Raw genomic sequence first — 72,089 nt, 5'->3', positions numbered from 1 at the left:
ATATTATTTGCAGAGTGCTTTACAAGTCCCAGCTTAGGGGACTCTTCTTTGTCTGGAACACTCTCTCCCCACCTTGTACCCATACTCTGCTGAGCTAATTCCAACGTAGCCTTCACATCCCTGCTTAAGCATCACTGCCTCAGGGAGGACATCCCTTAGCCTCCAGACAAGTGAACCTCACTTTGCTCCCTATATTTCTTTTGTAATACTTACTGCCTTATAATCACTTCTTAAATGTCTGCTTCCATTGCAAACTGTAAAGCCCCATGACACGCATGCTTCCAAATGACTTTACATGTCAGTAACTTGCTTGCACACTCCTAGGGTTAGATACCCTTACAATGAAAAGAACTGAAAAAGAATCTTTTTTTTTTTTTTAATTTGAAAGAGAGAGACACAGCGAGAGAGGGAACAGAAGCAGAGGGAGTGGGAGAAGCAGACTTCCCGCTGAGCAGGGAGCCTGATGCAGGGCTTGATCCCAAGACCCTGGGATCATGACCTGAGCCGAAGGCAGGCGCTTAACGACTGAGCCACCCAGACGCCCGCTGAAAAAGAATCTTAAAACTATTTGCAGTAATCATGTTGTTGTTGGTACTGTTGGTATTGTTAATTATAAGACTGTTATGTGTATTTTGCGGAAATAAAGCAAATTAATAATTAAAGGTTACTGTAATTCTATGATTTTTGGAGTTGTCGCAAATTGAGACTATCAGTGTGGGAAAAGGGAGTAAAAAAGTCTCATTTAAATTGGAATTATCAATATGGAATCATAATTAATTTTATTTAAAAAAATTTCAAACTCTGTCCAAGAAACAATGGCCAACACAGAAATAATGAGTCAACCCCAGTGCTTAGATTGTGGTGCCCTAATACTATCCCCCACTAAAAGGAACCAGGGCTCTTTAGAGAAAAGGCTGATTCCAAGTTAGGGAAAGGAAAAGTACATGTCAAGCTCATCACAGCTTTTATCAGGTAGTAAGGAAGTAATCAGAAGCTACCAGGGTTCTATCAAAAGGGTTCAGCAGCCAACTTGAAGAGGCTTCTGGTCAAAGATGGAACAATTTAAGCATCTCTATGGGTAATAACTGCAATTGAATAAGTTCATCAGATATGTTTTAAAATCATAAGTTCATAACAGAGAGAATGAGAAAAAGAGAATGGGGGAAATGGGAGGGGAGGGGAGATGGGGGGAGGAGGAGGGAAGGGGAGGAGAGGGGACTGGTGGGAAGAATGAAGAAATGGGAGAGGCAGGGAGAGAGAAAGAAAGAGGAAATATGTGAAAGAGAGGATGAGAGAGAGAGAGGAAGAGAGAAGAGGAATTAGGGGAGAAAGAAAGAAAAAGAGGGAGAAAACAAGCAAGCAATTGGTCACCATGGAAAGATGCTAGTCAACCAACTCATTGTTCCGAAAACTGAAAATAAAGGGAAAAAAATCAAGCATTTATCTTCCTTTTCTATGTGAATTATACAGTTGGGTAAACGAAGAGAAAATGAAGGAAAGGTCCTTTTTATAATGTATTCCAGCTAATAAATATAAATGAAAAGATAGAATGAGAATATCACCATTTTGCAACTACTAATGAATGAATTGATTTGGGCATTTATTAAGCTGTTAACATCACAAAAGAGAGGCATTGATATTATGGGTCTCCTAATGGAAGAACATTCCTTGCCAAAAAATTCAAACCTGAAAATAAAAAGCAAATCCCTGTTTAGGCCTCACCTCCAATGAGGAGCCTTTCTTTATAACATGGAGATGTAATTGAACATATCTCTTCTGTTCTACTTTTATATCTTATCCGTGCATTCACTTGTTTCACAGATACTCATTCACTTGATTATTGCATGCTTTCTTTGTTTCTACTCTTGTCCTCCTCCAGTCTAATATCTACTTAGCAGCTAAATGATATTTTAAAATGTAAGTCAGAGAATGTGACTCCTCTACTCAAAACCTGCCAATGGTTTACCATTAACCCTTGAATCAAATTAAAGGTCTTCGCCATCACCAACAAGGTCCTACAAAATCTGGCCCAAATTCATCACTTGCTATCCTCTCCCTAACTCATTTTGCTCAGCCATATGGACCTTCTTGCTATTCTGTCAATGCACTGAGCACAATCCCACCTCAGGACCTTTGCATATACTACTACTGCCCCACATATCCACATGGCTTACTCCCTTACCACCTCCTTGTCTCTTCTCAAATACTCCTGGCCAAAGAGTCTTTCACTGAGTACCCTATATAAGCAGCAACTCTGATACTCTATTTCCTTTAACTCACTTTATTTTTTGTAGCATTTATTATCACAACTATATCTTATATTCATTGTTTTATTATCTTTCCCACATTAGATTGTAAACTCTAGAAGCAGGGACTTTGTTTACTTCATTCTTTTCTATTTCCCCAGTACCTAGAACAGTGCCTGTTACATAGTACATATCCAATAAATACTTGAATGAGTGAATGAGTTCATGCATGAGTTGCTGTGTCACAGTGCATTAAACATCAGTCTCCCATAACAGCTTATTGAGGAAAAGCAGTATGCGTTTTTCAGCTTTTCATTGCAGCATTGCTTGATGCCTGGCACTTAGTAGGTCCTCAATAAATGATTTTTATACTATTAAACTTACTTTTGCCTAATAATTTTTATATCTATAGCTATAAGGATACTTCTGAAATAGAATATTTCCATTGTGTGTGTGTTATAGATGTCACTGGATTCCTAAATTGTGTTTCTGTGAGAAAATGGTCTCAAAATAAGTCTTACAAGAAATAAAATCATCCATCATGAAAAAATAGAGTTCTAAGACCAATAAGGGCACAGAAATTATTAAGCATACTAGTCATTGGCCAAACATTAAGTAGGATACTGTGTGAAGCTGGAACGTATCACAAGCCCTTCTCCTATGGGTCTTGATATGCAGTGTCTCTGAAAATGTGTCTAGAAGAGGTGGGTGGGGGCAAAAATGGATCTTCCTCAGTCACGCTCTGTTGGAGCCACTAGGTGGTGCTCTCAAAGACAGTGTGATTTTCATGTGTGGATTCAGAGGGGAAATATCTTACTAACTTATAAAGTAAATAATTTTTATTTTTTATGACCATAGCACTGCATACTTATATCGTAGAACATTTGGTAAATACAAATAAGCAAAAGGAAGAAACACTCATCCAGAATGTTTCCAGAAAAAAACACTGTAACAGTGTGTATATTCTATAATTGATGATGATGATAATAATAATAATAGCTTACATTAAGTGCTTACCATGTGTCAGACATTGTCCCAATGCTTTATACTTATCAGCCTCCCAGTCTTTCTAGGAAATTTCTCTCTATAAATAGTCATATATGAAATATATATATTGATAAGTATATCAGATTGGCTGTTAGTTGATAACCTGCCACATAGTAAATGCTCAATAAATATTAGTTGTATGAATTATTGAGAATTTAATGATATAATTCATGAAAAACACCTGGCCCATCTAGTCATTCAATAAATAGTAGCTATATATTGCTGTATGTATTAACATTAATTAGTTTACAAAACAACCCCGTAAATGTTCTTTGTTCAAATTGCCCCTAAGAGAGCGAAGTTTAGTTAGTTGAGTGACCCAGTAACAATAAGAAGGCCAAATTTAGCTTTTCTTTTGGCATTTTGACCTCTTTGTCCTTCTGTACCTGGTGTAAAGGCTTGCTTTAGGCTTAGGGGTCTGTGTCTCAGGCTGGTAAAAGAAGTAAGTAAAGCCAGCCTGGAATCCGGGAGCGTCCTAGGTGACTCCACTATCCAGGGTCACACTGTTTGTGGGGCTCACAGAAACAAAACCTGGTGCTGGGGCTGGCTCAGGACAGCTGTCCCAACAGGATTTCTTGGAATTACTAAATAGCTAGCTGAGATGGTTTTCCTTCTGCTTGACCTCCATCCCCCTATCTCCCCCTGACCACTTCAGTCTGAGGTTACTGTAAATTGATTTAGTAAACACTTCTGAGTTACTATGAGCAAGGTACTGTGCTAGACATGTGGTTGGGGGGGGGGGTAAGGGATAGTGAGATAATCATGCCTCTGCCTTCCAGAAGCTTTCAGACTAATAGGGAGGATAAGAGAACTACATATCTCCAAGATAAATAACTCCTTCTAAGTCTCTGACTTCCAATTAGAAAAAGTAAACAGTTCCTCAATGTGTGATCTGGAGTGTTTGATAAAAGTGCATCTCAGACCTACTGGATTCGAATCTCTGGATTGGGGAGGGATAGTGGTTGGGATCTGTATTTATAACAAGCACCACAGGTGCTTCTTACACACATACTGAAGTTTGAAAAGCAATGGTGGTAGCAGCCCAAGATAAATGCAGACAATAATGGAGACTGAAAGGAAAAAAGAGTGTATGTTTAACTTGCCTACCACATGCCAGACACTGTACTAATCACCTATGTCTTTTGATTTCTCTTAAAAATACTGTAAGAAACTACTGTCATCATTGCCATTCCCCTTTTTTAGAGATGAGGAAACCAAAGCACAGAGAGGTTAAATAACTTGCTCCAAGTCACACACAGAGAGTGGCAGAACCAAGATCTGAATCCATGTGGCTTGATTCAAGAGCCCATGCTTTTAACCATTAAGGTCAAATGCCTCTCATAGATGGTGACTGTCACAAAGGCCTCAAAGAAGCTTGCACAGGTGCAGAATGCCTACGTGAAGAACCTGGGCAAAATGATATATTTGAAATGTAACAATGATCAAGAACTATTGGTTCTCATTAGTCCCTTTCTTTTTTTAAAAGATCTTATTTATTTATTTCAGAGAAAGAGAGAGAGTACAAGTTGGCGGGACAGGCAGACGAAGAGGGAGAAGCTGACTTCCCACTGAACAGGGAGCCCGACACAGGGCTCGATCCCAGAACCCTAAGATCACAACCTGAGCTGAAGGTAGACACTTAACCGACTGAGCTACCCAGATGCCCCTCATTAGTCCCTTTAAACCTAGATTGCATGGTATTGTTTTTATTCTTCTAGAGTCACATGGGTAGTTTTTATTTTTTTTAAAGAATTTATTTATTTATATGACAGAGAGAGAGAGCACACAAACAGGGGGAACAGCAGAGGGAGAGGGAGAAGCAGGCTCCCCACTGAGCAGGGAGCCCAATGAGGGGCTCAATCCCAGGACCCTGGGACCATGACCTGAGCCAAAGGCAGACGCTTAACTGACTGAGCCACCCAGGCTCCCCAGCACATGGGTAGTTTTTAAAAAGAGCATAACACTCTTAAAAAAAAATGGGATGCCTGGGTGGCTCAGTCAGTTAAGTGTCCGGCTCTTGGTTTCAGCTCAGGTCATGACTCAGGTCATGAGATCGAGCCCCATGTCGGGCTCCATGCTGGGCATGGAGCCTGCTTAAGATTCTCTTTCTCCCTCTCCCTCTGACCTTCTCCCCCACTCTCTCCCTCTCCCTCTCTCTAAAAAAAAAAAAAAAAAAAAAAAAAAAGAGCCTAACAGCAATCCACTGAGCACCTTTTCTGTATAATGCTGTTTATATGCATTATCTCATCAATCTTTGTGGCAACTCTGAGATAACATTTGACTCAATTTAGAGATACAGAAACTTTTTTTTTTTTTTTAAGATTTTATTTATTTATTTGACAGAGAGAGACACAGCGAGAGAGGGAACACAAGCAGGGGGAGTGGGAGAGGGAGAAGCAGGCTTCCCGCAGAGCAGGGAGCCCAATGCGGGGCTCGGTCCCAGGACCCTGGGATCATGACCTGAGCGGAAGGCAGACACTTAACGACTGAGCCACCCAGGCGTCCCTAGAGATACAGAAACTATCCTTAAAGAGTGTAAGTGGTTTTTTTCCCAAGGACATACAGCCATTAAATGGTGGAATCAGGACTGTTTTTATCCAACATCTGTTGCATCAACAAAGGTGAGTTCAGCTACAAGTAACAAACCTCAATACACAGTGACTTGAAGAAGACAGAAGAGGTTCTCACATACTGCATATCCTACATATTGGCAAGTTCTGAGGCAAGACAGGTTTCAGGGTTGGTTAATTTAGAGGCTCAATGATGTCATCAAGGCCTATCCAACTTTGGTATCTCCCCACATTTGGGCAATTTGTGGGTTGAATTGTGTCCCCCTCCCCACAAAAAGATATGCTGAAGTCCTAACCCCTAGTACCTCAGAATGTGGCATTTGTTAAAAAAAAAAGGGGGGGGGGGCTTTTACAGAGGTAATAAAGTTAAAATGAGGTTTTTAGAATGGGCTCTAATCCAATCCAATGTTACTGCCATTCTTACAAAAAAAGAATATTGGACAAAGGGACAGACATTCCCAGAGGTAGGACAGTGTGAAGACACAGAGGGAGAAGACCCCCAGATGCTTGGAGTGATACATCTACAAGAGCAGGAACATCAAGGATGGGGGGCAAATACCAGACACTAGAAGAGGCAAGGAAGTATTATCTCCTAAAGCCATCAGAGTGCATGGCCCTGCTGACACCGTGGTTTGGACTTTTAACCTCCCAAACTGAGACAATAAATTTTTGTTGGTTTAAGACACCCAGTTTGTGGCACTTTATTACAGCAGCCCTAGGAAACTAATCCAGCATTAATTTTGCCATCACTGGTATTAGTTCATCTTAGGCAGAGTGGCTGCTACACTTTAAGGAGTTACATCAGACAACAAAATCTCCAGAGGAAGAAAGAGAGACCACTTCTTTGGCTGGTGAGAAAACTCTTTTCTGAAGGAGCCCCAGCCGACTTCCTCTCCCACTTCACTCGTCAGAGTCCCATGCCCTTTCTCAAACTCAACAATGGCAAGGGAACACAGTTGCTCATGACCAGTCAATCTGCATCTTAGAAGCAGAGTGGGTCAGATTCTCCTGAGGTGCATGGCTGTGTGTAGGAGAAATAGATTCCTGAAGAAAATCAGGTTCTGTTAGGAAGGAAGATGGATGAGGAGAAGGAATGCTGGGTAGGCCACCAACAGTATCCATCATATTCTAGATTTTGTCCATTATACTATGGCCACCTTTTCTTTGCTCCAGCTTCTCTCCATAGGATGGGAATGATTGCTTTTGTTTTATTTGGAAGTGAGAGAAGTGAATTTGAGTTTATAAGTTAATTAGATTTACATAAATATTGTTCCTTATAGAACCTGAAGCTCAATGCTTGACTCAATGCCCAGAACACAGTAGACTCTCGAATGGCAAGTATTGCAGTGCCACAGGAGAAATATTTCATCCAGTCCTTTGATCTTTCAGCGTCCAATTTTTGTGAAACTGTCCTGTGGGGTGGAAGGACAAAGGAAGGGGCTGATGATTTCGTTGAACCTAGGATTTCAAGAGTAACGAGAAGGATACACTCACCTCCATCCTCATGAGCTCCTTACTTCTGCTTCATTATAAGAAAGTCAGATATACAATTGCCTGTGTCTTCCACCCAGATCAACCAACAGTTTCCCTGAGGTTTCTACTACTGGACATCTCTGTTTTTTAAAGCAGATCCATTCTTTAGTGCATATATAAGGAATGCAAAATCCATTAAAGAGTTCTGAATATGTTGGGGGAAAAATATGACAGGATAAGTATGATGTAATTTAAGTATTTTGGCACAGCAAATGGAAAGAAATTACATTTCCTATTATCTTCCAACAGTTATTGAAAATGAAATGAAATATATTCTATACTCCCCCAAAAAGTCAAGGGTTTTTTTTTTTTTTCCTTAAATGCAATTTTTTCGCAGTTTGTTCATTTGGTATGCATTCCCCTCCTTTCACGACATGGAGGCATTCTGTTATGAAACATTCGATGAAAAAAAATGGACAAAAAAAGTATACTACTTCTTTAAAATATATTGCAAGAATACTCATTTTCAGCTTTTTATTGCAGCACTAGCTGGTATTCTTGCATGCAGTTTTGTAATTTATTCTGAACATTCTACTTAAACCTTTTTTCAATAGCATGATTTTATTAGAGTCAGCTCACTGGACTTTCCCAAAAAGGTATTTAAGATCAAATAAAACCAGTGCTTGGAAAAATATCATTACAATATGAAAGCAGTTACAAAAACATTAGTACTGCAAAGTTTTATTTCAAATGGCTGAGCCTGCTGTACCCCGGGTTATGGTACTTCTACTTCTGCAGACACACTTACTGGGGAGATAGGGAAAATTGTCATCTTAGCAGTTTTTGCACATGGTGGGGGGGGGGTGGAGAGCAGGAAGGGGGAAGATAAGGCTATAAAAATTTAAAGTGAGGCAGCAAAATTTTTAGGTGCTAGCATCAATGGTAGAAGTAGATCACCCTCCATCCCAAACTCCCCCTCCCCACCCCACACTTTTGAACCACCCTCCATTCCACAACTGCCCTCGAGGATACAACAGAAATCTTTAAATTAGACTTTTACCCAGAGACAAAGTGTTGTCTTCTCTAAAATATAGAGGGTACCTTTTGGAAATATGAGTGGATTGATTATTGAATTAAATGTGTCAGAGTATTATATTCCTTTTTGGGTTTTGTTTCATATCTAATAAACTCTTGTCAACATAGTGCCTTATTGGTCAAATGATGTCTTTTAGCACCTCCATCAGGCCGGGCACAAAGTTCGCATCTGAACGTTTAGTCTGGAAGCAGCTTCCCAGGGAAATCATACAGGGAAGCTTGGTAAGTCCCCAGATTCCAGTGGTGAGCTGCTCTTGTCCTCTCCTAAGTGTACTCCCTGCAGCCATCCCCCTACTCACCTTGAACCAGGCCAAGAAGCAACCCAGCACCTTACTCTCATCTGATTTCATAACTGAGCACCAAAGACAAATATTTTTCTTATTCAATTGTGACTATGTCTCTCCCTTTCCTGGTAACTGACAGCTGGTGTAGCTGAAACTCGGCCTATAGTAGGGGAGAGTCAGCCATGTCCATGGCTGCAATTTGATGGGCTTCCCCCCAACAAGGAAGTTGCTTTCAGTTAAAATCTAATGTTCATTAGAAGAAAAAAAAGTATAGTTTTTGTTGTATTATCCAAATCGCTCCCAGATAAGGTGCTTTTATTTTAGAGAAAGTAATCTATTGATTGTGCAGCACAAAACGTATTTTTAGTAAAGATGAAATAAATCAGCCTTTTCAGACCGTGGTATTTTCATGTAGGTGATTAGTAAGCCACATGCAATTCTATTACACAATATTTCTCTCATCCCTTTTCCTCCAAGCATTGAACCCATGGCAAAGCACCTGCATCCCTTAAGTTTGCAGATTAGGTGGTTTCTGTGTGGACTTTCAAATGCGATTTTTAAATTGCAAGTTACTATTCGTATTACTTTTCTAAGGAGAAATATGCTTAAAAAGTAAAGTCTTTATTGCTTCTTAAAAGGCCTAGCACTCTGTGATAAATTCTCATATTTTGACTGTTAATATGTTTGAATGAAAATTATTTATACATTTGGGTGAGGTTGAGTGGTTTTCATTTGATTGCTGCCTCTGGAAATGAAAGCAGAGTAGCAGGAAATTTACATGTCATGCTGTGATGTATATCCAGATTATGAGATGATTGTGGAGCAGACGAACCCCAAGTAAAATCATTCCCATCAAACTGTGACAACTGCAATTCCTGACAAGGCCTCTTAGTTTTGGGGGCTATTATCATTGTACAAGAATATAATCTATTGACAGCAGGGCTGTTTAATACATTTAAAGGCAGACAGTGGAAGAAATCTTAACTGTTTTCATTCGCCACTGCACAAGGGTGCAGATCAAAAGTGAATTATATTTAAAAATATGCATGTATGATGATAAGATGCATGACATCCATCAACCTGTTTAGTCATGGTTAGGCTGAGGTGGGGAAGAGCCAATATTACTGCCATATGCGTCTGAAATAGAGACGTGAGACTGGAAATTACATCATTGCCCAGTCAGAGTGAGCATACGGGGGAGATGCTCTTTTTTTTTTTTTTTTAAATTTTTTTATTGTTATGTTAATCCCCATACATTACATCATTAGTTTTAGATATAGTGTTCCATGATTCATTGTTTGTGCATAACACCCAGTGCTCCATGCAGAACGTGCCCTCCTCAATACCCATCACCAGGCTAACCCATCCTCCCAACCCCCTCCCCTCTAGAACCCTCAGTTTGTTTTTCAGAGTCCATCGTCTCTCATGGTTCTTCTGGAGATGCTCTTTTTTAATCCCCACTCTCTACCTGCCTAAGCATCAAGGGCCATCCATGTTTGTAGCAGTGACTTCGGCACAAACTAGGTATGTGGAGGGCTCCTGTATCTTTGCCCTTCTGGTTAGTAAGTGTGCGTGTGTGTACTCTGCACGGGCATTGTGCAAGCACTGTGGGTGAGCTGGAGATGAGTAAATCATTACCCTGAGAGAAGCTCCTAGTTAGACACTGACATGTGTGCTTATATAACAAGAGTGAAAACTAGGACATAGGGGATGGGAAAACACCTCCAGGGACTGAGGATGGAATTGTTCAGCCTCGAGGTTCCAAATTCCATGACTGGGGTGTTGGTGGAGAGGGACTGCTTAATATCCTATCCCGCAGGTCTGCAGGTGGCAGCAGGGCTGCTTCAGGGTTCAAGGTACAAACTCACCCAAGTGGTGTAGTGATGTTAATGTCCAATGTCAACAGGACTTAGCTTGGTCCCTTTTTATGAGAAACTTCTGGCAGGACTGTGAGGAGCTGTATGGTTTTCTATGTGATAGTGTTGAAAATAAACTGCGAGGAGGGTTTTAAATTCCCAAGTTCATTAAGACTCTAAAAACCACACATAGGATTCAGTCATTTATTAAAACAGAAGATGTTCAAGGGTAGTTTTTAAAAAATGGAATGAAGAGTCTTGATGGATTAATGGCATTTTTCCTGAGGAATTAGTTCATCAGCTAATATTCAGTACATAAGATTAAAATTGATTTGAATAGAGACAGCAGAAGGGAGAACAAAGGGTGTGGAAAATGGTTAAAATGTTTAAATCTCAGCTCAACAGCCAGAAACTCCTTCTGGGTCTTTCTGTCCCTCTCCACTGCTTTGGAAAAGAAAATGCTTAAAGAAGCCACACCTATCTGTCTTTCCCCTTAAAACCTGAACTATTAAAGTAAATGCAAAATTATTTTTAGTGCTCATTCCAAAGGTTAATCATGACAAGGAGCTCTTGTCCTTTGAAAGGTTTTATAAAACTGTCCTGAGAGAAGCAAGGATAGGTCCCCTAAAGGGCATAAAACACTGATGAGGTCTAGGTCCCATTCAGAGTTGCCAGGCCAGGACTAAAGGATTATTGGAATGAACGTCCTTCAGTGGCTGGCCCAGGCCCCCTTGGTTATCTCTTAGTGATCACTGGCAGCTTGGGAAGGGACTATCTACTCAGAAGAGAAGAGTGAGCAAACCGAAATCACCCATGTCCAAGGGCAGCATTCCCACTGACCCACACCAGGCCCAGGCAAGGTAGCATCTCTGAGTGCTAACATGGGGCCTCTCTTGTGAATGGTAAGTATTAGTTTACATCAGCAAATATTTATTGATTGCCTACTGTGTGTCAGGACTGCACTGAGTCTTTACATTTTCCCTTAGCTCAAAGGACTTTCGGTATAAATCTTGGTAGGTAGATAAGGGGACAGAATAGTTTGAGAAGGACCTTTCGTTTTAGTCATTGCAGTGTGTAAACCACCTAGCATAGTGATTGGCACAGAGTAAGCATGTAATACTGTGTTTGAATAAACTTTTTAGTTGAAAAGGGTTGTGTATTTATGGAACTGCAAAGATAGCACAGAGTTCCCGAATACCTCTCAACCCAGTTTCCTTACCACTAATGTCTTTTATCAGTATGGTATATTTGCTACACTAAATGAACCAACATTGATACATTATTATTAACTGAAGTCCATACTTTAAATTTCCTTAGTTTCTAAGTAAGTCTTTTTTTCTGTCCTAGGATCTTATCCAAGATACCACATTACATTTAGAGTTCATATTTCCTTAATTTTCTCTTGACTGTGACAGTTCCTCAGACTTTCTTGGTTTTGATGAGCTTGATAGTTTCGAGGGGTATTGGTCAGGTGTTTTGTAGAATGTCCTTCAACTGGGATTTTTCTGATGTTTTTCTCATGATTGGACAGAGGTTATGGGTTTTGAGGAGGAAGACCACAAAGGTAAAGTGCCGTTTTCATCACATCATATCAAGGATACATACTATCAACATGATTTCTTACTTTGATGTTGATCTTGACTGTCTGGCTGAGGTAGCGTTTGCCAGGTTTCTCCACTCTCCCCACCCCTTTTTCCATGCTGTTCTCTTTGGAAGGAAGTCACTATGTACAGCTCACACTTCAGGACACAGACAGTTAACCCAAGCTGGGCCAACCACATTCCCTCTTCTGGGAATTGGAATTGAGATTTAGAGGTGCTAGTCTCCTGGGGTTGCTTGAACTGCATGCAAGGGGTGGGTGGCCATCTCCTGCTTTGTTCGTGGAGAAGCTGGTCTGAAGAGAGAGAATAATGAATACCATAGAAAGAATGAAGACAATGGAGAACAGCCAGAAAGACAGGGAGGAGGAAGAGAATCTGCCTTGTTTGTGGTTTTCAGTACTTAGTTCCAGTCCTTTGGGAGACCCAACTGCACTTCTTGCTTTTGGGTTCAGGGAGATATCCATATATGCTTACGATACCCTCCACATCCTGTTTTTTAAAAAAGATAATTTGCATAGCTTTTGGTAACTCGTAATTGATGTCACCTAACATGTTTTCAGATAATTTTAAAATCACTGTTGTACAGCAAAATGGACATGCTTTTTCCCCATCTGTGAGCTGAGTATACAGAGGCCACAAGGAACCGGGAGGGCCTAGCCTCCTGATGAAGAGCGTGGCCTTCGGAATCCATGTTCCTCCCTTCCCAGCTTTGGGAACTTGTGTGAGTTATTTAGGCCTTGGCTTTGCCACTTATAAAATAGATATAATACATACTTCACAGGGCTGCTGTGACAATTAAAGGAAAGAATGTTTATAAAGTCCTTAGCAGATGGCTGGGTAAATATTTTGTGAAGCACGCCCCACCCCCCCCCACAGACACACACTAGTCACCCTCTCAGTGAAGTGGTCCTTGCTCACTTGGGCATAATGTCATACGCTCAAAAACCTTGTATATGTCTCCATTATGTAGTGTGGATCTCACTGTACTGTAATTTTTTATCTGTTTATCTCTCAAACTAGAACACAGTGTCTTTCTTTATTCCCATTGTATTTAGCACAGGCCTTCATACATAGAAGGTGCACAATACATACTGAACACATGAATTTATTATTCCTTTCAAATATTTATTAGGCACTTCCTGTCATGTTCAGAGGATAGGACTCCAATTATAGGTGAAAATGTACATAATAGTGAATAACATCTGACAGTTTGCAGCATGTTTACAGTACTTGGTGTAACTTGAGCTTACAGGGAACGTGTGAGGTAGAAAGGCAGGGTTTTTAATCTCCCCTATCTGCCAAACACGGAACCTGACTACCAGAGATTAAATGGCCTGCTTATGGTCCCCAGTCCCTGCAGAGGCAGAGAGGGTCAAACACAGAGGGCTTGGGAGTCCAAGTTTAGCACTCTTGGCACCTTGGAGGCAGTGGTGTGAAGGACTACCATCTGCATGGGATTCCTTTAGGTTAGGATGTGTAAGTGGCAAATGGGAGTCACTGCTAAGAGGAGGGAGGAGGGTAAGAGGGATGCTTCCTTGCTGTGAGGGGCCCATCAAAATTATGGCTTGAAGCTTATTTTTACAGTGTAATAGCGTACCCCGTCTCAGCTGAGCAGAATCCTGTGAAACACAAGTTTAGCTCAGCAGAATTCATCACCAGCTGAGACTTAAAAATGTGTCTGAGCTCTGTACTTATTGAACACACAAAGAGTATGAATATCAAGTTATTCGGCTGTGAAATAATATCAACAAAGTTAGTTATGTTTAATTTAACTGTTGAATGGAGGTTTAGCAATTTGGGACCGAAGCCTCGATGAGGAATGGAGAATGGGCAAATCAAACACTAAATTCCCTTCTCCTAATAGCCCAGGCTCTGCCGAGAGGAAAAAGCTGATCTGTGCTTTCCCACCTCTGCCTATCATCATTAAACGCAGAGCAGTACCTGTCTTGGGCCTTTGTTTTTTTCCTAACCTCCTCCAGGGAAGAACAAATTACAAACAAAGCAGGTTCCCAAAGTCCCAGGAGGAGCCGTTTGAAAGCCAGAAGGAGTAAAGATCTATTCCCATTCCTTTTCTTAAATACTTCTCTTGGAGAGCAGTTTAAATAATCTTATCTGTATATACTGATACGATATAAATTGTGGGTTAGGAAGAAGAAAGTAGAATGCGCAAGGTTGTACCCTATCATTGAGAAGGAGTCTCTGTCTTCTGTTGTTTGTGGTACTTAATGAGAAAATGTTCATTTTCATCTCCTTCATCTGTCCGTCTGTCCCGCCCCTCACCACCCTCCCTCCTTCTTTCCTTCCTTCCTTCCCAGTTTCTAATGAAGGAATTTCCATGACTCCCACTGAATGGGAGTCAATAAAGACACTATTGGCATTTGGGGCTGGATAGGTCACTGTGCAGCTTTCTTGTGCATGGGAGGATGTTCATCAGCCTTGGTCCCTGCCCACCAAAGACAACAGCACTGCCATAAACTTTGTGGCAAACAAAAATATCTTTACAAACTTCTTGATTAAGAATCACCGTTTATTTATCTGGTTGATTTTCATAAATCAGGAAGCAAAAGGAAGAAAGAGTGTTGATGAAAGTTTCCATAATTTTTGTTTAAAGAGCTGGGAATCAAATGGAATGCAATTAACCTGATGAGATGTGGGAAAGGCACCCAATTTCCCTTGCTTGCTTCAACCCTATTTGACTGGAAAAATTAAACGCTCATTTTTCCAGATGTTTTTCTACTAGCATTGGTCATAGACAGTCTGGTCAAGGATTCCTAAGTGGAAGTCTGCTGAGGGCACTGGGAAGGCTTTGGCTTTTTCTGATAAATGGGAAGGATAGATGTGGCACTTCCTTTCCCTCTTCTTCCTGCCTTGCACAGAAATGTGTTGGCAGGAGCTACAGCAATTATACTACAACCATGAGGAAAAAGCTATTTAAAGCATTTTCAGCAACTACCCATCTCCAGACTTTTTGTTATCTGAGAAAGCTAATCTCTTATTTGTTTAGGCCTCCCAAGCCTTACTCTCAATAGCAGCAGAATAGCTGATACAGCACCATTTAAAATGATACTTGTAAGGTAATATAAGAATATAGAAATATTTTATTATTTAATATTGGTGAAAAGTGGGATGTGTGTGTGTGTTGGGGGGTGTATTTCCACTATATAATCCTTCCTCACACTCTACAAAAACTTATTCACAGAAAAAAGTACAGGAATTATTGCAAATTGTTAAGAGTGTTTTTCTTTGAATGATGTGCCTAAGAATTCTTTTCTTTTTTTTTTTTAAAGCTTTTATTCATCTATTTGAGAGAGAGAATGAGCGAGAGAGAGAGCACACGAGCAGGGGCAGAGGGAGAGGGAGAAGCAGACTCCCCACTGAGCAGGGAGCCCGACGTGGGGCTTGATCCCAGAACCCTGGGATCATGACCTGAGCTGAAGGCAGACACTCAACCTACCCAGGTGCCCCTAAGAATTGTTTTCTTTACACTTTTCTATTCTGTATTTTCCAGATTTTCTTCAATAAGTCTGCATTATATTTTTAAAGAAAAGAACACTGTGTGTATGCGTGTATCACACACATACTTAAAGCCAATGCAGCCTCTGAGTGTGCTAGGAGGAGGATAGTATCTATAATCACAAGCAGCAATCCTCCCACTATACTCAGCTTCCCAGAACGTGAACACAGGGCTGTTGAGGGTTCTAAAGTATAGCATGATGAAGAGTACATGAGGAACTGAGATCAATAATCTTGTGACAATTAAATCACGGAGAAGAGAAGCATAAGTACTATCTTTAAATATGTGAAGGATTCTCATGTGGAAATGGCTGTTAGTTCCTTCCCTCCTTCATTCACTCCAAATATTTGTTGAGGGCCAGATGTCAGGTGCTGTGCAAGGCCCATTATGAGCCCAAAACATCCATGGTCCCCATCTTCATAGAAAATACAGTTTACTAATGGAAATAGTCATTTATCAAATGATCACAGAAATATACCACTTTAAGTGCTGATAAACCCTGTGAAGGGACAGTAGGAAGAGAGGTAAACCTGATCTAGTTTGGGGAGTTAGTATTAAGACTTCCCCAGGGAGGCCTTGTTTGACGTGAAGTTTGAAGAACTAACTAGAACAAGTAGGTAAGAAAAGAGTTCCAGGCAAAGGTATTTGCAAAAGCCCTGGGGCCAGAGGGAATGTCTTCTGTCTGAAGAACAGAAAGAAGCCTGGGACCCCTGGAGCACAGATCATGAGGCTAGAGAGATAGGCAGGGGCAAGATCATGCAGGTATAAAGATTCTAGCCCTTGGGCTTCCTAAGACCCATGGAGCATCAAAATGGGCTTTATTATTTTTTTATTTTTTCATTGTTATGTTAATCACCATACATTACATCATTAGTTTTTGATGTAGTGTTCCATGATTCATTGTTTGTGCATAACACCCAGTGCTCCATGCAGAACGTGCCCTCTTTAATACCCATCACCAGGCTAACCCATCCTCCCACCCCCCTCCTCTCTAGAATCCTCAGTTTGTTTTTCAGAGTCCATCATCTCTCATGGTTTGTCTTCCCCTCCGATTTCCCCCCCTTCATTCTTCCCCTCCTGCTATCTTCTTCTTCTTTTTTTTTTCTTAACATATATTACATTATTTGTTTCAGAGGTACAAAATGGGCTTTAATCCAGGGAGTGATATGATTTGTTCTGTGAAAGGGTCCCCTCTGGCTGCTCTGGATCTGCGAGTGGGTAGGGTTGAGTATAGCAACTCCAATCCCTCATCACTCCAAGGAATTGGAATCCATGGATGAAAGTGAGAAAGAGATGGATTTTGGCTAAATCTGAGAAAAAAACTGTCTAGTCATGAGATAAATAATAACTACCACATACTCAGCTATTACGAACTGGGAGGCACTATGCTAAGAGCTTACGAACTTAGAAGTGTTTTTCATTTAATCCTCACAACCATCTTAGGAGGCACAGACCACTGTCATCCCACTTCACAGATTAGGGAATTGAAGCTCAGAGAGGTTAAGTGACTTATGCAATGTCACACGGCTAATAAGTAATGAACCTAGAACTGAGTTCTGGCTAATGCTAAAGCCCTTTATTCATCACTAAGCAACATCACCTCCCCTCACAGAAGAATGAGCTGCCATCCTAAGCATGAGTGAAGAAGCCTGACAGACCTCCTAGAAGGGCTCCTTGCACTGGGGGTTCTTGAGTTTTCAGGAGGTTAGTATGGTTGACCTGCTTCACACTCACCAGGGGACTCACCAGCAACAGGAGGCATTTTCTTCCTGTGTCCTTTCCTAAAGAGCTGGGATACCTCTGTGCACCTCCCTGGCTACCGTCATTCCCAGAGAAAATCATATTCTCTATATAGCCTGGAGACCCCTCTTTCCCACCATCCTTGGACAGAAGCCAAGCCACTGGCCAGAAATGCAGCTCTGGGGAACTTTCAGAGCCTACCTAAGGCTGCCTGGTGAGGGGTGTTCTGCTTTCTGCCGGGCCCTAGGGGAACGCAACTCCATTTTGGAATCGAGGAGATGAAGAAGATGAGGCTCCTGAACATTGACCTTTTGGAGACCCGAACCTGTGCCAGGGCTAACTACACGAATAGGGAAGGGCTTCTATTGTTATCAGATGGTACCGATTCTCAGGAGAAGAGTGAGAGATTAAGAAGTTATCAGGCATCTTCGACTTCCTTTCTGAAGTCACAGAGCAGCTGCTGCTCTGTAACAACCCTGAGCATGATGAACATTTGGGGAGAAGGGATAATTTTTAAATAAAGAAAAATGCTCTTCTCTGCAAGAAAATTTGGTCACTAACTTCATTTGACAGGTGTAATAGACTGTGGTAGTTTTGGGGGGATACATGGTGTAAAGTAAAGCAAGAGAGGTAATAAGCATCTTGGCATTTATTCTTTATGTAGGAATATTTGTTCCTCAAAGTCAGACTACGTGGAATATTAGCATTTGGATAAATTATTCAACACCTTCTAGAGAAAGCAAGGGGAAAAATCTTTTCAGCATTATAACATGGCAATCTACAAGGTAGTAGAAAAAGAAGGCTGTCATTTTTTCTTCAATTACAAAAGGCAAATATTTATTATTTATAAGTATTCGCCTTGTATAGGCTTAAATGTTATTTATGAACCTGTTGCACAGTGATTTTCAATGTAACTCATTATTTTTAGCCTTAGGGTGTTGTAAAGGAGCGTGGATATATTTAATGACACTCTGCTAGTCAGCGCAATTACACTGTAATCATTATGTAAAATGTGCTATTAATTAAACCAATTTCTAGTTAGAACATTCGCTTCTGCAGGGCTTAATCTTAATCTTCAGCAATCTTTCTCTCTGTTTTTCACCTATTAATTATATGATTACTTTTTAAGTTAATATGATAGAATATGTTTTTATTTTTAAGCTGAATACTGCCAATTAGGAATATGTGTCAAATGAGTCTTGTGTTTATGGGTCACAGCTTTCTTTTCCTTGAACTGGTAAAAAAGGCTAAAAAGGTTATTTTTGGGAAACTGGATATCTTTCATAAAATCAAACTTGTATGTTCCCTTTCCTGCGTAAGCAGCATTATTCACAAAATCAGTTTCATGCCTTACAAAAATACCCAGTTTCATTTTACGTGAGTCATTTCGGCATCTGGTTTACGTACTTTAAAATGTCCTTCAACAGCAGACTTACATTTTACATTAGCATTTTCTTAAGGAAACTCAAGGTAGGTAAATAGTTGGTATTTCTGGTGGGTGAAGGAGGTAAATGGCCTCCCTGCTCAGGCCTTTCCACTTACGTCTCTTCCAAAAGTCTTGCAATACTTCTATCACTGTGTTTTCAACAACGGGGATGGGAAACCTGCTTCCAAACCTTTACTAATGATTCTTGCTACAGCATTTCTAAAAAAAGAAAAAAAAAAGAAAGAAAAGAAAGAAAATTCTTCTCCCTCTCTCTTGAATGAGCCCTGGTGGAGGGGAAGAACAAAAGGAAGGGAACAGGCTTAGTCCACAGAAGCATGACAAGTGGGCAATGGCTAACACCTTGTTGTCTTCTCACTTGGCGCACCATTCATCTGAGAGGCGGAGAGAAGAGTTTTACTTTTTTGTTTTATCTTATTTTAGTTCGTACTCATGGACTGGAAGAATTAACATTGTTACAATGGCCTTTCTACCCAAAGCGATCTACAGGTTCAACGCGATCCTGATCAAAATTCCCACGGCATTTTTACAGACACAGCACAGACAATCCTCAAATGTGTGTGGAACCACAAAGGACCCCGAACAGCCACAGCAATGACGAGAAAGAACGAAGCGGGAGGCCTTGGGCTTCCTGAGGTCAAACTTCATTGGGGGGGCTGTGGAAACCCCATCAGTGCGGTCCCGGCATAAACACCGACACACGGCTCAACGGAGCAAGACCGAGAGCCCAGAAATGAAGCCGCGCCTAAACGGTGCTGGCACAACCGGAAAGCCACACGACACTGTCTTACACCACTCACAAAAACTAAAAACGTCACAGTCTTCCGCATCAAGTCCTTCCTCTAATGGGTCCTCTAAAGACTGACCCCCCTTAGCAGTCAGCCGCACACAGGAAGCTTCCTCTCACTTTTCCCTACTTTCTCCTCCCCGGCGGGCCCTGAGGAAACCAAGCTCCTGTCACCTGGGTGGGGACCCCACCTCACCCTGTAGCTGCGTCTGCGCCTCCTTGCAGCTCCTGAGGAAAGCCGGCTTCCGTCAAGCGTGCACGTGGAGACACGTCCAGGCCAGACTACGCATGCGCGGGCCGGTCAGCGAGGGGTGCTCGGCTGCCCCCTGGCGGCCCTCAGGACAGTGCAGAGTCCGCCAAGCTCACGGTTTAGGGGTCGTGGCATCCTTTCCCCCCAGTCCAGCTGAATCCGTTAAACTTTGAAATTCAAACTGAAATGAAGCCAAATACCCGGTGTCTTATTAAAAAATAGTCGAGGAAACCATAATTTAACTGGAAACCATATGGGGTGAAATGAATCAGACACAAACTACAGTTTACACCAAAATTCACTCAAAATTGTCCATAGCAAGTTTAAAATGCAAACCAAGAAAAGTTCTGAAAGAAACATGGAAGAAAATCTACATGACGGTGGGTTTGGTGATGACTTTTAACACAAAACATCAAAAGCCTATCCGCAAAACAAAAATACTGAAAACGTGTACTTTATAAATTTAAAACCTTTACTCTGTGAAAGACCCTGTTCAGAGAACCAGAAGACAAGGCACAAACTGGGAGAAAATATTTGCAAAATACGTATCTGATAAAGGATTTGTATTCAAAATATACAAAGAACTCTCAGAATTCAATAATAGAAAAACAACCCCATTAAAAATCTGAATAGATTTTTATCTATCTGAATAGACACCTTGCCAAAGAAGATATACAGATAGTAAATAATCATACAAAAATCTCCTCAACATCATATATCATTAGGTAATTACAAATTAAAACAATAGTGAGATAGCATTGCACACCTGTTGGAACTGCTATATACCCAAAAAATGACAATACCAACTGCTGTAGGGTGAGAAACAATAGGAACTTTTCTGTTAAAAAAACAAAATTCAACCAAGTAAATTTGAAGATCTAAATGGCTTTATTAAACAGCTCACAAATCGGGCAGCATCCCATCTAGAAACTACTGGGATGGTCTCGAGAAGAGTTTTAAAAATTCTGAACAGTTGAATAGAAGCAAGGACCCACTTTGAATGGGTAAGAAAATAGATCCCAGAGGAGACAGTTTTGAATCACAGTCACAAGCTGCTGGGAAGTTCTCTACAACCTTCATCTTTGTCCTTGAGGTGAAACAAAGTGCTATATAAAACTGTGCAGGGATGATTTTAATGGGAGTTGAAAAACAGAGTCTCTTATCAATATTTAAATTCCTGTGTGCACCCTGTCCCTTCCATAAACCGTGAGGCTTGGTCTTCTACATCAAAATTTCTGGAGTTGGCTCATGAAAAACTTTTGGAAGGCCCGAAGATTCTGATTGTTGCTCAGTGCCCTGATGAAATGTTTTTATTCATCTTGCTTGCTGCCTGGGGTTGACACTGACATTATCAATCATGCCCTGCCAGTGTATTAACATGGCCACACCTGTTTAAACCATTCACATGTTGTAACTCAGAAGTTGGGAATCAAAAGCAGCGTTATTTATGTACTTCTTTAACTTGTCCCATACTACAAAATTTTCCACTCTGACACCATCTGCTAAGGAACAGGATTTATCTATGAATATGAAACATCCACTGAACCGGTATCAAATCCAGCCAACAGTTATCACCTTATGAAGCATCCAGTGAAGCCCTATGGCCTTGTTTCCAAATGATTAATTTCCCTTGGTTGCTGATTTTAGTTACAACAGACTCACTGTGAAAAGTTATGTCATATCAATGTCAGAAATTCTCTGCCTAACAAGGAAGGGACAATGAAAGGGGGCTAGAATTTTCAAATGGAACCAAGTTCAAGAGTCTTAAAAGACTGATAAATTAATAACTTTGTATCATAAAAATAAACAAGGATAAAGTGGGGGAAATATTTGCCTCATATATAACAAAGTGCTAATGGTTCAATATACAAAGAGCCTTTACAAATCAATAAGAAGGCTAATAGCTCAATAGTAAAAAGGAGAGAAATGAAAACATGAATAGCATAGAACAAATCTTAATGGTTGACAAACATATGGAAAAGATGCTCACCTTCACTCCCATTTTATAAAATGCAGATCACAACAACAAGAACATACCACACTTATCAGAGAGGTACAACTTCTAAAGTTTAATGATATTGGAATTAGAATATGGGGAAACAGGCATAACCATGCATAGCGTCTGTATGTGAATCAGTGTAATCTCTTTAGCTGGGAATTTAGAAATAACCATCAAGATGTAAAATGTGTGCACTTTGACCTAGTTCCATACCAGGATAGGTATATTCCCATGAGAAAGCAACAATGTATGTATGTATAAAGGGATATATTGCAGCCTAGTTTGTAAATACTAAAAACTGGAAATACTCCAATGACTGTAAGAAGGGGCTGGTTAAATAATCATGGTACAGCCATGCAGTGAAATACTATGTAACTATAAAAAAGAATAAGGTAGATATATATATAGAGAGAGAGAGAGAAAAGTGAAATGATTTCCAGGATGTGTGACATTGAGCAACTTACTTAATCTGTGCCTCAGTCTCCTCATCTGTAATATAACAAACTTTAAGAGTAAATAATTATCAAATATAATAATAAATAATAATTAAACATAAAAAATTATAATAATGGCTCCTACCCCAAAGGACATTGTGAAGAATAAATAAGTTAACCTATATAAAAATGTTTAGACCAGCTTACACATTATAGATAATAAGTGCTAATTATAAATATTATTATTGCTGTTACATATTTGTATGTGAAAAAAAGCAAACTTCAAGAATGTATGTAGAATGTAAAAACACTAGTGTGAAAAAAGAAACAACTGAGAGTGGTTCACCCAGGGAGAGAGACTTCTACTGTTCACTTTATACCCTTCTCTGTGATCTTGTACTGGTTTTATAATACTAAAAAAATGCAAAAACAAAACAAAAAAGAAACAGTGTAGGTATTAGGTATTTCGTCAAGATGAAGACAAAGAAAGATGTTCTTCTGGCAGATATTATTCATCACTCACTCATTCAAAGAACATTTGTTGAATATCTACTGTATTAGAGGCACTAGTTATAGAAGATGAATAAGATATGATGATATGATTCCTCACAAGTGCATTGTCTAAAGGGGGAGAGAGACTCATAAGAAAAATATTCAAATTGCTGAGGGAACCCAGAGACGGAAGTAATAAATTTTGGTGGTAATATCTGGCTGGATTTTAAAGGAGGAATAAGGAATTTTGCTGGTGAACATACAATGTCGAGAAGACAAAAGTAATATATGTTGAGAGAAATCAGAATCATGGGTTATTTCTATGGTAGAAGGGGGATTGATCGAGACAGGGGCACAAGGGAACTTTCTGAGGTGCTAGAAATGTTTTATATCTTAATAGAGGTGTAGGTTACATAAGTATATGCAGTTGTCAAAACTGACCAAACTGCAATTAGGATATACGGATTTCACTGTATTTACATGTAGTATATGTGTATGTAATATATAGTATACTTTAACTAAAAGGGAAAAAATGGGGGGGAAAAGGATGAATGTGTCAATGAATGAGTAGGCACAGAGAGGGAAAGAGAGGTGCCCCTGTAGTTAAAGAAGCGACAGCCCTCGCAAGAAAAGGACAGGGAAGACTGGAATCAGAGTGCGGGAGGGGCAGCAAGGCTCATCTTGGCAGTGCGATTATGCGTGAGGGCTTCAAACACATCTGACAGGAAGGCGGTGCCCTCCCTATGTTCCAGGAGCTTCCATCCCAAAGGAGGGAGCCTCCCAGTACAGGAAGGTGGGTCTTGCTCTGATTCAGGGTCCTGAAGACTTGGAACCCCTCATTCCAAGGGGTCCGGGCCTGCTCACACCTGTAGGAATGGCCCCGTCTCCAGGTCTTGATGAGCTTGGCATAATGGCAGCTGCAGTCTTCACACGAGGGTGGCCTGCCTTTGAACTATTTCTCCAAACACTAGGCACAGCATTCTTTGCTCTCAGGTGTGTGACCACATCTTTTTGTTGCCTCTCTTAGGTCATGAGTGAGCTTCTCTCAAAGACCACAGAGGGGACAAACCCTCTTCTCTCATTTCTGGGCCCATCCTGTACCTGGATTCCCTCTCTGGGCCTCAGTGAAGTCAGAGTGTTATCTTCCAGCTGGATCTCTCCTGGTCCCTAGAGGGCTGTTTGTTTTGTCTCTGTTTTTTAAAAATACAATTTATTGGGGCGCCTGGGTGGCTCAGTCGTTAAGCGTCTGCCTTCGGCTCAGGTCATGATCCCAGGATCCTGGGATCGAGCCCCACATCAGGCTCTCTGCTCAGCGGGAAGCCTGCTTTTCCATCTCCCACTCCCCCTGCTTGTGTTCCCTCTTTTGCTGTGTTTCTCTCTGTCAAATAAATAAAATCTTTAAAAAAATAATAATAAAAAAATAAAAAAATAAAAATACAATTTATTTTTTAGAACAGTTTTAGGTTTATAGAAAATGCGAAGTGCAAATTTACCACCCCCAAGTTTCTGTTATTATTAACATCATCCATTCGTGTGGCATATTTGTTACAATAGATGAACCAATATTGATACATTATTATTATTATTACTATTATTATTTAAGTAGGCTCCGTGCTCAGTGAGGAGTCCAACATGGGGCTTGAACTTACGCCCCTGAGATCAAGACCTGAGCTGAGATCAAGAGTCAGACGCTAACTGACTGAGCCACACAGGCGCCCTGATACATTATTATTAACATTATTATTAACCATAGTTTTCACTAGGATTTACTCTTTGTGTTGTATGTTCTATGGGTTTTGACAAATGCATAATGTCCTGTATCTACCATTACAGAACCACACAGAAGAATTTCACTGCTCTAAAAATGCCCTGTGCTCTGCCTATTCACTTTTTCCCACCCCCCACCTCCCACCCCTGAACCACAGGTAACCACTGATCTTTTTACTATTCCTATAGTTTTGGCATAGAAGGTTTTTAGGTTCTTAGAAAAATTGACAACTTGTGAAGTCTTTTGCTCAGATTATCACAATATATACAGTTTAAAATGCATCTACTTCCTATTTTAGATTGTATTCTCAAATATTACAAAGAAAAGGGGAATATTTGCACTGTCCAGTTAATTTAGTACATAAACAGCTATTTATTCATTCATTCACTTATTCATTCAACAAATCAATCTTCATTATACTTTTTTATGTGCCAGTCATTGCAATGCACCAAAGCTGGACAAAATAATTCACTCTAGAGGCAATAGGATGCAGTGGAATAATTAAGTACCTAATATTAATAAGAATGATTCTTGACATTTATCAAACACTTACTATGTACTGCACAATGCTAATACCCTTTAGATGCATTATTGCAGGTAATGCTCATAACAAAAACCCTAGGAGGGAGGTACTGTGATTTTTCCCATTTCAGACCCAAGGAAACTAAATGACTTGTTAAAAGTCTCACAGGTAAAAACTGTGGAGCTGAGACTTGGGCCCCCGTCTCCCCCTTCCTTCCAGCTCCAAAGCCTACACTCTTAACCATTACTCCATACTATTTGAGAATGTGGCAATCCTGAGTTCAAATCCCTTTACCTGCTATTTGACCTTGGATGAACCACTTACTGTCTTAGAGTATCTGCCTAGTCACTCATTTAGCTGGAGTTCCCTTTCTCTCATTTCTACCTGGAAAATTATACTCGTCTTTCGAAGTGTAGCTCTTAGAGAAGTTGATCTACCAGGACCTCCCCATCTCTATCTGCCCCCCCCCCCCCCCGCCCCGCACAACAACCCTGACTGCTCCTCTCCCTTCCCGGACACTCCCCACCACTGGGCTTGTTCGCCCTGAGGACAGTCCCTGGCTCAGCCTCTACCACCTTGAATTCTGGATGTTCATTTCTCTCTTATTTTACACTAGTATTTCTCAGGCTTTCTCATACAATTTCTGCCATATTAATGCACCATTATATGTTATCTTCTTAATCTCTTTCTTTGATTCGACTCATTTTTTTGTTTGTAAGCCCTAAACAGTCATATTCCAGCAACCATGAGTGTGAAGGGCTAGTAATGTATTTTTCCTAATATGCATTAAGATAAATACTTAACTATTCAAATAAAAAAAACTGTTGCTATGCTACATAAAATTATCTCACTACCACCAGATATTCACGTGCCACACATAGGGAAACCAGCTTTTTTTTTTTAAGATTTTATTTTATTTATTTGAGAGAGAGACAGAGATAGTGAGAGAGAGCAGGAGTTGGGAGGAGAGGGAGAGGTAGAAGAACAGCGCCAAGCAGGGAGCCCGATGCGGGGCTCGATCCCAGGACCCTGGGATCATGACCCGAGCCGAAGGCAGACGCTTAACCATCTGAGCCACCCAGGCGCCCCAGGAAACCAGCTTTAGTTGGACACCTTTCTGAAGGCTGGGACTTGATCTTGTTCATCCTGTATCCCCAGAACCTAACACAGCTCTTGGCACACAGTGAATGTTCCTTAAATGTTTGCCAGGTAAGTGAAACTGTGAGTGAGTGAATGAGTAGGATTTTGGAAATGGTCTCTAGACTTCCATCAATGCTTTCTTGATGTTTAGGAATTGACGGCCATGGAGCTGGAGATCAACAGGAAATTTTGGGTTTTAATGACTGTGGTGTACTGGTCCCTGTGTGACTCTTCGGGGAGGACTAGCCAATTACATAGGAGGAGTGTATAGACAGGTCAGCATCACTGTGTGGAACCCAAGGAGGACACTGGTAGTTGCCCACCTAGCATGAATTTGAGGGGCTTTGGGAAGGCCACCTGTCGTCACTGATAATCTATTCCTTGATGGGAAGTATCACCTTCTACCTTTTAAAGTCCAGATATCTCGGGACACCTGGGTGGCTCAGTCAGTTAAGCACCTGCCCTCAGCTCAGGTCATGATCCCGGGGTACTGGGATCAACAGGGAGCCTGCTTCTCCCTCTCCCTCTGACAAATAAATAAATAAATAAATCTGAAAAAAAAAAGTGCAGATATCTCAAATTCCTTTAAAATAAACTGATTCTTGGTTGTCCTGAGGTAAGGTCCCTTTGTGGATAGGTTTGAATGAATCTTGCTAAACACAAACTCAGCTCATTTCTCAAGTTGACTTAGGCCTGGCAAACAGGGAAAAAGGAAAGAAAGGAATTTATTGACTGTCAAGAACTGTGCAGGGCATTGTGATGGGATTTCTATGCCTAATATATATATATATATATTATACATATTATATAATATAAATATAATATTATATAATGTGTGTGTGTGTGTGTATGTATATATACATATATATATATATATAATAGGGAGGTTAAATGACTTGTCCATGATCATTCCAGCCCCAAGTTGGTGGACCTAAGATTTGGACCTAAGGCTCATGTTGTCTGTGCAACACATCCCACCAACTCCTTTATGCAGGTAGAATCTTAAGCCTGCCACACCTACCCTTGTAGAAAGTCCTGACTTTCCTAAGTCCCAAATGCCTCCCATTTATAAAGAGATTGATAGCATGAGTTAAAGAAGGTAAAATACTTAACCCAAGACCTGCTACACAGAAAGTACTCAATAAACGGTATGATTATTAATAATCTCAGCTATGCTATCAATGGCATAGGAATGGGATATTGTCAGGTTCACAACTGAGGCGGTTATAGGGAAATCTAGGGCTGAGATACTCAAGTAAGAAGTATTGTTTTCATAGTCTTGAATTAAGTTAGCCCATGTTAAGGACATGGGCTCAATGAAATGGGTGTGACTGAGGGGTGTGAACAGTAGAATAACTTTTTTTTTTTTTTAAGATTTTATTTATTTATTTGACAGAGAGAGACACAGCGAGAGAGGGAACACAAGCAGGGGGAGTGGGAGAGGGAGAAGCAGGCTTCCCGCGGAGCAGGGAGCCTGATGTGGGGCTCAATCCCAGGACCCTAGGATCATGACCTGAGCCGAAGGCAGACGCTTAATGACTGAGCCACCCAGGCGCCTCAGAACAGTAGAATAACTTGATGTACGTCTTAAAAGGATTACTCTTAGAGGCACATGGGCGGTTCAGTTGGTTAAGCATCTGACTCTTGATTCTGGCTCGGGTCATGATCTCAGGGTTGTGGGATCAAAGCCCTGTGTCTGGCTCCCCGCTCAGTGGGGAGTCTGCTTGTCTCCCTTTCCCTCTGCCCCTCCCCTGGCTCGTGCTCTCTCTCTCTCAAATAAATGAATAAATCTTTAAAAAAAAAAATGAAAAGATTACTTGTAGCTTCTATGTTGAGGCTAGGAGGAAGGGTAGGTTCGGGAAGACCTAGTAGGTGCTATTTATTACAAGACAGGCAAGAGGTGTTGGGGGCTCAAAACATGATGGTAGCATTGGAGATGACGAGAGGTGGTCAGGTCCGGTTTTATTTTGAAGATAAAGCCAGATGGATTTCCTGATGCACTGAACGTGGGTGTGAGAGAAAGGGAAATGTCCAGGATGGCTCGAGGTTAATGGCCTGAAAATAAACTAACTTCCTTCCATCAATACATATGCGCTGAGGGAGAGATACAGGTTTTCTTTCCTAAGCACCCAGAGATCCAAGAAGGCACCTGGCAGGGTCATCGCTGGGAATGAGACACCACTGCAGCCTCACCCAACACAGAGGCATTTGCCTGAAGAGCAGAACTCATGAAAGATGGAGAGACAGGGGAGGAGGGACAAGCAGCTGTAAGCTGATTTTTTTCTTGAGTTTTGGCTGCTTTCTTGCCTTTCTTCCCCACATTTATCAGTCCAGCCCTGGGGCAAGCTCCCATCCTCACCCCCAGTGTGTAGGGAACACCCTCCTATGTGGGCCTGATCCTTATGAATGCATATTTAGGAAATGTTTTCTCTTTCTCAGTCTCACGTGGATGGAATGTTTCGATGGTCCAGGCACTTGGGAAGCGATCCGTGTTTCCTGAGGGCTGCAGGTATTTTCTTCCCTAACTTCATTTCCAGCCTGCTTCCTTCTAGATGAATCTACTGAACATATTCAGGCTCACATGGAGGAGGAAGCTTTCTGAGGAAAGGGCAGGCAGCCTGCAAACTCCAGCTGGAGAACTGTTTGCGGTAACTCTATTTTTAATATACATTGCTGACCCTAATGATGGTCTATTGAGATGAGGGCAAGAAATGTCTGATCAAGTGGAGATTAATTTTTGACTGTGTCGCCCAGAATGCATGAAAATGCACTCCTTTTTCTATTTAGACTCCCAGGATGCTTTGATTGATTGACTAGTTTACAAATGAAGGTGATAAAATTAGGTTGAAGACCACATACATTTCTTAAAATGAGGCTGGCTGGTCGTGGAGACAATGAGGTTTGGACAGATTGTATTGCTGGTTTAGGCAATCTTCTGAGCATGTCAAGATTTATAGACCTGTACTGTAATGTTACAATTGCAGCTCACTGATATAGGTTTCTTTTCAAATTCTTTCCCATTTTATTTGAAAAAGGCCATTAGAGAGTTATAGACTATTGAAAAAGCTTTTTCTTTGCTAACCCTTAATAAACTCTTCCAAACAAGGACTACTGCATTTTTATATTAAATTTAGACCAAAATCTATAAAACATGCTATCCCAGGTTGGATAATTTGATTATTATTATCTAAATGGAGTTATGGTTCATATTGGTTTGCAGTAATGTACATAGTAAATAAAATGTAAGTTGAGATTTGTATAAGATCACAGGACACTGGGTTTTCTTTCTGTCGTCTTTTTTTTTTTTTTTCTGTGAGCCCTTCTTTGAGAAATCTCAGCCAATTTTCCCTGAGATGAGAAATTAAAAAAAAAAAGAAAAAAGAGGGCCCAGCGGTGAAATTAATGCTGCATTGTACTAAAAACAAATTGCTATTAATATTTACTTGTTCTCATCATAATAGAGGCAAGCTACAAATGTCTTAGGAGTTACCCAACTAATAAGATTTACCAAGGGAACCAAAAAGCATGAGAAAATACTCAGCAGAATTAGAAACAATTATTCCATTGTAAGTTATGATGTGAGAAATAATAGATGAGATTCTGAAGTTATTTATGAATTAGTCAATTCTGTTTCATACATTTTTGCCATCAAAATAACTTATGAAATCATTTTCCAGGCCCATAGCATTTTATGAGAGCTCTGCACTCAGTTAAAGATTTTCTTCTAGGGCTTTCTGCAGCTACTCTGAATTCTTTGGTGATGCCCAGATTTTTTTTTTTAAAGGTTTTATTTTTTTTTTTAAGATTTTATTTATTTATTTGACAGAGAGAGACACAGTGAGAGAGGGAATACAAGCAGGAGGAGTGGGAGAAGCAGGCTTCCCGCAGAGTGGGGAGCCCGATGCGGGGCTCGATCCCAGGACCCTGCGATCATGACCTGAGCCGAAGGCAGACGCTTAACGACTGAGCCACCCAGGTGCCCGGTGATGCCCAGATTTTGACCTAAGTTTTCCACTGTGAGGACAACCTACTGGCTGTGTCGGAAACTTCCCTGAGGCCTCCATGCTGGGGTTGCACAGCAAAGGCAGAGATTCTTGGGAGTTTTTCAGTTTAGCAGGAGGGCCCCTAAGACAGTTGAGAGTGTCAGACAAGGTGATACGGGTGAGGGGCTCGGCCTGGAACCTGACACTCAGTAGGCACTCAGAGATCATGACAATTATCATCATGACTAATACTACTTTTGCTACGCCTCCTGTTTCTATGGGCAGGATAAGCACGATGCAAGTCCGAAAATCTAGTTTAGATTGTTGCTAACATGCTATACGACCTGGAGCGAATCCCTTAGAATCTCTGTTCCTCTCTCCTTGGGACGCCAGCTACTTCTAGGGGCTGTTTTCTCCAAGGTAACATAGAGTGACAGATGGAAAAGCTCTTTGAGACGTTCAGGGTGATGTAGGAACATCAGTAATTATTTTTAATCATTACGAGGTGCCTGCTCTCTGGCCTTTTGAAAAGTGGAAAGTGGACCACAGTGAACAGTCAGTAAGTGTGGGGGACCTTCTCCAGCCACTAAGGGCAGTTTACAAGGGGGTTGCCAGTGTGAGTGAAAGGATTTAAGGGGGCTTGGGGTCAAGTGGTTTGAAGAACCCAGCAAAGCACCAGACTGCTGCCACTGATTTAGTTTAGAAGTGGATGAACTTTGAAATGCAGAACATCATTTCTGCAGAAGGTCATCATATTTCTTGATGATTTACACGGTGAAGTCTGAAACTGTGCTGGGTTCATTTTAGATCCTCCAGTGCCAAGAGAAAATATGCTGATGGCAGGAATAGTGCCTGGGTGGCGGGTAAAGACTCTGAGTGCCAGAAGAAATGGCAGAAATGGACCGAGTCGGTTTCAGTGAAGATGCTGATGGAATCCGAGGGCCTTCTCCATCCCTTTCCGGGAGACTTTGCGGTTTGGGATTTTATATACAAGATTGCCTCAACTGACTTTTATCTTCATGCAGCAAAGCACCTCTCAGTACTGTTTGTTCAGACTGCAGCTGGGAGATGGGATGTAACTTCCCTTTAGGAAGAAGTCCTGTGTATTGTCTCTCACCCAGGAGGCCCCACATGAAGCCCCCCTCCCCCTCCACCCCGGCTTCAAGAAGTGGCCTGCAGTCTAATTGCAGGAAAGAAATTTAAAAATCTGACTCTAGGTTGCTACATCTCAAATATACTCATATATTAATACTTCAAGTGTTCAAAAGCAGTGTTGATTTTCTCAGTGAATTCTGTCATTTAATTAAATAGGTCATTTGTGTATAAGAATATACATTTTTTTCTTTTTCATTTTGAGTGAAAAAAAGAAAGATGTAGGCTGTATACATTTTAATTTTTCACGAACTGACTCTCATGGAAAAAATGATTGCCCATCTCACTGCAGGGTAGACAAAGTAGAAGCTCAGCCAGCAGAGAAAATCATACTGAGTGGGTGGGGACTAAGTCCAGGCATCCAGTGGCAGCAAAGCTGACAGACTGAAGTCTCTCAAGATGTAGGTGGGATAGAGACAGAGGCTCATCTGCACCAAAGGGGTCCTCCTAACAATTGTCTCATGAGGCACATTTAATGAGGTGGCTGCCATGTTCCTCATGATGGAGGAAAGTCCGTGTTTCTTGCCTTCCCATCACCCTTCTGATGCCCTGCAACGTACACAGCGACATCAGTTGCAGTGACAAGAGACACAGTCCATTCCGCTCTGGCGTGATGTCATTAGCCTATTGGTAATCTTTCTAAATGTTTGCCAGAAGGATATGAAATCTTAGCAACAGAGGCACTTAAAGGTTTGGATAAGTTTGAAACACAGCAATTTTTCAATCTTATAAACCAACCAATCCAGGGGCCTGTTAGTCTACAAGTGTCTGCCATCTTTCTCATGGTGTCAGAGAAAATCGAGTGACGGATCACTTTTTGGTGTCACTGCTCGAGACCGGTGACAATCAGTGAAATGATTGTGTCTGCCTCTACACATATCTGTAATTGATTGCCTAAACCCTACGACTCTCTTTTCCAGTTGATATGATGGAACATTGGAGTGAAATCACTCTCGATGAGGAGGAGCCAGGTCCATTTGTTATTTACTTCCCTGCCTGCTTCTTTCTCCCCATCCAGTGCCAATTGTCCCCCAAGAGCACATTATGGTAATCAGCCGGAATGTATGTATAGGAATCAATCAAGGTGAGAGCCGTCGCAAGAGTTATGACATTACAAAGTCTGTTTGTAACTTTTGATTTATGGAAGATTTTCCATTTTATAAATTGGGAGTGAGGCATGTTGGGATGGCTTAACCCTTGAATTCCCCTACAAAGAAAATCCACCAGGCATTAAAGCTAATAGAGAACAAGGCATTTTAATTATCTAGTGCCTGGAGCCAATCGGAGTTGTTGCATGTTTGGCTTGTGACTCTGGATACATCCTCCCACTCTCTCAACACGTTCCTTATTCTTTCTACAAAGGAAAACTGTCTTCGTTTCTGGAGAGTAAAGACATGCGATATATTTCCATGAAGAACTGACACCGACACACAGTGATTTCTTCCACCAGGAGCCTGAGAAGCAACCATGCCGTAGTAGCAATCCTGGGGAGCCCCCCTGTTCTGATCATCACGCACAGAGAGGGTGACTTGGGGAAAGGACGTCAACTCTGAGGCCCACAAGATACATGACATCCTAGTCCCATCCCTTGTAATTCCTTACAGAGTTGCTGAAGGCCAGGGCAAAGCCAGGTTCGAGCTATTTTCCCCAAATGGACAAAGCAATGTATAGTGTTTTATTATTAATAACTCTGCTTGTTGAGGCTTGGCAGGTGTTAGAGTCATAGCTTTCAAGGCGGCAGGAAACAAAACACTGTTGCCAGCTGATCATATTAAAATTGAGACCTTCTTGTTCATCTTGTGCATCAGTCATTACCACCATCTCACAAAGTATGCTGAGCTAGTAATAGTAGTCCCATTTTTCAGATGCGGTAACAGAGCCAAAAAGATGAAATACATTCGTCTGAGAACATACCACTGGTTAGTAATAGCTCAGAGTGGAGGCCAGGCCTGGTCTAGGGCTTTTTCAATGAACTGAATTTAATTTCTATTTGGGATGCCCACCACGTGCAGGACACAGTGCTAGATGTGCTTCCTTCTTGCCCCAATTTCTGGAGGCCAACCATCCCTCAAGGCATCTGGGGCCACCCAACTGTGCACTTTAGGTTCTGTCATTCTGACCCGGTAGCTCGCTGGCCCCCTTCACAGAACCAGTCTCTGCACTGCTGTGCACTGTGATTGGTTCGCCCTGGCATGCTCATGACTGACGTGGAAGACATGGTTTCCTCTGGTGGAGAATGAGCTCAGGGAAGGAAAATATTTGTCCTGTTCCAAGGTCACTGGGAGGCCCTTCCTTCAATCTGCTTTTTGCTTGGCAATCTTACCACATTATTTTGTGTTGAACTAAAGTTCTGTTTCTTTTTTTATTAGCACAGTGGACCTATTCTGCTTAAGCTCCCTTCTTTTCTTAATGTGAATCTTAAAGCTAATAAGAATGCAGATCCCAGCAGACCCACTCTCTCTTATAATCCATTAGGAACATGAGATCGCCGTCTCCGGAAAACTTAAAAAACCATTTAAAAACAAAAAGATGAATAAATGAAAATGTTATGAACCTGGAAATGTTAATTAAGCCATTCTCAAGGAACAGGCTTTCCAGCCCAGATTAAAACATCCCATCACTTTTGAGTAGTTAACATCTTTCTCCTTGAAATAAGTCCAAATTAAGGACAAAATCATTATAAAAAGAAATAGTAAAGAGACCAGAAAATGGTGTTAAGAGTTTGGCTATCGACGGACGTACCCGAGTTAGAGGAAACCACGAAGGCCAAAGCCGTAAAGTGGAGTCTATTTCCAGACGTACTGTAGTTATTGCCAAGCAATCCTCTGGGTACCTTGATGGAGATTCATAGGATGTAGAAGCTCACAGATCATCTTGTTGAATCTTTCCCCCCGCCCTTTTTTTTAGATTAAGGAACTGAGGCCCAGAGAGGGGAAGTCATTTAACAGATCAGAGGCTAGAACCTAAAACAGACTCACAATCTAGTGCTCTTCCCATTGCATAAGCCCTTGAGCAAAATGATTTCGAGACAGTAATAATAATAGCAACAACAACAAGAACATTTTTAAAGGTACCGAATCGATGCCATGTTATCCACAGATGTGTCTCCCAAACTGCCCTTCTTTTCCAGGAAAGAAAGAGAGCAGAGCCTTGTTGTTGGGATATTATTCAGCCAGCAATCTTAACCCTCAGAAACATAGACACAGAGTATAATACTGAGCCCCACAGTAGATGTAACAAAGCCCATGCACTAAATGTCATTCACTCAGCCCCGTGGAAGGTGTCTGCAGTCTCTGCTCAGTATTATTCATTCCATTTGACATACAATTCCAAGCAGATCTGAGGCAGAAAGTTAGTTGGTAGCAGCCTGACAGCAAGAAGAGACAGCTGTCATTTCTTACAGATGGCCATTAGAATTGACAACTGGTAGCCGAACAGTGAGGGGGTGGATGGGAAAACTATAGAACTAGACGTAAGAACTAAAAGTACCGTAATATGGGGCCATTTCATTTCGGGACAAAAAGCACTACAAAAATGTCACCACTGCCAAAGCGCCACGATAATAACTAACAATGATAACTTTGTTGTGGTGAACACCTACTATGTGTGAGGAAGGGTACTGGGTATTTTCATAGATTATTTCTAAACTTTGCAACCCTGCAAGGGAGGTAATGTCATCCTCATTTCATTGATAAGGAAACTGAAGTTAAAAAAATAAAAGTCAAGGGCGCCTGGGTGGCTCAGTCGTTAAGCGTCTGCCTTCGGCTCAGGTCATGATCCCAGGGTCCTGGGATCGAGTCCCACATCGGGCTCCCTTCTCGGCAGGAAGCCTGCTTCTCCCTCTCCCACTCCCCCTGCTTGTGTTCCTGCTCTCGCTCTCTCTGTCTGTCAAATAAATAAATAAAATCTTTAAAAAAAAAAAAAAAAAAAAAAAAAAAGTCAAGAATCATGCCCAGGATCACAAGATGTACGAAAGGCAGAGTGAGGATTTGAACAGGAGAGATCAGAATCCAAAATCTGTGTTCTTTCTTTTGTGCTCTGTGACTCAAATCCATCTTCAAGACCTAGAGCAGGACAGAAAATGAAACATCACATATAATTTCTCTATAAAAGAGAATGAGGAGAACGAACTACATTTTGGAATATCCCAGCCACATATTCTTGCATAGAATATATAAAAGGCACGATAGTTTCTCAATTAATTGGCGTCCTTGATAAGTGAGGTTATTATGAAACATACACAACTTTTGCAGAAAATTTAATCTTTTTTTTGAGTTCGTACATTTAAAAGTGCTCATTGCTCATTAAAGTCCTTCTAAAATGTTCTATATACTTCCCTCTTCTAGCATAGTGTTGAAACCTCTCACATGGGCCTGGACCTCAAGAGCCCGCAGACTGGTTTGGGACACAAACCTGTAAACAATTTGGTGGTAAGAAGGTGTAAACAAAAGTCCTGAGGGAACTGAGAGGAGGAATTAGCTTTGCCTGGCAGATACAATAAGTAAAAATAAATCTCAACTTTAACATAGTCCCTGGCAATAAAACATTTAAAATATTGCATTTTTGTTTTCCAGATGAAAAACAAGCACCTGTCAAGAGTCACTGCAAAACAGCCATCGCTGTAAGTAAGCAACTCCTACAGTAGTTCAGCGTGAGCTTGTGTGGTCATTTAATGACCCATCATTTGGCTTCCCGGAAGTGTATGGAATGGGAGCTGTCTTCCTGTAAAAAAGACAGCAAGCTGATTTGCTGGGCTTAATATGGACTTAAGTGGGGCTTGATATTTTTCTGTCATGTGTGTACATCTTTCTGGATCTTTATAAGAATGTCATGAGTGAAATTACCATTCTTTCTCCTTTGATGTGGAAAAATGGAGCCCAGAGAGGTTAAGTAACTTCCCCAGGTTAACACAGCCGGCCCGTATCCAAATCAGACCTAGAATTCGGGTCTCTTGACTATTGGTACAGTCTCTTTCTAGGATGAGGTGCTGTCTCCTATACAACTTGCCCTGGTTTAACTGTCTGCTTATTCTTCCCTGCACCTACCAAAGTAGCATGCAATTTCTCTGCTTGCATTTGTATACATTTGCATTTGTATGCATCTTGAGGGTTAATAGGGCATACCCTTGTTCAGCTCCATTCCACAGCTCACCTAATTAGAAGACTTTCTAATTCATTCATTCAATTACGTATTTTTGAGCATCTACTACATGCTAAGTACTAGCTAGTCTAGAGACACTGAAGAGCACCCTCCCCTCAAAAAACAAAACAACAAAAAACGCCTTATATTCCAGGAGGAATTCCAGACACATATACAACCATATCTATACAAAAGGAGACTGTGCTAAATGTCAGCTCTAATAGAGGCACAAGCGAAATACTATGGAAGCACAAAAGGGAGATTGATTCTGACTGGTGAGGCGGAAAGACGATGAGAGAGTATCTTGGAACACTTCCTGGAGGACATGACATTCAGATAGACATTCACAATTGAGTACTTTATTTTGTATAGTTCTGGATTAGTCTGCTATTGCTATGATAATGGGGTATAACAAACAACCCCCAAATATCAGTGGTTTATAATAGCAAACATTTATTTCTTGCCTATCCGTCTGTGGGTCTCTGGGGAAGCTCTCCTTTTAAGCTACAGGTCGCTGTTCAGGTAGCTCCATGTGTCTCTCATTTTGGGACCCAGACTGAAGGAGTAACAGCTTTCTTTAGAAAGCATACTCTTTTAATGGTGTAGGGCAAGGGCACAAGAGAGGCTACCCATTTCTTAATGGGAGAAACACGCAATGCCTCGTTTGCCTCTACTTGGAATTGGGACACTGTCACTTCTACACATTTTCCATTGTTCATAAGCAAGTCACATGGCCAAAGTCAATGGATGGAAGAGGGAATATACTTTAGTCTTAGGGAAGCTGGGGAAAAGGCAACGAGAGAAGGAAAAATTGTTAACAAATAATGCAACCTACCTACCACATGTTCTTACTATTTCTTGGGCTTTATCTACTAAATATAAATAAAGACAAGAAACAACAAAACAAGCAAAGAAAAATGCCCTTCTTTCTCTTGACCTCCTGTCCATTCCCAGTGGAAGGGTGGTTGTTTTGAGAGAGGGAAGAGGGAGGTAGGGTGGGTGACTTTCACCTGCACAATGGCTACCCTAACAAGGAGGAGCTCTGTTCGTCTCTTTCACTGTGGGCTCTCCAGCACCCGGCAAATTGCTGGCACAGAGAGAGTACCCAAAACATATTTATTGAATAAATGAACCAGCAAAAGAACAGAACTGTCAAGTTTACTGTTTTGATCACCCCGACCCTAGACTGTGGTTCTGTTTTATTGATAGCTGATACATGTAAGATCTCAGTCACTAAATACTAATTTATTCATATAACATACTATGTAGTCATTAAAAGTGATGTTGTAGAAGAATATGTAATGACTCTATGTTTTGGGAAAATATATCTCATATATACTTGAGTGACTGATTTTCTTTTTTTTGCTCATTTTCATTTTCTAAAGTTTCTATAATAAGCACATATTTATTGTGCATAAAATTATTTTAAAAATAAGATTATATCATTATTTTAAAAATAAGTAATGTCCTGAAATCTCATATGAACAACATATTCTAATTTTTTAAAGTTTTATTTATTTATTATTTAATTTATTTAAGTGTTCTCTACACTCAACATGGGATTTGAACCCATGACTCCAAGATCAAGAGTCAGATGCCCTACTGACTGAGCCAGTCAGGTGCCCCTAACATATTCCAATTTTAGATGCAGTCTGAGAAAGCACCATTGTTTGGAAGGTAACATTTATACTTTTGCCCTTATGCCAAGATGTTATAAAAAGTGAATCCAAGGATGGTAGTCAGTCAATTGAGCTTTGACCTGAGTCTGTGTTTACACAAGAGAAATGTAAAAAAAAAAAATTTTTTTTTTAAAGATTTTATTTATTTGAGAGAGAGAGAGCAAGCGGGAGCGGACGCACCACCGGGGGGCTGGGGGAAGCAGCAGAGGGAGAGGGAGAAGCAGACTCCCTGCTGAGCAGGAAGCCCGATGTAGGGCTCGATTCCAGGACCTGAGATCATCCCAGGACCTGAGATCATCCCAGGACCTGAGATCGTGATCTGATCCGAAGGCAGACGCTCAACTGACTGAGCCACCCAGGCAGCTCTCTTATTTGCCTTAGTATCCTCATTGACTAGCCCTGGCCCTGACATATATGAGGCATGTGTGAGAGAGACTGCAAGTTGTTTACCCCAGTTTCCTTCCTCTTCTCCTGGGACACAGAACTCTTCTGCATTTCCCACCTCCCTTGCAACCATGTGACTGAGCTGGAGCTGGTAGGGTGCAAGCAGAAGTGACATGTGCTATTTCTGGACCAAGGTTTTTAAGAAATGGGTTATGTCCCCCTCCTTACTCTCTTTTCCCTTCTACCAGTTGATGCAGAAAACAACAGTGCTCTAGAGGAGAGCGAGGCCACAGCATGGAAGGAGTCGGGTCCCTGAATTACTACATGGAAGAGAGATGCGTGCTGGCTGGAAATACTAGGGACTACTGTATGAATGAAAATTAAATTTATATTCTATTCGGGTCATAAGTTTTGGTCTATTTGTTACAGTAGCTAGCATTATCCCAACTAATACAGAATTTAATCAGTGATGAATGAATAATACTACTCCTCAATATTACCATACTGTTTTTATTTTTTGAAGATTTTATTTTTACATAATCTCTATACCCAACATAGGGCTCGAACTTACAACTACAAGATCAAGAGTCACATAGCACACTGTTTTTAGTTGGAAGAGAAGGCCGTGCTCTCTGTAGAAGAGTAAAACTATAGCTCTGTTACTTTATGAGAACATTATCATTAAACCAGGGTCTCTTAGCACCTGCCTAAACTAATGCACCACAAGAATCAACTTCACTTTCCCTTGAAGAACATTTAATTTCAAACAGTTGGGTGATTTGTCCAATGTACCACAGTTGATTGGTGGGAGACCCTGGCCCGGGGCCTCCTCAGTCCCAGGTTGTATCAATAAGATAGCAAACAGCTGATTGTTAAATGTTTTTAAAAATTTTTTTTTACATTTGGGGCACCTGGGTGGCTCAGTCGGTTAAGTGTCTGCCTTCGGCTCAGGTCATGACCTCAGGGTCCTGGGATCAAGCCCCACGTCGGGCTCCCTGCTCAGCAGGGAGTCTGCCTCTCCCCTCCTGCCTCTTCTTTCCCCTCCTTCCCCCTGCCCTGTTTGTGCTTTCTCTCTCTCTCCAATAAATATTTAAAAAAAAAAAAGACAAATAAGATACTTTTCCTGCCCTAGAGGAACTCCCCATCTAGTGGGTGAGACTACACTTACCGAAAGAGTGTAGTGTAGAGTGTGCTATCAATGAGAGCAAAGCCATGAAGGCAAGTCAGTGAGAACAGTGTATACACGTAAGGGGAGCAACTAACTCTGCCTGTAATGAAAGGGGGTCATGAAAGATCTTGATTATGTCAGTTCCATAAACGTTTCTTGAGCAACTACGAAGAGCCAGGTACCTATTCTGCGCAGGTTGCTGGAGATACAGATACAATCCTAGCCCTCAGGGGAGATGGATATACGAGCAAATAAATTCAAATAAATAATTACTCATATAACTAGGGAATGGGAGAAGTATAGTACATGCTCGGTGGGTTTAATGCTCTGGATTTGGACTCAGGCATAGTTGGGCTTGAAGTCCAGCTTTAACACTGTCAAGTCATTATGCGACTCTGGGCAAGTTTTCCAACCTCTCGGAGCTCCTCATTTTAAATGAGTTCCTCTTTTTAAAACAGAATAACAACTCCAGCTATGGCAGTATGTAGTCTCAGGAGCCAGAAAGCCTGGCTCTTCCACATACTAACTTTGTGATCTTGGAAATGCATTTAACCGTTCTGCGCTTTACTATCTTCATCTTTAGAACGGGGTGGTTAATAGTACCAAATGCAGTTGGTAGGTATATGTGAATTCAGAGAATGGAAGTGTCTGGCAGATAAAGATTGCTCAATAAGCGTTAGGTCTCATCACTATCTACCTCACAGCTTGAAATGGACCCTATATGAGATTATGTCAGGGCCTGGCCAGCACTGAGTATTCAGTCGATGGTCACAATTATTATTATAAGTGATGAGCTGGAGGTAGGATGACCACAGTGTCCTTAAAAGAAGCTGCTGAGAAATCAGATAGAACAGAATGACTGAGGCAAGTTTCCCTGGCCCGCAGGTTTATTCTTCACCCATCCTAAGACAGAAGAAGCAACAAAGGCTTGCAACGTTTAGAAAGACAGCGCTTTCAGTTTCAGGTAGAAGGCTATTCATTCTCTTATTTGCCTTCTCTGCCTTTTCCATTGGTGAGGGTTTTGAGGATATGCCATAAAGTTTAAGTGAAGGAAGGAAAGCATAAATGATTTGCTCCAGTAAAGCAGGGGGAAGGTCTCCCCAAACACAGCATTCATTGGTAAGAGTTTCCAGAACCTTCCAAAATTCTGTCTCCTTTTATAGCATCCCGCAAGTCCAAAGTAATGAAATAAAGGCATGGTAATAGGTAAACACAATTACAGCACCCGGATAGCTCCTTGGCAGGCAAGGGGTTTTTGAGAGCATTGGCTGGGGTCTCATTTTCCATAATCGAGCCCAGCCCTGCTGTGATCACTATAGTATTATGACCTATGGGGCAAAGACGGTACCATACGTGATATTTCATTTTTGGGTAGCTAGGGGTAGTAATGAACCAGTTGCAGTCAAGTGAATTAATCTCCCCAGCTATTCAAAAACGAAACTTCATGTACAGCAATTTGTTCTTCATTGCCTTTTCCCCCACTGTATCCTTTTCAAATTACTCTTCCTACAGAAAAATGGAGAGAAAGAAAAAGAAAACTCAATGAAAGAAATATTTTAACATTTACAAAATGTTGACATCTTTTCTGATCGTCGATAATAACGGCTCACGCATCCCATAGACATGCAGCTTAGAGTTCTCACTGGTTAGCCTCAGACCTGATTATGAATCTTAAAAAGTGAAATAAATATGCAAAGAGTTGGTATAACATAGATTCCAGAGCCAATTTCATACAGTTTAAATTATCAATCGGTATTTATCCAAACTCCAAGGAGCACCCTAATCAATCTCACTCAGTAGAATTACTCAATTATTGTGCATTTAATAAATAGAAGTTAATGATTAAAAACACATTATTGAGAATGAAAGACTCTGGCATAGGTAGGTATAGACATATAACACAGCTGTTAATCCTCCATAAATTTGTTTTTAATAACACTGATGTTTTGGCTGCATATAATAACTATTTCATTAAATCTAAATTAAATGCATGGTTAAGCATATTTAAAACATGTAATGTGTTGCTAGCGTATTTCATTTTATGTTTCCACACAGTTCTAATAATTTTCCGAATTCAAATTGACGAGGTGTAAGGAAATCCCTGGTCATTGATATGATACCTTCTTTCTGATATCATTAAGGGCTCCAGAAATTTAATATCTCGGAGTTCTAAACACATCACTAGTCAGTCAGTGTGCGGGAAAGACAATGTGTTTATCTGCTGGAAAGAAATGCTTATGGGCCCAATGGAAAGGGGAAAAAATGCTTTTAAATAATAGTAAAATATGCATTTTGCTTTTTTAAAAAATAAAGCAAAGAATCTAATACTAAAAAAGCTATCTTGGAATAACAATCCAGAGTGTGTTGTTGTGCGTGATTTTTCATTTATGGATAGCAGGAGACATTAATATACTTGCCTATGGCTTGTGCATTACTATTCCCAGCTATGCAGAAATGGAACGTGATTTACAGCAACACATTCTTTGTTGCTGTTCCAACATACCTATTGTCTTCCCTGCATTCTGACTGGCTGGCTGGCTGAGAGAGGGGATGGTGCTGGACTGCACTCAATCATTATGGGTGTCTACAAATAGAGTAGGTGTATGTGAACTGGGATTTTTCAGCTTTGTATACCCAGCAAGCCAATCAGAGCACAGAAAGAACAATAGCTGAAGGTTTTACTGCTCTTTAAGTTTCCCACTGATTCCCATTGCGACTGATTATATCACAGAAGTTATATAAAAATCACATTAAATGCCAACTAAATCAAGACTTTTCATATCTTTTTTTCAAAGCAATGAAATTCAGGACAAACACTATACTATGCATGAAAATCACCACCTAGAGATCTAAACTCTTCATTCCAGACATCGTATTTGAAAATGGAACTAGAGAAAAGTGTAGTTTATTCATTTTGTTATTTTCTGTGGTGCTTGCATTGCTGTTTTGAAAGCCCACCATAGGAGAGCTCAATTAAGAGCCTTCATAATTTCCACCAGTTAACTTTGATTAAACAGGCTGTCTTGGAAGGGCATTCAGTAAATTTAGGCTGTAAATTACCTGCATTGAGTTTTCAACTTTGAAATTCTGAAATATTAGGGCAGGGGCAGGCCATTTCTTTCAGATGGCTTGTACTTTACCAGCTGATTTGGAATAGGTGTACTTCATTTTATCAGAGTGAAGAACAGAGGCAAAAACTTCCCTCTACTGGTTGGAACAACAGGTTCTTTGCAGCAGATGTGGGTAAAGAAGATACGCCTCTCTCTACTGTCAGCTGTATTAATACCACTGTGGGATTGGAGGTTCCCTTTAACCAAGTTCTTTTAACACTCGGTAAGAGTGTTAGCTGGCTTTCCACATCACGTTAGTTGCCAAAGATTAGAGGAAGGATGAGATGAACAGGTTCTCCCCAACATGCTGCTTCTTAGCAGAGGACAAAATTCTTTACAAATAAGCAAGCTCTTTTCCACTGAGCAAATGGGAAAATCACTTCTGTTCGACTAGAACCAGTAAACTAAGGAGTTGAACCCATTTAAGGAGATAGTTGGCAATTAGATGCTCACCTCACTCCTTCTTTCCTTGTATTTTTAAGGATGAGGCTGAAAATCTAATAAGATCTGCAAGTATCTATACTGTCAATTCTACAGAGTATAGTGATGATGAATTTTTGCTTCCTGCTGTATGACCTCAGCCAAGTTACATTGTCCTCAGAGCCTCAGTCTTCCTTATCTGGGAAATGGGGTTAATAACAGTGTGCACCTCATGATGTTTTTCTGTAGATTCAATAAGCTAGTGCATGTAAGGCCATGACACAGGGCCTGGCATAGGTAATTGTCAATAAATGTCAGGTCTTAATACTATTAACATTTTACTCAGATGTGTTTACATTGTTTAAAAACATGTATGTTTCCTCTGACTCACTTCACTTAGCATAATACCCTCTGGATCCATCCATGTTGTTGCAAATGGCATGATATCATCATTTTTTATGGCTGTGTAATATAATTTCTCTCACATGTGGAATCTAAAAAAACCAAATAAATAAACAAACCAACAGCAGAATCAGACCTGTAAATACAGAGAACAAACTGATGGTTGCCGGGGTGGATGGGTGGTTGGCAAAATGGGTGAAGGGGAGTGGGAGATACAGGTTTCCAGTCACGGACTAAGTAAGTCATGGGACTAAAGGCACCGCATAAGGAATATAGTCAATGATACCGTAATAGCGTTGTATGGGGACAGAGGGTAGCCGTACTAGCAGTGAGTCTAGCATAATGTATAAACTTATCAAATCACTATGTTGTACAACTGAAACTAATGTAACATTGTGTGTCAACTATACTCAAAACCAAACCAAATCACTAGAGGAGAACCAGAAAAAAAAAGTATGTTTAATAAAAACAGCTTACAGGGGCACCTGGGTGGCTCAGTCGTTAAGTGTCTGCCTTCAGCTCAGGTCATGGTCCCAGGGTCCTGGGATCGAGCCCCACGTCGGGCTCCCTGCTCCGCGGGAAGCCTGCTTCTCCCTCTCCCACTCCCCCTGCTGTGTTCCCTCTCTTGCTTGTGTCTCTCTCTCTGTTAAATAAATAAAATCTTTTAAATAAATAAAATAAGTAAAAACAGCTTACATTTGTAAGTGCTCCTTTTGACTTTTTTAAACCTTTAACATCAGTTAATTAATTTTATCCAAACATCAATTCTGTAAGTTGGGTGTAGAATTATTTTATCCTCCCTTGATTGCCAAGAGGGGTAAAATAAAGAGGAATTAAGTGGCTTGCCTAAGGCATCACTTATGCAAGTACTAGAATCTATATCTTGACTCATTTACTTCCATAACATGAGTGGGGTTTTCTCTGCAATGCAGAACTGTTTGCAGATTTCAGTTAAGGATTAAGATCGTGGTGAGGTTGCAAGTACGTTGGCTAGGGGAAGTGGCAGCACTTACATACACATGGCCAAATTTGCTTCAAAAAAAAAAATAGTGTCAGCAGCATTCACACTTCTGCATATATTAGGTTTGTAAATCCAGGGTGCAAATTGTTTGTAGAATCTCAATTAAAGCCCTTATAATATTGTCATTCGTAATCAGCTCACTATGAAAACAGGGCTTCCAGAGGGCACCAAAATCATTTGAACTTGCGATCTGTGATAGATTTGAATATTCAGATAAGGTCAGTGGTCAGAGCAGAGGCGACAGTTTTGGTCAATAAACAGGTTTAGTGAGACAAAATCTTTTTGTCTACATGGGAATGGCTTAGAGAAATTGGTTCTCGAGGGGGAATCAAAAGATTAAATTCAGCTGTGTTGCCAATTTATTTGCAGGCCAAACAAGTGTGTGATGGAAATCTTTGTGGGGGAGGTGCCAGCCCCGTGAGAAGCCCCCGTTGACAGCACCAGAGGGGACTCCCAGGCAGCTGTCCTGACTGCAGCTGAGACTGAGCTCCACGAGGCCGAGTGGGTGGGGAAGACAGAAAAAGCATCCCAGTGCCAGGCTGAGGCTATCCCACGTTACGCCAGCCAAGGGAGGGCGAAATATCTGGGCTGCATTGTTTTGCATTGATCCAACCCCTGCCATCCTGTCCCCGACCCTTAAAATCTGCACCTTGGTCGACAAGCCATTACACACTTCTTTCTGTGAGGACCCCCAGGAGACATTTCTCTCTGGGCTCATGGTAGGAAGATTTGCGTTTCTCCCAAGTGCCTAGTTTACCTTCAGGACTCTGAGCATTCCATGTTTTTCACACTGTGTTCTCAAGAGCCTTAGGGGTCTTCTGGGCTCCTTAAGGAGCTGCTGAGAGGTTGGGAGAGAGTGAAGGGAGAAGGAATGGGCTCTGAGGCCTGGATTCACGCTTCTACCCAGGGAAGCTCCGTTTTTATCTGTTTCCTGCATTTGGCTTAGATTTTATTTGAAGGCAAGATTCAGTGGCCAACAAGAAGGTTTGGAAACCACCGATCTCACACCCAATTGCTTCTGTGGCACTGAGAATAAACTCTAACCCATAGCCTGAACGGCCTGTCCTCACCTATCTCTTCAGCCTCATCATGCACCAGGCTGTTAATCACCAGTTAGGCTTCATCTACACTGATCTTCTTTCAGTCCCGGATGTGAACCAAGGTCTTTCCAACTTGATGGCTGCTGACTGGAATTCTCCTTTCTCAATGCTTCGCCTGACCGTCTCTTTACTATGGTATCAGTTGGGTTCATGTTCAGCTACAGACAACACTGAAACTCAAAGTTTAACAGTGTATTAAAAGAGAGACCCTTGTATCTCTCTTAGAGTAGAAGACTGGGATAGGGAGCCTAGAGTTCATCTGGCCTCTCCAGAGTGTTATCTGGGTTTCTGTGTATCCTCTCTACCATCCTCAGTATATGCCCATCATCTACAAGATCCCTTCGGGGTCCAAAATGGCTATTGGAGCTTCAACAATCAGTGGGAGGAAGCAGGGAGTGCAAAAGGATGCTTCCCCCAGCTGAGGATGCTTCTCTAGGCAGCTTCCAGAAGTCGACCCAGTATTTCAATTTACCTTTTTAAAAAAGATTTTATTTATTTATTCGAGAGAGAGAGAGAGAGAGCAAGCACGAGCAACAAGGAGGGGCAGAAGGAGAGGGAGAAGCAGGCCCCCACCCAGCGTGGAGCCTGACTCAGGGCTCAATCCCAGGACCCCAATATCATGATCTGAGCTGAAGTCAAGACTTAAACGACTGAGCCACCCAGGTGCCCCTCAATTTACATTTTATTGCCCAGAACTTAATCATGGGGTCATCTCCAGCTGCAAGGGAAGGTGGAGAATTAATGTTTTATTGGGGGAACAATGTGCCTGGCTAAAGACTGAAGTTCTATTATTAAGATTGGGGGAACCTGGGTGGTGCATTCGGTTAAGCATCTGACTTTTGGCTTCCGCTCAGATGGTGAGATCCAGCCCCATGTCATCGGGCTCTGTGCTTAGCAGAGAGTCTGCTTAGGACTCTCTCTCCCTCTCCTTCTGCCCTTCCCCACCCCCCACCTCAAATAAATAAATAACTTAAAAAAAAAAGATTAAAATTCTGTTATTAAGAGAGAAGGGGAAAGTGGAAACAAGGAGGCAATTCAGGGAGGACTCAGGTTAAATTTCACTTCCCCCAATCTAAAGCTTGATCTTCCCTAATATTTTCTCTCTTAGAATGCTATTTTTCCTTTATGGAATTTTTATAATTTATTACTATATGTCTAATTGTTACAATTTGTCTGCATAGCTGGATGGTAAGTTCTCCACGGGGAAAAATTGAGTCTCTTTCTATCCTAGGCTGTAGCATCAGTGTCCAACAAACTGCCTTTCATCTAATAGGTGGCATAAATATTTGACATATAAGCAAATGAATGAATGAATTATATTTTCCTGATTGTATTGGTTGCTAGAAAGTTCAGAGCCAAATTTGTGGCTTAACTTCAAGAAATGTTCAGTACTCCCTGGAGGGCATTTAGGTCACTAAGTTCACTCTAGGCTCTCATTTTTTTACTCCTAATTTTGGTTTTCCTTAATTTCCTAATGTATTTAGTAAATTTGCCTATGTTATATGGATTACGTATTTTAGAGGCTCATCTTAATTCATTTGGAAATTAAGGAAAAGGGCATAGATAAATAAACAGTAAAGGACAGATAAAATTTAAGTATTCAGCAAGAATGCTATAAACAAAATTTTCTTAAGTGTGGGGAAAAAAGGTCCAACAACTATAAAAGATAATAGACATCTCTTTCAGTGTATTGTTTGATGGTCCCAGTTCTGAGATGCATTAATGTTAGTAAAGAATAATTAACTAACCATAAAACAGGATGTTGTTTGAAAGTCACTGGTAAGCAGCAGGATCACACTTAGGAAGCTAAGGATGGTTAACCTTTGCCTGGGTTATAAAATGGCCCATTTGAGAACTGTTGCCACTCGATATATTACCTGGATATCCAATTGGATTATTGAGTGAGAGGTTTTACATGATGTTTATAGTATGATGATATATATCTGGTTACAAACTGTTTATGACAAGTGGAAAAGCCAATAAAAGATTAATGCAGATTTAAATAGATTTTTCTTCTTTACTTGAGTCGTGGTTAATTTATGCATCTATAACTCAGTACCTGTATATTTAAGAGAGATGCTAGTTTATTATTCGTAATGAAGACAGACGGCTGTTGAATATGTAAGTGAAATTGTAATGCTGACATTGGAGCTGCTTTTTAAAGGGGATTTTCAGTTCACTGAGATTTTTCATTGGAATTTTTATTTGGTGCAAACTTTGACAACTGAACCTTAGTTTAATTTGGCAACGTCACAGATCAAAAGAGAAGTCACTCTCATGAACTTGTAAGAAATTAAATTGCAAATAAATTGTATTTCCTTGAAATTGCAACTTTTCTTTGATTTGTCATGAAGTACACACCCTGGGGTAATCATTTTTCTTTAGATTTTTTTTTTTTTACTTAAAAGTAAGTTTTACTTACTGTCTTTAAATTATTTCACTGACATTAGCTTGAAAGTTTTTGTGGACAGGGACATCTGTCTCCTAGGCTTCTTTTGCATTTCTTATAGTGCTTAGCGCATGTTAGGTACCTGGTAGAGGCTTGATAAATTCTTAGAGTTTGATTGAATTTCTTTCCTTCCTTCCTTTTTTTTTTCCTCCTCCCTTTTTTGTCCCTCCTTCCCACCTTTCCTCCCTCCCTCCTTCCCTGCCTTCCTGCCTTCAGCTGGCATTAATTGAGTAGCTACTATATTCTGGGCTCCTTGCAGGGAATTAGGATACAAAGATGAATAAGATGTGGGTCTCATGTCTTAAGTAAAGGTTGAGGAACTGGTATATCAGCATCTGGATGATGCACTACTGAAGATTTCTCTGCCCAGTATGCATGACATGGTATCACTCTGAAGCTAAAGTAAGGGGATTCAATGAGAAGACACTGACTTGTCCACCATGGGTGGTTAACTGAGAGAAGCAATGTAGGGAAAATGGCCTGTAAACTATAAAGTGCTGTAAAATACATAATTATCTTAAATTATGTACATGTCAATCCCGCCACCATGAAAATATTAGGTATTTTATCTTGTTCATCTCTGCATCTTCAGCACACCTCAGGCATACATATTAAGCACTTAGTAAGTACGAGCTTGGGTAAAATATTGATTTTTTAGTATTATAATCATCGTTACCCATACTATTTAACTTGTATCTTGTTGTTTCGTTTTATCAGGATACTCATATAGAAACTCAAGGGTTTTTTTAAAGTTTTTATTTAAATTCCAGTAGAGTTAACATACAGAGTTATATTAGTCTCAGGTGTACAATATAGTGATGCAACGCTTTCAATATAACACCTGAGCTCATCAGGACTAGTGCCCTCCTTACTTCCCATCACCTACTTCACCCATCTCCTACCCACTTCCGCTCTGGTACCCATCCGTTGTTCACTATAGTTAAGAGTCTGTACGAAACCCAAGTTTATCCTCAGTCTGTGAGTGCTGACTATCCTGGGGTGCCTAGTGGAGCCACCTGCAGGAGTTTAGCCAGAGCTCCTTTGCCCATCACTTGAACCCAAGGTCAGAGGCAGAGAAAATAGACTAAAACAAAACACACCAAACCAAAACAAACACAAATACAATAGAAACCACTTGTGGTTGACTAGATTTGGTCAGAGCTAATGAAAACCATTAGCTCACTTGATTCTGTGATTTCACCTCATTTCAAGTTGATGAGCTATTTGTTTCACATATAACATCAAGCTCAGTTGTATTTACACGGAAAACGGGGCTATAAAAGGAAAATACCTTCCTTTGTTTTGAATTCTTCAAAGCCCTACTGCCTGTTCGCGGGGCTCCTATTTTGTGTCACTTGATTAGATTATTTTTGCTCATATGAACAGTGGACAAGCACAGTGATAGATGCTTTATACACATGATTTTCTTACTTTAACCCGTAGGAACACTTGTGAGGTTGGTGTTATTATCATCACCATTTTACAGACGAAAACACCGAGGCTCAGAAAGGCTTGCACAGGGTTATGAAGCACTTTAGCCGTATAACTTGAATTAAAATCTCTGAAACCCGACTCTTTATTATTATTATTTTAATATATGCTTTTTTGTCTTGTTTTCTTATGTCTTTTTAAAAACTCTGTCTCAACTTTTACTTTGAAAATTTCTATGCATACAAAAATCTCAAGGTATAGTATAATGAGTGTCCATATCCCCTCCACCTAAATAATGCGGTTGTAAACATTTTCCCACATTTGTTCACCCTCTTTAACTGCACACACACGCATGTGCACAAACCCCTCACTTTTTTTTCCTGAGCCATTTGAATATAAGTTGTGGAGATGATGATGATGACACTTCATCCCTAAATATTTTGGCAAGCAACTCCCAGGAGGAAGGACATTCTTTCATATAACTCACAATAACAATACCATCATCCTAGCTTAAAAAATTTTTTTAAGTGATAGAAATTCCATAATATCATTTAATATCCAGCCCATATTAAAATCTCCCCAATTGACCCTAAAATGTCTCTTATGTTTATAATATATGTGTTTGTACCTATTACACTGTATTCTCCCTTAGATTTGGCCCTCTGCGGGCTTCCAAGGAAACAAGGTCAAAGCCTTGTTAGATAAAATACCTACTAACACCTGCCATTTGAAGCTTTAACAAGACAGTCCTCCTTCAAATTTATAACAGCCCCCTATGTTTAAAAACCTGACAAAACCAAACTAACCATGGCTAGTTAGGTGATTACAGATTCCTACCTCTGGTTTCATGACTCTTAGTCCAAGGCTTTCTCTTCTTTCTCCTTCTTTTCCTCCGCTCCTCCTTCATTTTCTTTTCTGCTTTATTGTACTTAATTTTTGATAGCATCTAAAATATAAAATAATACTTATTCTGAAATAGTACTTGAGATACTTTTTATGCCTGCATTTAAAAAATACTATTTTCCTTATAAAAGTCATACATTCTAATTGAAGAAAATTTAGAAAACTCATAAAGTAGAAAAGATCTATTTTAAAAATCTATTATATTTCCTCCATCCATACGTTGTCACTTATGCATTCCTTTCCAGTTTTTTCTATGCACAGAATGCTTTAAAAACAATTATAATATACACATACAATTTTGCACTCTCTTTTTTTTTCCCTACTAAATTTTGAAACAAGCATATTTATTGTATAGCAGTTAAGAACATGGGTTTGGAGTGGGATTATAGGGGTCCAAATCCTGATTCTGCCACCTACCAGCTATGTGACCCTGGGTAATCATATAACTCATCACCCAAATGGGAACACATGAGAGTGAGAGGGGGCACTGCTCATAATTAGTCCAAGGCATCAGACAAAAGGCAAGACTGTCCCAGAATGTATGGTTACCACATCTTGGCAAGTTGCCCAATGCTTAAGGCTCAGCTTCCTCATCTGACAAAAGATTGTGGAAAAAAGAGCACATAGCTTAGTGAGTGTGCAATAAATGTTAGCTATTATTATGGTCTTTATAGACATCATCTTTCATGGTGTTGTGATACTCCCCTAGAAGACACATCGCAGTTCATGTCATATTTGGGAGCATCTTTCTGCAATGTTCTGGTGCTTCTCTATTCTTCTCTCCACTTCCCGATACTTCCCTGACAGATAGAGCTCAAGACCTTGCTCCCCATTGGTCATCATGGAGACTCTTGTGATAGCCCTACTCGTAATAAGGATGGCCTTGATTTATCCCCATTTCACAGAGTACAAATCCTTAGTCTTCAAGGTTATACCTTTAGAAAGTGGTGGAATAGACAGACAAGTCTCCTCTCTTTATCCCCATGTTTATCATGATTTCTGTCTATTCAGAGTCTTGTGATAATGACAGTTGCTTCAAAGAAAACCCCACAAGAAAGAAGACAATCATGAACAACTTTTTTTTCAGAGAGAATGACAAAAATTATTACTACTGCTTGGCTGTCATAAGCAAGGCAAAAGCATAATAGGGTGAGAGACAGAGTGGCACTCAGGATTCCCTACTAATCCACTCCTTCCCCTAAAGAAATCTGTTCCAGAGCTCCAGAGAATGCAATCTATGTTCACCACCTAGACTTCTGAGATTAACCTGTTACACTCTTAGTCCAACCGCCTAGTGATTCCCACAGAAGCAATGCTCATCACCTGTTGCCAGATCCCTCCCCGCAAGAGGAGTTATCAGTAAGACTTCTTTCCACTTTTGTTAAGGATGTGTGGTTTGAAAATTACATTCACACACACACACACACACACGCACACACATAATATGTACACACACACCTATACATATCTATATAATATATATATATAATATCTATACACACATATAGAATATCTACACACAACACAGTGTTTTTAACAAATCTTTCTATATTTACAAAATATAAAATCCTAGAGGGCAGAGATGGCATTAAAATCATCATTTTATCTCCATTGTCTGAGACAAGAAATGTCACTGAATATCCTTAATAAATATTTGTCAAATAATGAATGCATCAGTGAAGAAAGGAAGGAAAGAGAGTGTCTGAGGCTGGACACCTTTCCTAAGATCTTCCAGCTGGTTATGATCATGTCGATGATGACTATGGTCCTTTTGGTCAGAGACTATTGTTTGGAAAACAACAGGATTCAGGGTCCTCTTTTTCCATTGAGCTAAACTGTGATCTACAAATGCCATTCCAAATACAGGACATGATGCATAACCAATACTAACACATGCCATTTGAAGCTTTAACAAGACAGTCCTCCTTCAAATTTATAACAGTCTATGTTTAAAAACCTGACAAAACCAAAATGTGTTCTCCATAAATTATAGTGGCACCATTCCTGCTGCTGAAGTGAAGGTTGTGTCAGCATTTCCATTATTCTGTGGATCGCTGTGTTTCAGGGCTTTAGTTCTTGGCTATAAAAATGCACCTTGGGTTTAAAACTGGCAAGGAACACCTCAGCCTTGGAACAAATTTGCTTTACCAAATTTTGAGAGCAAAACCTATTTTATTTCCCCCTTTGTCAATGACTTTAGTGAAGAGAAAACATCCATGAATTTCATTTCCAATTTCATCTCTCTCTTTTTTTAAGCTGGGTAGTTTCAGATCTTTACTGAACAATGGTTAAGTCTTGTTTTTGGAGTTAGGGAAGACAAAAATTTTAGTAAACCTTGTTTTTAAAGAAAGACATTGTTCTGAAACCAGCCGCCCCCTTCCTCCTCATTCTGATTTCATTAAGAAGGGTTAACAATGGTTTTATTTTGACATGGGCAAATCAGATGGTTACGGTTGGTGGTGAAATTTGATTATCCGATTAGGTTAATAACCTCTCAACAACAGACTTTATTCTGTAGCTATTCCTTAGGTATAATTTCCCATTGGCTTCCTGGAGAAATCATTTAGTATAACTTCATACAGTTAATTAAATTTCTTTACTTTCATTTAAGCATGTATTTATTTGTGGTCCCTTGAGCAAGTAATGTTTTTCAGTACGGCTCTTGCTAGTGTTATCAGAATGTCAATTTTTAGAAAGGGAGCTACAACTATTAATTTGGTAACATAAAACATTTAAATGGCTTTAAGGTTCTGGTGCTCATCCATATGGGAACTATAGCTTCCCCTAAAATCAGAAGTTACTTATCTCAAATTTTATTGATTCTTCTTGAGTTTTATATGTAGATGCATGTGTATACTTTCCCTGTAATTATACTGTTTGGTTTTTCTCAATAAGCCCCTGTGCTATCCAACCACAAGGCAGGGTGGAAAGGGACAGAACCCATCCTCAACAGTCAGGGAGGGCTTCCCAGAGGGGGCAATATCTGACCAGAACCCCAAAGCACGGATAGGAGTTAGCTAGGCTTTGCAAGGGAAAAATGCATTTTAAATGAATAAGACAGGAGTCTTCAATGCTCTTCAATAAAAGGTCAAAAAAGTGTCACAAAGTAAGTTATTTTCTAGGTTTAAGCAAAATACAGAATTTTGAGGTGGAAAGGGATATGTAAACTAGTGGTTTACTACAGCGTCACTAGAATGAATACTGTTTTTTAAAATCAGGACTTCTGTGCTGCTGAGATCATATAGAAGCAACAGTAGCAGGTGGCCTGGCCATGCAGGGGTTTCTCACTCTCAGCAGAGAATGTTGCTGCCACTCAAAGTCACCAGGGGCTGGAAGAGCTCCTGCTGAGACCCACATCATCTAACAACACACATGCTTAGAACAGGGAAATGTGCATTTTCAGGAGAGGGAGAGACAAACCTTTTGTTTAGCTAATTGGCATGCCAGAGTGTGGGATACACGTGCTCCTGGAAGAAAGGTGTCAGGTGTCTGGGGCCCCAAATCCTCAGCCCAGGTGATCCATCAGAGGAAGGTCCCTGTGGCAGCTATTTTTATTGGGGGAGGGGTGTTAATATTTCTTTTTGCATTTAAAAAATAATAGAAATCGTGCTGAATTGGGGAAGGTTGCTAGAAGGTTTAAAAGGGACTGTATACAATATATATCTAATATTACAATATATAATTACTAAAGGAAAGGTCTCAAGGTGATGAAGCTGTTCAAATAGGGATAACTGTAGTGTCCTTAGCACCACCTCCCAAAGTATAATGTGGGATGATTTCTCATGCCAAGTTCTGGAGGGCTGAATAATAAGGGATGGTTGGTAATCACCACCTGGGAAGGGAGTGGGAACTGGGACAACAGATGTAAAAAGTTTAGCAGGTGCTCCACATATGGGAGGAGAGTCAATGAGAGCTGTGTTCTATCTGAGCAGTACTGATAAGGGCCGAGAGCCCCAGGCTGTCTCTGCCACTGCCCCCCCCCCCCCCCCGCCCCGTGCGAGGTGAGAGGGCCTGAGAACCAGAGCCAGCTGCTTTCCCACTTGCTCCCAGTCCTCACCGTTCCAGAGTGGCCAAGCCCACTTCTTGAAATAATCAGCTGCCAGGGCCTCTGGGGCAGCAAGAAAGGGAGAGGCCTCCTGGCCCCCCATGTGAGAAGCAGTGTCACTGACCTGACCACTAGGAGGCGGGATCACATTATCTAACCCACTGGTGGGCTCACCCAGGTGTCTAGGCAACTTTTAAGAAGAATCTGCTCAGAGTCCAAGAGCAGTAACCCACTACTCTGGTTCATCAAAGATAGAGAGTCTGCTTTTGAATTCTGGCTCTGCCACTTACTATTTGTAGGCTCCTAGGGAAGTCCCTAACCTCTGCAGGCCTCAGTTACCTCATCTGCCGAATGGGGGCAGTGATATCTGCCCCCAGGGTGGTTGTGCAAATTAGAAATGATTATCTGGCACTCAACAGGTCCTCAGTAAGTAACAGCTATTACTATGTGTGAAATGGGCAGTCCCCTCAATGACCCTAAATCCTCTCCACCCACACACCACTTGGGCAGATAAAATCCAGTTTGGGCAGCTCAAGGGTAACAGGGTTGGAAACATGAGCCCCTGTTAAGAAGCCCCCAGCTGCTCACTTTGGAACATGCTGAAAGAGATGGAGGGAAGCGGCAGGGGGCTCTGCATGCCAAGCGCCCGGGCGGGACCCCGCCTGAAGAATAGCGATCTCTGCCCTCCCTTGGGAAACAAAATAGTGTGTCCTTAATCCTCTCTGGGGGAAAAGGCACAAGAATTGTGCCCAGAGGAGAATGCGAGAGTCTTGGGTTCTCCACTGAGTCTGTGAACAACCAAGGTACTCTCAGAAGTGAAGGAGGGGAGTGGGAGACCTTTGAAGAGAAAGACCCGGAGGGTGTAGGTGGCCCTTAGGCTGCTTCTCCCCCTCAGGTCAGCCGCCTGAGGCTGTCTACACCGGCAGCTGCCGCTCTGTGGTCTAACCAGTGTGAGAGCCAGAAGAGACCAGAAGAGACTCAGGCCTAATGGTGCCCACGGATGAAGTCTATCTGACCTATGTTCCAGACTTTCTTATGGCTAGGGCTCCGGATGGGGATTCGGAAGACAGACTGCACCTCGCTTTGCCTTTCAACACTGTGACTGCTCTTATTGACACAACCGATTTCAAATCCCAAACCCCAGCTATAAAGAAATGGGAAATGTTATGTTTCATGTTCTGGTCTCTTGAAGGACAGGAGGAATCCAGAAGAACTGTGGTTTGGAAGATGAGTGAGCCAGCCCTCCCAGAGGTGCCAACATTTAAGAGATCCAGAGATTTCACAGAAAAATCCAGATTTTCAGCTTTTCTTAAAAATTTAGAGGACATGGGGGCACCTGGGTGGCTCAGTTGGTTAAGAGTCTGACTCATGGTTTCGGCTCAGGTCATGATCTCGCGGTTGTGGGACTGACCCCACATAGGGCTCCCCGCTCAGTGCACAGTCTGCTTCAGATTTTTTTTCTCCCTCCCCGTTTGCACCTCCCCACTCATGTGCCAGTGCTCTCTCTCTCTCTCAAATAAATAAACAAAAAATCTTTTAAAAAACCCACAAAAACCTTAGAAGACATGAAAGCAATAGGCCTTCAGTCTCATGTCATCGGTCTGCTGATGCTGCACTTCACTGTGCCTTTAGACAGGCATTTGCTCTTCTGTGCCCCACTGGCCCCACCTGCTTGGCCCCTGAAGGCAATGGGGTTTGCAAACCCCACCTTAGAGACTGCCCCCTCCGGCCCCCAACCCCCAACCGTCAAGGGCCAGAGACCAATTGCTTGGTCTGACTTCTCACCTTACCGATAAAGAAGGTGAGCCCCAGGTGAAGGGGCTTGCTCTGGGTCCCAGGGCTCATAGGTGGCAGAGGGGAGCCTGGAACTCATCCTTCTGAATCCCTGGTGCCCTCCTGTTTCACCATGTTGTTCTGCCTTCACTCGATGTTACATAAACCACGGTCTGGGTCAGGGAGACCGAGAGTGGAACTAAATGCACCTACTTTCCCCTTCAAGCTTGGCAAGACTAACCTTCGGGATGGCTATGCAATATCCAATTGGTGGTCCTGTGTTTTAAAACAACAGTTTAATTATGTTCTTTATTCTCTGGTTTAAAAGGCAGGGAAGAGTGTAACATATTCACCACAAAACCATTAACATTTACTAAAAAAGTTTTAATGCTATCAGGAAAATTAGGCTCTCTAGAATGAATTCATTCCCCGAGGGTTTCAGATGGCCAAGGTCTGACGAAAACGACACGTATCTGGAGAGCACCTTTCACTTACCCAAAACATCTTCATGGGTTGCGGTGGATTTGAAATATTTTTAATTTTTTTATTATTGTGTTTAAATCATGTAATTCTCCTTCAAATGCGATCTTACTTGAAAACCCAGTGTCTAAAAGAGATCAAAGCACATCCTTCCGGGTGATGCTGAGCTGGGGGACTTTGGGCCGTACCCAGGCACCCTGTCTCCTCCTCACCCACCAGTACCCACCCTGGAGGCGCTGCCGCCCAGCCAGGCCAAGGCTCTTCAATGTGTGCTGTCTCTCATCAGTCACAGAATAACCAGAGATGTTGAGTAAAATGCAGATTCCCCAGCCCCATACTGACCCACTGATTCAGAATCTCTTAGTTGAGGCCAGGGAACCTGCATTTTAACAAGCTCCCCCAACGGGGTGATCTTTATGCTCACTGAAGCTTGAGAAACTCCATCCCGGGGTTCCAGGGAACACAGTTTGTAAATGCACTCATTATCTTCCTATTAGTCCCATGACAGGTTGAGCAGGTATTGAGGTCTTGCCTTGATTGCACAGTTGAGTTTAGCCACGCCCAAGGTTGCACAGCGGCTGCGCATTCTTCCATCAGACAACACTTGGTGTGTGGACAGGGTTGAAGTAGGTACCCGTGGTGATGTGAGTCCCGGTCCACATGCTGTCGAAGGCGGTAACTCCTCCCTCCCCGTGAGGCCACTACATTGTCTCCAGCCTCCTCTCAGGGAAAGGGAGAGGTGTCACACAGTGATGGCCCTGCATTTGAATTCTGACCCTTCTGTGTACCAGTCAGGAGCCGCAGAAAGGACTGGAAAGGACATGTGTAAATGGCTCTGCGGAGTGCCTAACACCCAGTGCTTAATAAAATGGGAGCTGTTATTACTACTGCTCTTAAAGGGTGGCCTCCCGCACAGCGGGGCCCGCTGCGGCCGTCACCCCTGGCACCGCCCCGGGTCCGAGCGTGGGTGAGCCGACTGGGTCGTCCCCGGCGGCAAGGCCTCGCCCACCGGCGGTGTGAACACCCCGCGGGACGCCTGGGGTCCCACCTGCTCCGCTAGCCAGCGCGTCCCCGGTCCGGAGCGCAGATTTCTAGGAGAAAGGGCCAGCTCCGAGAACCAAAGGAGGATTAGTTTTCCTCGGTGGTTTCGACCTCCGCCCTCCGCCGAGGGAGACCTTTGTTTTGTAGATGTCTCTTTTCCCTTGCAGCGTCTTCGGGCGGAGTCTCTGTCGCCTGTTGAAAGGGATCCTCCAGCGGGAAGGGAATCCCCAAGGTCTCTGCGGGGCTCCAGGCGGCAGAGTCAGCGGGGCCCAGGTTCACGCCTGTCTTTCTACTTCCCCTAATCCTCTCTGAGAAGGTGGCCCAGGAGAGAGGCCAGTGGGCCCCCAGCCGCTGTCCTGCAGTCCCTGGCAGGATCCTCGCTAAGAAAGGCTCAGGGCAGCGGTCCAAGCGGGTCCTACAGCCCCGGGGCCAAGCTCCTTTGCAACTGCATCCCCGCGAGTTCAGAGCAGTGCGGAAACCTTTCCGGTGGGTGGGTGTCCCCTGCACGAGAGCCTTACCAAGTAGGAAGGCCTCTTCCCACGGCGTGGGCCGCAGGACAGGTGTCTGAGACCCGCTCAGAAGGTGTCTAAGACAGCAGGTCTCAGAGAGTGGGCCACTCCCAGATTTGAGACGTTTGGGCCAGCGGGAACCTGAGAGAAGAACTATCTCCTGGGAAAGGCGGGGCCCTCTGGCTACCAGTCAGAGAGGGCCTGACAGGAAGGAGCGGAGGAAGAAGGGAGAGGACCCTGAGTACCCCCCTGCCCACCTTGGGGGAGGGGGAGGGGGGTCCTCCCTGTAACAGGAAACTGACCAGGCACTTCCTCACTCTCAGTCTGGAGGAGTGTTGCCTAGCACCCCTGGGTCACCTCTCCAGTCCCCCACTCCCACATGTACCCACTGCTTCCCTCCTCAAATCTCCAGTAGTCTCCCTTTCTCTTTGCTCCCGCTGTCACCTTCACCTTCCCTTTCCTCAAGAACTCAGCCCATTCACTGAACCCAGCCTCTGGCTTCTGGGGTGACCCCACAAAAAGGTAAAGCTCTCTCTTGTCCCTGCTTCTAGCCTCTTCCCTATTCCTGGCACTCTTCCAAGTTATGGCCTGTTCACGTTGTTTTGGAACTCTTTTGTTTGTGTATCTGTGGATCATCCTAGACTGAACTTCTCACCTTATTATTTCGGTCTTTCCAGTGTCTACAACAGAGCCTGGCACACAGTAGGAACTTAATATCTGTTTGACGGATTGCATGCTCAATGGGTGGTACAAGCATCTCACAGTTCCTGAGCATCCCGGAGCCTGTGCCAAGTCCAGGGAGTGTATGCATAAGTGAATAGAACACATGGGGGCCTTGTTGCCACAAACACCCCCGAGCACAGACAGCACAGAAATAAATGCATAGATACGAACTGGGGCAGGTGCTGTGAAGGAAAACAGTGCAAGGGTATAAGAGTCAAGAATGGGGACCTGCTAGTTACTGGAGGTTTAGGAAGACCTTTGGGAGGATGTGTGCGTCAGGCATAGGCGGGCAAGGAGGCTGAGGGAAGGGCAAGTGAGGAGGCCCTAACAGGGCAAGAGCTGGACCACTTAAAGAGGACAGATGTGGCTGCAGTCACATGAGCAAGAAAGAGGGGAATGGAAGGGCCAGAGAGGCCAGAAGGGGCCAGATCATCAGGGCCTTTCAGGAGGAGTTTCCCCAGGATGATTGTGCTTGGCACCTGTTGTCCTGGCAGAGTTATTAATGACACCCCTTCTCACCCTCAGAAGTCTCCCAGTTTCAGTGATAATTGTAAGGTCACCCTACTCACAGGGCATGTGAAGAGGTTTATCTACCTCCTGAGCTTAATGGAAAGGTAATGAAGAGTTTTAGGCAGGACAATGACATAGCATTCATTGAATGTTGAATGCAAAAGGATTGGAAAAACTCTCATAAGTAAAAAAGGAAACCAAACAGAAGAGGATGAGATACAAGAAAAATTTAGGGAGGAGGAGAGCAGATTCATAGCTGGGAAGGGCTAGAGGTGGGGAAAGATCCCGGATATCTCAACCTGTTGAGTGATGTTACCAGATGCTTCCTTGAAACAATGAAATAAATAAATGGTATAAAAGAATGAGATAAGATGTTCTAAACTGAGGAGGAAGTGGGAACGATTGGGCCTTTTCTATTTGGCTTTGTGGATAGAAGCTGGGCTTCAAATCAACCTCACTTATTAAATATCTGCTCTGGGCTAGGTATTACCAGAAAAAGAAGCAAGTACAAACCCAAGAATGGGTGGAATAAGTATATAAATGGAAATAATGTATATAAATTATTATACATATCATTGCATAATACAACATTACATACTATCACTATGGTAAATGTGCATATTATTACATAGTATGTACATAATTATTATACATATTATACATGTTATATAGGTGGAGATAATTATATATGGTAAGAAAATGAAATAGAATAGGAGGGCTAAATGTGAGATGGTAAGGCCTATACTGTCTGAATGACTGGTGTAGACAGTGTGTGTGTGGTAGGAGCAGAGAGAAGGTAAGGAGGGCAGAAGAGCAATTTGGAGGACGTGGGATAAAGGTCCTATTTCAAAATTTCCAAGAGGTACAAAAATGGGACACTGATTTTTGTCATATAAAATCTGTGTGAACATCTTCCTCTATCATTATTACTGGCATCCTAATCTGGTGTTTATAAGTTATTCTCCTTTCCACCCCCTTTTTTTTACAGGCCTGGCAACCAGACTTCAGCCAGGTTAAGTGACTTGCTTGTAAGGAGCAGCCCCAGGATTTGAATCCAGGTTAGTCTGACCCCAGAATCTAAGTTAGTAACTGCTGCTCTGCTAAATTCTGATTAAGATGGTATTTTATTAGAGGTCCAACTATACCCACTTATTTAGAATGATTATATTTTCTTTTAAACAAATTAAGATGCTTTTTGTTGTTGTTAGTAGTGGTGACTCTATATGACACTTGGAAAATCCAATCTTGAAACCTTCATCTGTGGAAATTTCTGACTCTTTGAAGTTAGACAGGTGTGGATTCAAATTCTGACTTGCTAGTTCTATGATCTCTGGCAACCCTTTTGCTCCTCAGTCCTTTTATCTATAAAACTGGGACAATAGTACCCTTCCCTCCCCTTGTTGGACTGTAGGCAGGGTTTAAGATCATGAAATAGAACACTTGGAATGTTCTCCATTAATAGCAGCTTTTGTTATTATCAGCAGGACCCAGATGATTTCTGTAAAAAGTCAAAAAGAATCCCTTCTCTCTTTTTGAAGTGGCAAGTTTGTTTCCAGTTTGTGGTCACTGCTTGCAAGGCAGGCTGCAGAGGAGACTGGCCACTCGCCTCCAACTTCTCTGTTCTCCTCTCTAACACAAGGGGCTGCTTGAGCCAGAGGCAGGCAAGACCATCATCTTCCACATTGTCATCAGACTTGATGGATAGTATTCCCAAGTTAATGCCATAAATGCTGTTTGGAAATTACAAGTCCATGCTGCTGGTGGTCCAGCCGAAAAAAGAATTAATTTATAATCATGAATATAAATTTCATAGATAGTATTATTGTCATGCAGGGTTTGAGTTATGGTACGTATGGGGAGTGGCTTGTAGAACAGGAAACTATGTCGCTATAACTCAGTGTAAGTCCAATGACAATAGTTATATCTATCACTTTGTTATAAATCAATGGATATCCTGTATTAAGTGAACAGGTCTTACCTCCCCCACTGCACAGGGTGGAGTGGCAGGGAGGGCTCTGAGCTTTGCTGAGGGCATGGCCAATGCCAACTTATGTTGATGGGAAGGAAGAAAAGAGAGGCTTTGGGAAATTCTTCATGAACTCCAAACGCCTTGGTTCACTTGACAACATGACCCTATCTATAAGCATTTTAAAAAGTAAATGACATACCCAAGGCTTTAAAGATAGGCCTTTGCTTGCATTTTCTCTAAAAGGACTGTTTTCAGAACGGGGAATTAGTTACTAATTGCAGAAAGGACTCTGAAACAGCGTCAATCCTGCAAGAGCCAGCGTGCATTTGAAGGCCTCTCTAAATGCCATGAATTAGGTAGTATATCTTTCCTGTTAATCTATATTGGTTCCCTCCCAAAGGCAATTGACCCTGGGGAAAGGTAAAGCAGAAAGAATCTGAGTACCACTGAGCTAGCATATAACTGGCTTTGAAAGTGCACTGCTGGGGAGAAGAAAGCCGAAATATCACAGGGAGCAGTAGCTTGAGGAGAAAAGAAGATGGTTTGAAGTCGGTGGAAAGTAATTTTGCCAAGTGCCGAGTTATCTAGTTAACCTATTGTTCAACATAATGAAAAAGCAGGGCTATTCTGGAGTGTGTTACAGTATGTAGTTTGTCAATTACCCAATCAGGGGGCAGTGTTCATTCAGCCAGAATTGAGGGCATTACCCATACTATTTTATTACTATTAAGCCTCAACTTGGCATATTTTTATATAGACTATAGGGTGTTTAATAGCCATGCAAAACTAGGACTTTCTTCATCCTTTCTGGCCTAAGTCCATTGTCAGTGGGCTGCGCTGGTTTTTGTCCTTGCAATTAAGGTGTTAGAATATGCAGTATTTAGAATTATGAAGTGATGGAACTTAAGAATTGTGATGGTCCCTCAACTTAAAAAACAGTAGGAATCAGTGAACAGAGAGTAAGAAAAACAGCCTAGGAAGGGAGGGTAGCCACCCACTAACAATCTAGAAGTCACCTTACAGTCTGTGTAAAAAAAAATCTGCACTTAAAGTCTGCTGTGTACACCTAAAAATCTCCTTCACACCCTAGGTGTCCCTGCATTTAATAGAACCAAGAGTGAATTTTAAAAGCCTCTTAGGAAAAAACTGTGTTAAATCATGTTAGCATATAAGCAACTTAAAATCATCATTATTTTAAAATGTAGTTTTAAATTTTAATTTTTAACTTCAGGAAGTTCTTACTGAGGTTGGTCAACCGTCTCACTTACAAATATCATCCCAGAGCACACTTAACTTACAACTGGTGTTAATTACTGGTAGTCCTACAGGCTGTTATAAATTAAAAAATGCAGGGGTGCCTGGGTGGCTCAGTCGTTAAGTGTCTGCCTTTGGCTCAGGTCATGATCCCAGGGTCCTGGGATCGAGCCCCGCATCGGGCTCCCTGCTCAGTGGGGAGCCTGCTTCTCCCTCTCCCACTCCCCCTGCTTGTGTTCCCTCTCTCGTTGTGTCTCTCTCTGTCAAATAAATAAATAAAATCTTAAAAAAAAAAAAAATTAAAAAATGCATCTATTCTGAATTCTTCTGTTTTGAAGAACAAAGTACAAATTTCCATAATAAAGCATTTCTCCCCTTGTGCCTGTGGTAGACTGTTCAGTGGTGTCAAATATTTTTTGACTTTGATAAAAATGTACTGAGGGTCAAGATCATCTCTTAATAGTTCACACTTCTATTTAATAACCTGCCTCAATGTCAAAAGACACCTCCATCCTATTGCAGTTCCAGGAAGTATTATGCACTGCCATCCCGTCTCCGGATGCTCATCAGCCATGTCCATGTTATTCCATATTCGGTCCATTCCAGAGAAAGGCTAAAGGAGACAGAGGGTACGGATCTTGTTAGGTGCAGCCTCTGACACTATCACTATCAATTGTCTTTTGCTGGGGCTGATCATCACCTCAATTATCTAGTGTCCAGCCTACCTGATAGGTTTTTGCAAACTATAACTCTTCTGTCGATGAGCATGGAATAATGACAGCCAGGGGCAAATGGACAGAATACAAAAGAGATAAACCCAGAAGTAAAATACATAAGTCTATCTCTGCAGATAGACATACAATATGTATTTGGTACCAAGCAATTCAACATAATGTATAACCAGCGGTTTCTGTGCAGACTTATTGAGATTATGCTAATATGCTAAATAAATTAGATAGAACTGTTGGCTTAAATATTTTCCGCATTTTATCATTTCAACAGAAATATACTAAATATTTAAAAATATTGTGATATGCCAAATGAACATAAATATATAGAATTTTTCCTCAAATCATTACGTTTGCAATTTATAGTAAAAACAATTTTCAAGTTAAATAGGGATCCTTTATTTAAGGAAGATATATTTTTTTAAATGATTCCAATTTCAAACTGAAATCATGAATCAAGGAGAAAAGTAAAATACACTGGTAGAGTATGCTGAGGCATCATAGCACTACATATTTTGAGCCATACACAGTTCCACATAACATGAGGAAATAGATTTTAGTACAATATTAATTGAAGTTTTGCCAGTGTGTGGTTCAGGAGGTTAATTTGAAAAGAATACATTACCAATATATTTATAGCATTTAAATAAATTAAAATTACACTTCACACATCAATAACGCAGCTGTTAAATAATATTTTTATTCTATGTAAATCCCATCCATTCATCTCGGTTGTATAATAAATGACCATAATTACGGCGCTTCATTGGGAGGAAGGTCATTGGTAATCCTGTAATTCCTCATTGGTGTAAAGAGAGAAAACAGAACTGTTTGTGATGAATGTATTCAACCTTTTGCATACTTTGGTACTTTGGACCATGCATTAAAATGCATCAGAAATTAAGTTCTTCACTTCCACAGCATTTTTAATCTGCTGTGTTGATTTTTTTTCCCTGGTAACTAAAGCCTTCTTGAAGTGCTTCCTTGACTATTTCTTTTTCCTTCTGGATGCAGATGTGTGTGTGAGCGTGTGTGTGTGTGTGTGTGTGTGTGTGTATAAAATGTTATACACGCTCACACACACACACACATACATAAATACATTCACACATGTGTATACCAAAGAGCATGTCTGCCAAATTCACACTGTCCTATGTCACATAAATCCAGCTCAGAAATCTTTTCTGTAGAAATAATCTTAATTTTCAATGTTTCGTTTTACTTCTAAGGGGAAACATGGTCTTCACATTCCCCTGCACTGTGGCATTATAAATGCGAACTAAAGTTCTCAACCTCGTTTCTAGATGAGCTCTTCCCTTGGCAGATCTCTATTTTCAGGTCACCAGGGAAGGCATTTAGTAAATTTTTTTCCCCTTGAAGAATCTTTAGCTATAACCTGGAAGATCTTTAGCTAACCTGGTTCCCATTCTCCTTTGATGCAAGGATGAAACCTGTTTTTCCTAGAGGAACTAAAGATACATAGAAGTTAATGTGAATGTTAAAAGTAACGGACCAGTGACAAATAAATTACAAAGAAGGTAACAAATTAAGACATTAACTAAGATAGCTATGTTTTAAATTATCTGTGTCCCCTGCTTCCTTCTAACCCTAGAGACTGGTGCATTTTCTGTCCCTTCCAGGAGCACACAAGGCTTGGGCTTTGCATATGGAAATAAGGACAAATGACTGTTAATTCCTAATGAGAAAAATACCAGTGAGCACGATTCCCTATGTGTGCCATAAGGGCTTATAATTGAAAGGTCTTTGGAAAAAAGGGTTCCAAGCAGAGGGAATTCCTTTTAATGAAGCTTGGATTTAGTCCCATTATTCTAATAAAGTGTAATCAATTGGTGCCGACAATCTGAAGGTCTAGTTCAACCTCTGATTAGATCTTGGTTGTTTTTAAGGCGACGGGCATGAGGAAGGGAAACACAAGTTAATAGGCTTTTGGGTCAGTGATCCACACTTCCTGAAGCGAGTTGGGAGTTTTGAAGGAGGGCAATTTGGAAGCTGTCTTAGCATAAATCTAAAGCAAGGCTCTGGCTGTCCAGGGGGAACCAGGCTCTCAGCATTCTTCAAGACACGCTTCCAGCCGATTCTACTCTTAATCCAATTTACTCAGCTGAGTAGGTCCCACTGCTTCAGCTTGCCAACAAATTAAAATCCAGCTTCATAAAAACACCTTGAATTTGGAAGGTATTGGCTGGCCCACTAGACTTGAAACTTCATTTATTCCGGCTAACTTCTCAATTATCTTCCCAGCAGTGGAGATGTGTAAAAGTGCAAAAATCAATAGGGTTCTATTCCCATTCTATTGGAAAGGGAAAAATTAATGAGATAGGACACTCTCTTAATCAGAAATAAATGTTTTAATTCAGATAATGACATAGTTTTCCCTCGCTGAAGGATGACAAATGCTGGGCTGCGCCCCCAGCAGAAGCAGTTTCAATTTTATTGTAAATATAAAAGGTATTGATCGGTGAGATGTACAAACCCCATTGCTTACAAAAGCCATTCAGGGGGACTGGGAAAACTATTAAGCACTGGGTCAGAAATCAATAAACAACACTGAAATGTAGCAGAGGTCGCCCTAGGCTTTGTGGCATCTTTGAAAGCCAAGTGGCAGGAATAGTGACAGAAATGTCTCTTGTGGAGCAATGTTGGGGATGAAGAGGGTCAGATGTTTAATCTCTTCTGTGGTTTGACAGGTCCTGGGAACGGAACGAATGCAGTCTTTCATGGCTGTCTTTGATTTAAATACATGCTGATTCATCCCCTTGCTGACAACTGTATTTATTGGCTTTGGGGCGCCTACATCCATTGGCAGGGAAGATATCAGGGTATATTCTGGAGGCAGAATGGTTGTGTTTATGCAAATGGGCCACACCTTGATTCATCCTCTCTTTTCTCATGAAAAAAACAAACACACACCTAAACTTCTTTTAAACACACCAATAGATGGGAGTACAGTCTACCAGAACGAATCTCATATTAGAGAAATTACAGGGCAGATGATAGAGCATGAAGTATTTTTTGTAACAGCTGACTAAATGTAATATTTCTCCTTTTGGGCTTTTAATTTTAACACTTTAAATTCAAATGTAGTTTAGGCTTCCTTTTCTGAAGTCCTTTATCATGGATTAATATATTCCACAGTCTCCAGAACACCCTCCTTTCATACGTGTTATTTGGGGGCAAAGAGACTATAATTTATCATTATTTTCCTCCCAACATGCCCCCCCCTTACCTCCCCCACCATGGGGTTTTGAAACTAGAAGGTTAACCCAGATTAGAGATCATCCTTACATTTTGAATAGAATTGAGTTGAATCTTTAAATAACATCAAGATAGTGATTGAACTAAAACACACATTTTATTGCTGAAAATGCTAGCCAAGAAATACCCAGAGTGGAGGAAAATTACGTAAGGGAAGAGATTCCATGCATGTAGGTGGAATCCAATTTTTCTAATAAGACATTGATTTGAAAGGTTTAAAGCTGAGTATTGAAACTTTTAACAACATCATTTCAGAAGCAGAGACAAAGCCTCCCCTCCCCAAAAAAGCCAGAGCTGAGCCTTGTGTTACTGGAGACTCTGTTCCTCTCTTGACACGGGTATGATTATGAGATTGGTGAGGGTCAGGCCGCCCATCAGTAGGTGAAGTGTTCAGCTGCTGAGGATTTGAGTTTCATCTCACCTCAGATATTATGTCAGTTTCATGTCATTTTCATCCCCGAGAATGATTTGAGAGCGCTCCTTGTCCCCTGTTATTGTGGTCACTTGACCTCAGATGTAACTTCTGTCGAATACCATCATTTTAACAAAGTCAGGAGTTGCACATCCCTAGCCAGAGCTGACCTTTCCAGCCTGCCGCTCCCCAATTGGCTCTGACGGCAGATTTTACTGCCCCCTCCATTCCCAACAAAGAATGTTAAGGCCTCAATGAATTGGTTCACATTGGAAGTTATGGTTTTTCATTGCCATGACCATTTTTAAAATTGGATCCCCCTCCCCTCTTTGTATTTGGCCTGTAGTATCGGTATTTTTCTTTTTGCATTTGGATGCTCAAACATAGAAAACGACTTTCTGCTTAAAAACAATATTCTGGCCCCCAAATGGCAAGTCCACGTTCGTCATCTAAAACATATCTTGAATCCTTTTCTGGGAGATGTGTTCCCTATTCCCTCACAATTCCTTGCCTCTCTGTCCCTTGTCTCATGTTCTTTTAGCATTTTAAAGTTATCCTTAAATTTTTAAGAAGAAAAGTAATTGGGTCGTCATGATTATAATGAGCTCTCAAACTAGAATACATGTCCTCATCTGGGCCCCTGGACTCACCCTAATGAACTCCTGGACTCTTGTGAAAGGGAGCTCTATTCCTACAGCATATTTGATAAGAGAAGCTGCTGGCCTGAGACAATTTGGGGAACTTAGCCCAGTATGCATAGCAGATGTGAGAAATAGAAAGGGGACCAGAACCTTTGCTTTCCAAGTTATTTCCCCTTTGCTGTTGTGGCCACACCCAACACCAATGCTATCATGCCTGAAGCGTAAAGGCCCTTCTCACTCTCATACTAGGTCGGCATATTAAAAGTACCTGGCATAGTGCCTGCCATCTGGAACATGGGTTGACAAACTTTGTCTTGTGAAGGGCCAGATAGCAAATATTTCAGGTTTTGTAAATTTCTCCCTCTTTCTCTCCTCCCTAACCATCACCACATCGTGTGTGTATGTGTGTGTTTACAAACCTTTAAATATGTAAAACCCATTCTTAGCTTCTGGCCTGTACAAAAAACAGGCTGTACGTGCACTTGGCCCATGGGCCATAGTTTTCTGACTGATTCCTCAACTAGAAAGTGCCACATACATGTTTGTTGATTCTAAGATCAATGCAGGAGGGAACTGTCTACTTTAGGATCAAATAAAACGATGTTAGTGAAAGTGCTTCCCACACCATAGGCGCTTGTTAAATGTTAGTAGTTATTGCCTCCTGGGAGCTTAGCCCAATTGTAGAATGAAAGATGGACTAGTGAACCACTGGTCCCATATTTGAAATACACACTCACCCGAGCAATAGTGTTACTTAAACCATAGTACCTGATTTTCTTAATGAACCACATGGAATTGCTGCTATTAGACCAATTTTGACATACAAAAATGGCAAATTCTATGGTTCAACCTAATATCATGGTCTTCCCAGCCCACCCAAACAGGTATATATATGTCAGGTTAAGAATCTGCTTTGAATCAGGGACTATTATTGATTGTCTTCTCATTCAAGGCAGTATCATGAAAAAACCAAGTACCTTTCCCTAGGTCATGGGGTGAGCTCAGATTGGGACCTGAGGGCTGTGCCACTCACCTCCGACACCACAAAGCCGGGCTCAGAATTACGGCAAGGCCGCTCCTGCATCCTGCCACCCCATGTCGACTTCCCAGGTCTGGCATGAATGTCTAGCTATTGGCAGGTACTACAGTGAGCTTGGATGCTGGGATGTGGAGACAGGAACCTGGGGTGCAATGGAATTGGGGATGGGTGGGAGATCAGGGCAGGCTTTGAGTACAGGGCCTTTGCATATAGCAGGCCCGTAGTCAATTTAAAGATTTGACTTCCTGAGCTGTATACTTTGGAGGAGGCCCCAGGCCCCAGGCCCTAGCCCCAATGGCTGACTGAGCCTGAATCAGATGGTCATCAGATCATCATGTCATAGATGTCATCTCATAGTCCAAATTCCCATGGTTTTAGGAATCATTCCTTCAAGACTTTGGGAACATTTTCCAGACTCTATAATTTGGGAGAACCTTGGATTTTTAAAGAATCATAATTCAATTAATGTTTATTGGGCATCTGCTAGGTGCAGGCACTCTTTAATCCAAATTAGCGTTACGCAAATTCTTCAACACAAGTGAGCTTTAACGCAAACTCTTCAATGTAAGTGACAAAACACAAAAATTCCTGTTCTCTTGGGGTTTCTATCCCTAATTCCATTAGTAATGATTAGTTTTCTAGAGATAAACTGAGTGTGGAAAAGGGCAAGGGGTGCATTAGAAGAGGCTTCTATAATCTAGCAAAACTCTGCAGGAGAGGAGGGAGCCATATAGGTCTGAGAGAGGCAGCACTGTGCCGGCGGGGGGGGGGGGGGGGGGGGCTGTGCCTCAGGTATTTGAGGCGTGGCAAGGAACCTGGTGTGTCACTCACAGTGAACGAGGGGACACCCCGTGGGTCTCACAGCTGATTTTCTCTGAATGTGTTCCCCTTGTTCCCTGCTGGGTCACTAGTGCCTAACCAGGTTTGATAACTTGGACATGACAGTGGGAGGTTGCTCCGTGAGATAGCACTTGTAATCTTTGTTTTCTATCCCAATGAAAAATATGTAGAAGTAGCAGAATAAATGGAGCTGAGATTTACGTTTCACAATTTAGATAATGAATCCCATTTTTTCCTGACAACTCTGTTACCTTTTTCACAATGCTGTTTCCTCTTTGAGTTGGGGGCTCCTTTTTTTTTTAAGATTTTATTTATTTATCTGAGATAAAGCACGGCCGGGGGCAGGAGCAGAGGGAAAGGGAGAAGCAGGCTCCCCACTGAGCAGGGAACCTAATCCCAGGACCCTGAGATCACCACCTGAGCCGAAGGCAGACACCTGACTGACTGAGCCACCCAGACACCCTGGGGGCTCCTTCTTTTGCATCTAATGCTCAGAACAGGTGGGCTTCCTACCTGTTCTGCTTTCAGACTGGGTTCAGGACGAGCCTCCTCCATGATGTCTGACCTGACTCCTCCCCTCCTGAGACAAGTTTGCATTGTCATCTGCACTACACAATTTGGCACTTGGCTTACAGCTTCCTGCATCTTTCTCTGGTGGTTTCATGGGTCTCACTGTCCCCTCTCCTCAGTGACATTGTGAGCCATCTGACAGCAGGGCCAGTCTTAAGCTTCTTCTTGCACATTCCAGGAACAAACTGATAGGGCTTTCCACAAACTGCCAATTGATTTGATAATGAGACTGTGTGTGCGTGCGTGCGTGCATGCGTGTGTTTGTGTGTGTGTGTGTGTGTGTGTGTGTGTTGGGGAAGATAGCTGAGGCATAATCCTCTCTGGAATCAAGGAAACAGAATACATTAACTTTCATGTTACCTTCTACTTCCCTAGGAGTCACTGTGTTCCATGTGTCTGACCCACTTTGCCGTGTAGAGAGCCTTGCTTGATCTGCTCCTTTGGGAAGGCAGTGTGGTGCCATGGAAAGTGCACTGGTTTCAGATTCGGAAACCTGGGCTCCAATCCCAGCTCCCTAATCATCTAGTTGTCCTATCTTGGGCAAATTACTTAACTTCCCTCAGCCTCTGTTTTCTCATCTGTAAAATGGGCATGTTACTTACCTCTAAAGGATGTTGCAAGAATCAAGAAGGTAATGTTTACAGTGCAGCGCCTGGCACATTGTGGGTACTTCACCAATCACAGGATTGCTACTGAAACAGTGAAAAACAGAAACCACAGCAAAGTTTAAAACATTTAATGTGCATATGACTTTTTGCCCCTTGACACTTTATCTTCCTAAGAAGATAAATTAGGAGTTAGTATTAGCCATCTAGAAATTTCCTTAAGTGAACTTCTGGAAGCCAGTTGGGAGGGTGGGGTGATGCACTGGAAGCAGAAGATCAGCCTGGGTAAAGCACAGTTTAAGAAAACTGTGTGAATTTGGGCCACTAGCAGTTGATTAGGGTCAGGAGTGAGGCTGGAGGATGGACAGCAGCTGCATGCTCAAGGGCCTCCAGGTCTCTACTAAAGAGATGGGATCCTACTTACTGGATGATTGGGAGGCATTGAAGGAGTGTGGTAGCTACCTGCATTTATGACTTTCCCACCAACTTCTTTCTTTTTAAGATTTTATTTATTTATTTGAGAGAGATAGAGAGAGAAGGAGTTGGGGGAGGGACACAGGCAGAGGGAGAAGCAGACTCCCTGCCAAGCAGGGAGCCCGACGTTGGGCTCCATCCTGGGACTCCAGGATCATGACCTGAGCTGAAGGCAGGCACTTAACCAAATGAGCCACCCAGGTGCCCCTTCTTTTGTATTTTTATTTCATACAGTAATAAACTGATGTGATCACACTTTTAGAGGAGGTCTGAGAACACACATACGATATTGATTGTTATTAACATGGGGAGGATTTATACAAAAGCAACAACATAATTTTAGTATTCATGTTTTTGATATAAGGTTATATTTTAGGGATGCCTGGGGGGCACAGTCGGTTAAGCATCTGACTCTTGGTTTCAGCTCAGTTTATGATCTCAGGGTTGTGAGATCCAGTCCCGCATAGGTTCCATGCTCAGTGCAGTCTGCTTGTCCCTCCCCCTCTGCCTATACCCCTGCTCATGCTGGTTCTCTCAAATAAAAAATAAAATCTTTAAAAATGTTATATTTTAAATTTCATGGAATCATATAATAG

At 41.6% G+C, this 72,089-nt stretch overlaps 2 long non-coding RNA genes across 4 annotated transcripts in view; one reads left to right on the top strand and one right to left on the bottom strand.

The window, feature by feature from the left end:
- The first annotated feature begins 35,770 nt into the window (after positions 1 to 35,770).
- On the top strand, positions 35,771 to 39,002 carry LOC118535130 (uncharacterized). 2 transcript variants are annotated; one of them, XR_013447577.1, is made up of 3 exons: positions 35,771 to 35,828; positions 35,973 to 36,019; positions 38,849 to 39,002. It is a non-coding gene; the product is annotated as an uncharacterized LOC118535130 (long non-coding RNA). The 2 variants fall into 2 exon arrangements; XR_004917053.2 differs by having other exon boundaries at positions 35,807 to 36,019.
- A 24,362-nt stretch (positions 39,003 to 63,364) lies between these two features.
- LOC118535129 (uncharacterized) overlaps positions 63,365 to 72,089 on the bottom strand; it is a 22,967-nt gene continuing 14,242 nt past the window's right edge. Inside the window, exons 2-3 of one of the 2 annotated variants that reach the window (XR_013447575.1) lie at positions 71,017 to 71,106; positions 63,365 to 63,521 (exon numbers count right to left, since the gene is read on the bottom strand). This is a non-coding gene — a long non-coding RNA (uncharacterized LOC118535129). The remainder of the gene's footprint in view (positions 63,522 to 71,016; positions 71,107 to 72,089) is intronic. The other variant, XR_013447576.1, reaches the window with a different exon arrangement.

This window comes from Halichoerus grypus, chromosome 5, assembly GCF_964656455.1.
Source record: "Halichoerus grypus chromosome 5, mHalGry1.hap1.1, whole genome shotgun sequence".
Taxonomy (NCBI): domain Eukaryota; kingdom Metazoa; phylum Chordata; class Mammalia; order Carnivora; family Phocidae; genus Halichoerus; species Halichoerus grypus.
Note: the sequence above shows the minus strand (reverse complement) of the source record. Positions and strands in the feature narration are given on the sequence as shown.